The 60,948-nt window shown below is 27.5% G+C and overlaps 1 protein-coding gene across 25 annotated transcripts; it reads left to right on the top strand.

The window, feature by feature from the left end:
• Window positions 1-3,840: 3,840 nt before the first annotated feature.
• Window positions 3,841-60,509, top strand: LOC147816100 (E3 ubiquitin-protein ligase RNF10-like). Of its 25 annotated transcripts, none has more exons than XR_015431680.1 (20): window positions 3,852-4,272; window positions 5,262-5,379; window positions 9,527-9,665; window positions 11,591-11,666; window positions 13,644-13,750; window positions 14,410-14,490; window positions 16,682-16,750; window positions 22,414-22,475; window positions 25,230-25,282; window positions 26,549-26,934; window positions 28,409-28,616; window positions 36,224-36,296; window positions 36,878-37,054; window positions 39,517-39,634; window positions 40,252-40,323; window positions 41,627-41,696; window positions 43,221-43,354; window positions 49,200-49,313; window positions 52,528-52,610; window positions 53,372-60,509. XR_015431680.1 is itself a non-coding variant. In XM_087158156.1 (20 exons), exons 14-19 carry the CDS (start codon window positions 39,536-39,538, stop codon window positions 52,595-52,597), a joined length of 603 nt encoding a protein of 200 aa, XP_087014282.1. In that variant the 5' UTR covers window positions 4,068-4,225; window positions 5,262-5,379; window positions 9,527-9,665; window positions 11,591-11,666; window positions 13,644-13,750; window positions 14,410-14,490; window positions 16,682-16,750; window positions 22,414-22,475; window positions 25,230-25,282; window positions 26,549-26,934; window positions 28,409-28,616; window positions 36,224-36,296; window positions 36,878-37,054; window positions 39,517-39,535; the 3' UTR covers window positions 52,598-52,610; window positions 57,678-60,509. The 25 variants fall into 25 exon arrangements, 23 of the variants coding, with proteins under 23 accessions (XP_087014301.1, XP_087014303.1, XP_087014304.1 ...); XR_015431679.1 differs by having other exon boundaries at window positions 4,050-4,272; window positions 57,678-60,509; XM_087158156.1 differs by having other exon boundaries at window positions 4,068-4,225; window positions 52,484-52,610; window positions 57,678-60,509.
• The last annotated feature ends 439 nt before the right edge of the window (window positions 60,510-60,948 follow it).

A 60,948-nucleotide genomic window follows, 5' to 3' on the forward strand; every position in this document is an offset into this window, starting at 1 on the left:
TGATGAATACAAATCGGGGTTTTTAGCTAATCACGATGCGTGATTTTTAAATTGCGAGAAGAATCAAAACGTATGATTTTTAAAATGCGTAAATACGAATCGCGATATAGCATTTCTGAATCATGAGAATACAAATAACTTGATTTGCTACAAAATCGGCGCAAACAAACCACGTCATGGTTGGATATCTAAATGAGCGATTCGTTCTAATAATATCGAAATTTTATAAACATCGTGGAAATACGTCATTTTAATTTGCGATAAAGTTTGCGCAAATAAAGTACGTCGAAAACGAGTTTATTTAAATGCCCCATTTCAAACTTTCAAAACGTAAAATAAATTTTTAAAATAATTGCGATTTCAGAAACTGCGTGAAAATGGGTAGCAATAACTACGGAAAAGTCATTGAATTTACCATTAACCCACACACATGAAGAGCGTCAAAAGAGATAACTAGAATTCAAAATTCGTGTATCGTAATAATGTCGTTTTGAAAATATGGTATTTTCAAAACTATGCGTAAATCCGTAGGGTTGAAAATCGAAAAAAAGAGATCGAAAAACGACATTGATTGAGATTGGGTGTGTTAATAACCTTACTAAGCAATTACTGATTTTTTTTTTTTTTATTTAAAAAAAAAAAATTCTTATTTTTTTCCTTTTAGGTTGTTGCCGCAGGCCGCTCATGGACAGTTGGCGGGCATTTATGAAACTAAACATTTTTGAAACTTAATCCCTTAATTACGCGGCCTTGCCTGTTTTCGCAGCTGACTATTTTACCAACTATTTAGTTGTATTTTTACATTTTTCAAGATCTTATTATGTACGCAACCACGCAAATTATATTTTCAGTAACATACTAATCAATTGTGCTAGTCATTTAGTTTAGGTCTTTCTTTAAATTAAAGGTTCGTTTCTAAATTATTTTATTTAACAACCGTCGTTGAACAGCCGACCCAGATTTAGAGTTTAGGACTATTATTTTTCAACTCCGTAGTCTTCAAATTTTGAAGTCAATCCAGAAGAAAAGGGAAAACTAAGATCAAGTATATTATCAAGTATAATTTTGACTTCGTGGAGGACATTTGGTGGAACTAACCAGCATTTGCGTTACTTGGAGAGGAAAACCATGAAAACCTCTATCGATTAGCCCGACTGCAAAGGGACTCCAAATCATGATCTATCTACCACTGAAGATATTTCAAGTCAGCACTGTGGTCGATTCATGCAAATTTACAGATTTTACTCTCGCTTTTGGACTCTCCACCTACGCTATAGCACTGAACTTCTTATATGAAAAGTTAAAACAACTATTGCTTTTTTATTATTACTTTTATTACTGTTTCTAACTATAATAACTACATCTCTTTTTCAGATAAAATTTATTAACTTCAATATATTCCTAAGTTGAACCCGATCCAGAAGACAAGGGAACTCCTGGATCAAGTATCTTTTCCTCATCACTTTTTGTGAAACTAACCAGCATTGGCGTTATGTGGAGAGGAAAGTCACGATTTTTTTAAAAAAGAAAGTTGCGACAAGTTAAAAGTTATTATTTTTTCAAATTGAGAGCCAAAGCTTCTTTCCAATCTTACGTAAAAGTAAAACTTATTTTAATATCGCGTAAACTTATTTTAATTTAATATACTTTGTTACTACGTGAATAATGCTAAGTAATTGCTATGCTTTTAGTGTGAAAAATCTCAGTTTCATTACAACACGCGAGTTTTAAATCACACATTTAAACAATCACTTTTTAATGTACTGTGTTTTGTCCGTTTTTATTGAAAATCCATGTTATTCTTTAATTTTTGGCAGTTTTTATAATGCAATCCCAGATGATTTTAAAAATTCCGATATTTATTACATCATGGGAATTATAAATCATACATTCAAATAATTACTCATAGTTACTTACTCGTGCTATTTTTATCGTAAATTAATGCATTTTTTGTTCAATTATTGCGATAATAAATTTTGCTTTTAAGTTTTGCTTTTTGTTTAAACTCTATAAATTTTCTTTAATAAAGATATTTAATTTGATTTTATATTACTCATTAAAATACATTTGTATATATATATATTTTTTTTTACTCTTCTTTCAGTGAGCATTAAATTTTTTTTTCATAGAATTTCTATTCCTTTTCCCCAATATTCAACTATCGATATATTATACTTTTTTTAGTCGAATTAATTACTGATAAATATGGAAAAAAAATTGAAAAAACGCAAAAACGGGTACTTAGCTAGTAATAGATAATAAAAAAAATGAATTCATGCTCTATTATGCCTTTAATAAAATAATAAGCAAATTCCCCAAAGAAAAATTAATCAAGAAAAAGAAAATATTTAACAGATCATCATTCGAGGGCACTTTGATAACTGCAGCAACATTTAAGTCATATAAGATTGACTCAAACTTGTTGAAGAATTTGGTTATTATTTATTAGATCTGCAGGTTTGTGCGCTCAATTTAGGCTGGGAAGATTTCCGTACCGTGATTTGTGGCCGAATAATCGCTATATCTTGGCCACTTCAGGGCAGCGGACCGCGAGAAACTAAAAGAAACGTCGTAAAATGAGACTAACTCGAAGGGTGTAACTTATAGCCACTCCCAAGCAAACATTTACATGTTTTTCTTAATAATTTTTCCCATTAAAATCAATTTGGCTCCTTAGAGATCGTAGTTGGCGTTTTAGATCACGATACGGAAATATCCCCTTTATTCTTATTATACCTTTGTCAAATAGAGAGACAGATAGCTCAATACAGAGAAGTTGGAGCACGGTGGCTCAGGGGATAGAGTTTTTGACTTCCAAAAGGTGAACCGGGTTCGAATCCCGACAATGGCTTATTGATTCGAGATCTGCACCCGGCTCGCACCAACCATAGTGCTGATGTAACGTATCCTTAGTAGTAGACGGTCACGGGTTAGATTCAGTACGTCGTCAGGAAAACAAAACTGTGGGAGTTTTTCGTGAATTTCCTTTCCATGTAACTCAAATGTGGATTAGTTCCATCATAAAGTCCTCCACGTAGGCAAATTTCTTCCAATACTAGGCCTAGGTGTTCCCTTGTCTTCTGGATTTGGTTAAAAATTACAAGACTATTGAGTTGGACATGAGTAGTCGTGAATCGGATCGGTTGTTAAATAAAATAAAATAAAATAAAATATAGAGAGTGTCCTCAGTGGTAGACGGATCATGGGTTCCTTTGCAGTCAGGCTAACCGTGGGAGGTTTTTGCTGTATTATTCTCCATGCAACTATAATGCGGGTTAGTTTCATCGAAAAAGTCCGTCATGGAGGCAAAATTTCTCCGAATATTTGATCCAGGGGTTCCCTTGTCATCTGTATTGGGTTCAAAATTACAAGGCTACGGAGGTGAACATCCACATTCGTAAACACCACGAAAAAAATTGGGTCGGCTGTTCAACGATCGCTATAATACAGAGAAGGGTGGCCGAGAGAATAGAGCACTTGCCTCTAAATGAGGTGACCTGAGTTCGATCCCAATGATAGCTGCTCCATTCGAACTCGGCACCCAGCTCACACCGACCACAGTACAAATGAAAAATATCCTCAGTGGTAGACGGGTCATGGGTTAGACTAATCATATGCCGTCAGACTAACCGTGGAAGGTTTTCCTTTCCATGTAACACAAATGTAGGTTATTTACTGCAAAAAAATCCTCCACGAAGATATAATTGTCCCCAATACTTGATCAAGGAGTCCCCTTATCTTCTGGATAGGGTTCAAAATTACAAGACAACAGAGTTGAACATTAGTAGTTGTAAACCGTGAAATTGGATCGGCTGTTCAACGACAGTAATAAAATAAAATACTGAGAAGGACAGTCCGAGGATAAATCCAGGGTAAAAGCGGGATTCAAACACGGTAACTCTACTCTTAGAATTAGATTATTTATTCTAATTTCTGCTCTTTTTTTTAAGATGTTTACGAAATAGTCTGCCGCGCACTGCTATCTTACCTTTTATAAAATTTGAATTCCAAAAAAACTAATAACGGATAGAAAATTAGTAAGCTAAAAGCGTAAAAATATTTTCACACAGTCCTTCGAAACTGATTTAATGTCAACAATTTTTTTTTTATTAGCATTTGAATTGCTTTTAGCATTAATTAATTGAAATAATAACAAAAAGATAATTTTTAAATTAAAAAAAAATCGACTAAAATAAAAAAATTCTTTGCAACTACAAATTTCGGGGTGCACAACCTTTTTTAATACTTATTCTGCATGTTGACTAGTGATAGGTTGCTTGAGTATTTTATGTTATAGTAATTTTTATATAAATATTATATTCAGAAACGAAATTATCTGCAGGGATGGGGCATATATATATATATCATAAGATCAAAATAGTACTAGTATTTCAATTTTTGCTTTATTTAGGTCGATATTTTACTTGTTATTTTTGAGCTAGTTTTAGTTTCAAATTTATTATAAGTGCTCTCTTTTATTTTGAAGTTTTATTTGGAGAAAAATTATTGAATTGTGTAGGATATTATAAATGGTGTAAACTTATTTGGTGTGGTATATATATATATATTATATCGTTCTGTAACGAAGTGAACAAGAAATTTACTCATTAGTAAGAGATAACAAAACTGAAATAATTCATTTGCTAGTTTAAAACAGTGCTTAACATTCGAGGAACCAGTTTATTTGTTTATTTATTTTCTTGATAAATTTGTGTGTATTGAGTAATACTTAGCTTTGTTAATCTGAAATGTTCTAATGTTTTTAAACATTACTTCTCAGTATTCCAGTTGCTATTTTTAATTGAAATATTATCTTTATTTCATTGTTTTGTAACTGTTATATTAAGATACAAAGTCTATGGTGTTCATTCTAGACCTTAAAAAGGGCATTAGAAACTGGAAAGACCCCCTAAAAAAGGGCACCCATCATAAAAAAAAGCATTATGTACAAATATTTGCTTGACTTTTAAAACACTCAAAATATACAAAGTTTATCACTAAAAAACTTTTTTTTAGCGATAATTAGTTTAAATTAAAAAAAAAATAGTTCCTAAGTTAAATTGGTACTTTCTAGAAATTGGTTTTAAAGTGAGCTTATTATCAAATTTCGAAGCTCATAAAAAAATATCGATATGGTTTGAGAGTTGGTTGGTGTGAAATTTACAGTTTTGCAAAATCCTCAGATTGTTTTTTTTTTTTTCATGTTGATAGCTATGCTTGTTTATGTACTTAATTTAAAATATTTTTTCTTTCTTATCTAGATGATGAAATTGTTGGACATCCTTGAAATTCTTTTGGAAGCTGAAGATTGCAAACAAGAAAGAATTGATGGTGATATCATTTTTAGTCAAAAACTAGAGGCTATCAGCTGATCTAATGGTTAGTTAAAATTAACAATAAACTTAATTTTTACATACAATTTATGAACTTTGATTATATTAGAGAGATGATTGTGCTCTGGAAAAAGTACAGATTTTCCTCTTGTATTTTAAAGTTTCCTTCTTGAGGTAAATGCTTAGAAAAAAAGACTCACAAGAATTTACAGTAGGTAGTTAAAGGCATTTACATAATAAAATATTTACATAATTAAAAAATAACTTAAGCCAATAATTCTCTTTCTTGTGTGTTTTAAAATTTATAATAACTACTGAAACCAAACTTTAAATTTATTAATTGATAATGAATGAGTTCTTATATGACAAGCCTACAATGTGAATTTTTAACATGTGGGTCATTTATTAATTTATTTTTGTAACATAATAGACCTGCTAAATATAACTAAGGTGCTGGTTTTCAGTTTTGCTACCTAAATGTTTCATTTACTACCTACCTTTAACTACCTTGCATCACCTTTTATATTTTTAACATTCTATTATGTAAACACTTTTTAAATGGTATAGTTATATATTGATCAATTATCGTTTGTTGAAAGTTTAAAATCATCCTATCATTAATTTTACTTAGTGTTAAATTCTTCTAGTCTATTTCTTTATAACAGGAATAAGAAAAGTACTATGAGCATTGTTGTAAGTAGGGTGTCAGCACTGTAAAATGCATATTTATCTACTGCCTTAATTTAATAGAGTATTAAGTCATGTCTGTAAAATACGCTACAGCAGATAAGATACTGTAAAATTTGTATTTCACTATTTAGATATTATATTATATAATACCCTGGGTATTTACCCGGGTAAATACTTAAAATTCATAAATACCTGGGTATTTATGAGTTTTATTGAAACTTTTATGATCATGTTCTTTTGGGTGTTAAAAAATTATATGTATTTAAGGTACAATTAAGATTTACTTACATGGTCAGAAGTTAATTAGTTCTTAACTAAGAAGAAAAATTCCTTCATAAATGATTAAAATCATTGTATTTTAGTTTTTATTTGAGAATGGCTATGGTTTAATCATCCTGAAGTTCACAGTTTGATTCCTAATTCCTAATATTTATTGGCTTTTCATCTTAGAAATATATTTTTAAAATGTAAAATATTTTTCAGATTTTAGGTAATTTATTTTAGAAAATTCATCATACAAAAATTTCTCTTTATATGAATACTATGCAATCTAACTCTGATCTATATTTAGTTGTAAAAAAAAAAGTAAAACAAAAAAACTGTTTTTCAATAAACAGCTTGAAAGCTTTTTTGTATAACTCGAACAGAAAGTTATTAGAAAATAAGCATTTAATGGTGTATTTTTTAAAATAAAGTATTTATTTAAAAAATAACTTTAAAATTGGTTAAAAAAAAGTCATTAATATTCCCTTTTCGGAGAAAGAGATACTTATGCAAATTTTACCATATAAAAATAATTCTAACAAAGTAAATATTTGTAATAGTATTGAAAATTAAATCTATGAACACAGATAATTTTACCATTGTGTAATTATCATTTATTTTTCTTAAAAATGGAATATGAATAAATAGGCAGTGTTTCTAAGAGATGGTGGCTATTTTTACAGAAAGGGCAAAGAGGGTACATTTATAGGGATCAAAGGGTAGACAGGGCTTCTAAAATTGTTTAAGGAAAATACTGCATAAATCCTACGTAGTGATATGAATACATATTAACATAATACATAAATATATACACATCACATGACACCGTCTATATAGTGCCACCCTGGCTTCCATAATTCTATAAACAAACATTAAAGAAAAAGTTATCTTTAAAAACTCATTTAATTTTTGATATTCTCCCTTATGTATCCACAATGCGTATTTTTATTCACCAAAAAGTTTAATTTAAAGAAATATTTAATTATAACTTAATGTTATAAATTTAATTAAAAATTCTTAGCAATATTAATAATCAATATTTCACATAAAACTGAAAATTAAATGAAAATGAAACTTATGAAACATTACCTCACTAGCCCAGACAGCAGTGTCAGATGCTAAAATATTTGTTAGTCTAAATTTGTAATTTTTTTGTTTTGTTTGTTTCATTAAATCACATTAAGTTTTAAACTCTTAGTTCTATTTACATGTACAAATTCATCAGAAACAACACCTCCCTGTTTAGATATCAAAGTTTAAGTTTTGCACCACTCTGACCTCTTCTGTAAATTTAAGATAGCTGCAAAAACTCACTTTGAACTTAAAATATCGACATTTTGCTTTAAACTGTAACTTCTAACATTTTTAAACTATAACTTCTTTCTTCTTAAACTATAACTCAAACAATTAACAGCTTTCCTCTAAATATTTTACTGTTCACTTATTTTGATAGAATGTTTCTATAATTTTTTTTTAAAATTCTAAGTAGTAAAGGCTCATAGTTTTACTAGTTCCTTAGTTTTGTGATTAAAGGAGTAAATATGATGTAAGTACTAATTTTTCCAAACATAAAAGCTATTTTAAATTTGTTATTATGCATATATATATAAATGAATGTCTTTGGGCTAAGTCTGTGTGCCAAATGCAATGAAATTTGGCATATATATAATTCAAAGCACTAAGAAGATCATTGTCAGTGTTATAGCATTCTATGACGAATTGTTCAAGCGGGATAGGCAAACAAGGAAATTCTGACTAGTTAAGCAGTACCCATTGTTTTGAATTTAACTTCTGACAGTTCAGTTTTTCAACTATTTTAAATATGACATCAGTAGTGATATTTGTTAGCTTACAGATCTATTTGTAAAATAGAGTAAGGAGTTTATTGCTAGTACATTGAATTATTTTTTAATTGCTATAGAATAATCATTCAGAATAAATTTATTCTGGCTAAATTTAATCATGACTAAAATTTCTGTGAATGATGCCCATCACTCAAACCTTTATATGCTATTAGTTTAAGTAAAAGTGAATATTAAATTTAGTTTATGTTTTTTATTCTTCATAACATGAACTACTTATTCCATCAGGGTATGTAAATGTTAAAATACTTGTCAGGATTTTAGTGATTAGGTTGAAAACTATAAGTATAAAATCTGTCTTCATACTGAACAGTTTATAATAAATTCTGTTATGTACTTGCAACCAACATCAACCCTATTTAGGAAATACAAAGCTTATTAAACATGAACTATTACTAGTTATGTTAATGCAAAAATTGAACAATCAAAAGTTTTTTTCATATTTCTTAGTTTACATGAATTAAGTACATTCCATTTACCTCTATTTCATTTGGTGATTCTCCTATTGCAGGTTTTATTAAAAAAAAAACATGGGGTTTTCTTTTTATAAAAATGCTAAATTAGATGACTTCTGGTACTTGTATCAGAAACATTACCAACCATATCATCTATTTAGTTGCACTTGAAATTCATGTTTAAGACAGTATTTTTAAAAACACTTGGCGCATCTCTATTGGAATCACCCTACACTATTTGAAGTAAGTTTTGAAATAAATGTTTTTGTTTTATTCACAAAATTAACATTGTAGTTAATTTTTGAAATATTTATCCCTATTCTTCAGTTAACAGAATAAAAATTTTACTATTGTATGTTTCAGTTATTGTTTCCACGTGAAGAGGATGAAATAATAGCCCATGCAAAACTTTTAGACAACTTAAAAACTGCACTAAGGATGCAACCAAATAGGTAAAAGTTAAAATCCTTTTTGCACGAGTATTGTACTGATATTTAATGGTATAATATATAATATAATACCACTAATTAAAATATAATAAGTATTTTAGTGATTAACTAGGGCATCTACAATAAATCCCAAAAGGGTGTTTGACCTCTTTAGTAATTCTGTTCTAAATTTGAAATTTTATGGGTTGTAGCACATTCTTAATTTGCTCCCACATAGATTTAAATTAATTTCATTAAATTTTTTCTGCTTACAATTTATAATTTGTTCTCAAATTAAAATGTCTTTTGTGAATACAATAAATACATAGTAAAAGCTTGATTAGCCAGAATGTGTGTGAATTCTGAAAATTATGATTACTTGAGATAAATTAAGGTAAGTAAGGCAAAGATCATGTATATAATATTAAACATATACATGGACTTTGCCTTACTATTGGACCCCTTTATTTAATTCATAATTTTTTTTAATGTAGCTTGAGATGGAAAAACAACAAAGGACTCAAGTTGAAAATTTGGCAAAAACTGGATGTTTATCTGATGATGCTAAAGCTGGAATAACCCCAGCACCTGGAATAGTACCATGTCCTCCACCACCACCTCCATTTCGTATCGGTAAAACAGCTTTTATTTGACATAAATACAATATGTGTTAATGCATTCAATTTCAATATAATATTCTGTTATCACTGTTATCCAGTCAAGACACAAAATTCTGTCGCACTTTTTAGTAGTTATATGAAAATTTTAAAAGTATTTATTCTTTGAAATGGTTTTATATACAACCATCAGTACATTAGGGAAAATAGGATTGTTTGAAAATATTGAATTTTGTTAGAATGACATGTAAGAAAAAAGACAGTACAGTTTTGAGGTGAAACCTTTGCATATATTAACTAAAACTTTTTCAATTTTCAGGAACTTCCATTATAAAGCAGACAATTTTTAAAATTATGCTCTCTGTCAATCCTGCACTTAAATAATAATCCAAGCCAAAATTTCTCTTGGTGATGATGCACATCGGTAACAATCTCTTAACCCCAAGTTGTTGACTATGATATAAAACCACAAATATATCGAGGCATATAAAATTGTTGATAAATATTGAATTTTCTGAAAATGTTAGGTAATAAAAAAAAAGAAACAGTTTTAAGGGAAAAATTATTCATTTATTAACTTAGTTTGCCATTCATACAAATAAAGAAAAACCCATTATAAATTTAACAAATCAAATGACATAAATTTTAAAACTGTAGTCTCTGGCAATTCTGCACATAAATGACAGTCTTTAGACTTAAAAATTGTTTCTTGGTTGTAAAAACATTCATGTAAAAAGAGATGATTTCAATGAAATCTAAGTCTCCTTCTTAGCTTCATGCAGTTTTATGTGCTTTTATGATTTCTTAGCTGCAAACTTTACTGCATCAAAAAATCAATCCCTGCCCCTTGTTATTCAATGTTAGTGTATAGCTAGGAAATTTTTGCACAATATTACTCAGGAGCTCAATGCTTATAGGGTCAAGTGAATTCTGAACAAATATTTTAGTATGGTAATTTTTCAACTGTTTTTATTTGTAGACATTTTATTGAATATTATGTTTTTTTGTGTCTTCTTTGATTTATTATTGTGATTATTTTCTGTATGAATAATTTTTTAGGTTCATTAAATGACAAACCTTTAAATTTGTCAAGAGTGATGTCTAAAAATATTCCTCAGCCATCAAATCCTTTGAAATCCTTTAATTGGTGTAAACTACCAGAAGTAAGAAAAACAAACTTGCTTATTAATATACATTTCAAAAAAATAATTCATAAGTGTATAACCAATGTTATTTGAACCGTTTGGGAAAACTGTACAAAGATATTGATTTACAAAAATTTGATAAGACATTTTGTGCTTATCAAAAACAGCAGGTATCATTTTCATAAAAATTAGTAAAATAATTTTTTTCTCTGATTGAATTGGATTTAATGTATAAAATTAAACTTAGATTAAAATTAAAAATATATTCTGTGTTTTTTTCTCAATTTCTTTGTGTTTGTTCATAGGTAATATTCCTTTTAAGTTATGAAGTATTTCAGATTTTGATAAGTTTCTGCTGAAATTTATTCTCAGTGCATAACTTTTGAACGATCGTAAATATTGAGATTTTCTGTTTATTTCTAATTTGAAAACTGTGGTGAAATATACATACACATGTATATATAGTAAAGAAATAGGAATTACTCTACATTATTGTTAATTTTAAAAGATTATTACGTTTGGTTTGTGAAAATTAGTCATATCAGTTTTTCTTTGAAGCAGCTTTTCTATATTAGTTAGGTTTCAAAATGAAAAAAAAAAAAAAATTTAAACACACCCTAATTAACAAGTCTCAACCTTTTCTTAAAAAAATATCAGTCTCTTTGATCTATCCTTGCATTACAGAAAATTAAAAGCTATTATAAACGTATACATTTATATTATATAAGTGTACATTTTGCATATTTTAAATGAATGCCTATTATGCTTTTCTTATGTACTTGTTATTAATTTGTAGTGCATTGGTTCAGTTATAGAAGATATACCAGCAGTGGTGACTAAAGCCAAATCAAGAGAACTCTCTGTCATTGATGGTAGGCATGTTCAAAATTGTACAATATTGTTATCAAAATTAAGACTCTCAAATGAAGAAATTTGTATGCTATATACAAATGCGTATGGATAATAAGGAACAGTTACCAAAAGATATGGTTGAGCAGATAATTGATCTTTATATATAAGTATGTATATTAAGGGGGAAGAACAGTTTAAGTCAATTTTTCTCAAAAAAGGATACTTGGATCTCCATCTGTTGCATTTTGAGCATTGCTAAGTTTTGACAAAGTAATCATGTGAGAAATAGTCTCTTTCTGGGTGTTATTACACAGTGAAGAAGGACGGTACTATGTTAAAACCCTACCTTTCCACACGCAAAATCATCTTTCTTTGTATCAGCTTTCTCATTTCGCTTAAACTGTTCTTCCCTTGTAGGTTTCATATGTCATAGGTCAGTCGAAAAATTCAATTATTTGCTATGGATTCTCTGATATTTTCTAATCAGTCTGACTGTTTTTAGGTTTATAACAATAAGCTTCTTTTCTTAAATGTTCTTTTTTTAATGTTTCTGCAAATTAAGTTTACTTGGAATTTGAATATTGTAATAATTTTTTGCATTGTAACTAAATAAATAATCAATTTAAATTAATTTATAACGATTGAGGCCCCTGGTTACCCATCAGCTGCTGGTTCTTTTGACCATTGATGCTGTCCTCTCTTTTTTTAAACACAACATTACCAAAGCAGCAACTAATATTAGATAACATCAGAAAATTAATAAAATCTAACGTTATCTTGCATAACTTCTAATATTAAAAAGATACAAAAAGTCACTGTTTGCATTAGTTTTAATGCTATATGTTGTTAGATTTTGTATTTTGATATTATCTTGTTTTGCTTTTTATTTTTTGGAGTAAGCCAGAGGAAGATTTGGATGGTAGTAGAATTATTAGGTGATATAGTTTTAATTAATTTTCTGTATTGCTGTGAAGCAGTAAAACATAGAACAATAGTTTTTATAATGTCATTCCATGTATTATTTACTTAGCAATACAGAAATACTAAATAAAATTATATTAGCGAATCCCATTACCATCCATTTTCCTCCTTCCTACTCCAAAGTATATCTTATGTTATATTATGATTTTTTTGTTGAATATTTCAAATTTATTTGAGAAATAATACTATACCTCAACTTTTATTTTTCATACATTTCTTCATACAACTTTTATTCTTCATACATAATCTTATTCTTCTTGCAATGTTTGTAAAACAAGCTTTAAAAAAGTCGTAATTTAAGCCATTTGCAATTTGACAATTATCATTCATTATTTATATTCTGAAACTACATAATAAAAAACCACACTATATAATTACAAAGTTAAATTTACATTTGAATTAGTTGAAAATTTATCTTAAATTTTTTTTCTCTTGAAATGTAACTATTACAGTCATTTCCAAAAATATTAAAATAAAATTATATCTAGAGTTTATAAATTGTTATTTTTGTAATAATTGAGACAATAGATTTTTTTTTAAAAGATTCAAATTATTTTATTGCATTGTTTTCTTGCTATAAACTGTTTTTTTAGTGATTGTTTCTTACACTGTGGTAAAGGTTTTTTCATTCTAACTTAAAAATTTGCCGTGCTACTTGTCCAGCCATACACCCTTCAAGAAGTAAGTCTTCAGTACAAAGCTGTATGGTGGCCATTTTGTATAATAACGCACCAGAAGAAAAACATTGCTTGATGCAAAGGATCTTTTTCAGAATGTTGTTTAATTCAGCTATCTCCCTCAAAAAATTTCTCAAGCAATACTGATTTTTTTCACCACTTAAGTTACCTCACTGTTAAACTTAAATTTTAAGTTGCAACTCATATTGCATATATTTTTTTACTTCATTTTTGCAAGGATTTTAAAACTATTTATGAAGTGCAGAAATTACGTAGCAACCTGTATGTTACTCTTTTTCTTGTAATTTTTTATTTAATATCATTATTCTTGTTTTAAAGCTTTTGAAGTTTATGCCTAGTCATGAGGAAAAAGTCCTTTTGGAAGAACATAGCATAGAAATTGATAATATGACTAGAGCTGATAGATTTTTATTTGAAATAAGCAAGTATGCCTTATTTTTTTCTATTAAGTGATTTTGTTAAAAGCTAAATTTAAGGTATAACTTTTTCTACTGAAAATAAAAATGTTATTAAACTATTTCTGCAATATTTAAAATTGAATTGTAATACAATAAAGCTTGAACTATCATAAAAATCCAATTGTTCGCCAAAACGAATTTTTTTTACTGAAAATTACCAGTCTCATATTGAATGAATTTATCCCGCCATTCCCCAATTTAATATTAAGTCCTAAGTGACTTAATATTAGAAAATAATTTCTTTTGGTAGTCTCAGTTAATGATCAAAGTTCCTTGTTAAGAAAAACTTTTTGAGCTTTTTTGTTGCATTAGACCACCATTTTTTAAAAAGGGCGAAATGAAAAAAAATTATAGTACAATAAAGCATATTCTTTATGTCTGTCAGGGGACTGATATATTATCAGTGTATAAACACAACGGACGTATAACTTAAAAGGAAACAAAATGCAAATTCACCATTGAAATAAAAATTTTAATAATGACTTGATGGAAGCATTAGTTTTCAACCTAGTATTAATGATGTAGAAAACAATCAACATGGTTATTAATATAGTCAACAAAACAGCTGTTACAATTATCTGTCAGTGAAATTGTTTTGTGCTTTTAAAACATTTTTTGATTTGTAGGAATGTTTCTAAAAACTGTGCTCAGAGATATGAGATTTCAATAATGAAGTTCTTTTTAAAGAAAACTATACAAAGTTTTTTGTGAGTACTGATCTTTTATGCTTATCCCATTCTTTTTCAGCAAATAATTTAATCCCTACTCCCTATTCTTGACTACTACTTTTTTTATGGGACTTACTTGGTTGAAATTAGGGGGGAGGGATTCCTTTTCAGAGCCTTGCTTAGAACTTTATGAATCCAGGCGAAACAATTATATACTTCAAAAAAATGAGACATGTAACTAATTGTTTTTTTAACTTAAAAAAAAATTAAGATACATAGATTAAGAATAAACTGGAAATACTGTGAAATGACAAATAAATGAAAGAGATAAACAATAAATAAAAGTTATAATAAAATAAATGATGATAATGGTAATAATAAATGTTAATAAGGGAAAAGGATAAGTAAGGAACATAAAAATAATGCTTTACTGTATATAAAAATAAAATTTGTAAGAAATACATATTAATCGCTTAAGACAAATGAAAATAATAGCTAAATTTAACTTTTACATCTAAGCAGCTTTTAAAAATAGATCAGAGCAGTTTGGATTTTATCAAAATTTTTTAATAATGAATTTAAAAATTAATTTAAATGAAAAATTTATAGTATCTTGTTTGTATTTTTCAACATGCAGGAAATTTTTTTATTAAAAATATGTTATATAAATATTTTAAATGTACAGTTTATTTGAGGGTGATAAATTGTTGAGGTGAAGTATATAAATTGTTTTATTGTGGCTCCTTACCAAATAAAGTTTTCATTTTGCCATCACAATAAAATTGTATATATTTTTAAAAAAGTGTGACCTTAGATTTTTAAATAGAAAATGCTATTTTTTTAGTTTATTACAATTCACAGGTCCTGTATATATTTCAATCCGAAATCTTCTTTTTTAACTTTTTTTAATGTTATTATTGAAGCTATAGTTTATTTAAATTAAATGTACTTGAAATATTTGTAATTATTTAAATCAGTGTTTCCCAAACTTATGACTTTTGTGTACCTTTTTTAAATTTCTCGTAACGCTGTCTACCACTAATAAAAAAATGAATGTATTTTTTTACTATAAAAAAGTGGCACTAAAGTTAAAAATCACATCTGGCTGTTGATACCACTCATTATTAACTGTTATCTCTGCAAAAAATAGTCAATAGAAAAATACTTAATCATTAAGTTTCATGGCTAGTTTTATTTTTAAATAAAATTTTTTGAAATTTTCGTTTGTTGCAAGATATTTTGCATAAGAACGTGTACCCCAGGGGTGAAAGCGAGACGGAAAAGAGGAAAGGCTGGTAGAAAAACCATTTCAGTTATTGCTAGTTTTCGATAGGAGTTTACTTTAAAACTATTCAACAATTTCTTCTTTATCTTGGAAAAGAAGCAGTTTTACTTATATCTTAAAACTATAGAAGAAATATTGATAGTTACAGATATTTTATTTTTCTCAAAAAAATGCTAAAATAAAATGTCTTTCGTAGCAGTTTTTGCTCTTTTCCGTCTTACTATATAAGGGCTTTCAGCCTTTGTATACCCCCGCTGAACTGTTCCCGTACCACTGGGGGTACGCATACCACACTTTGGGAAACACTGATTTAAATTGTCAATTAGTTGTCTTTATTTTAAAATATTTCCGTAGCTTTATGAAACAAAATTGAAAAAGTAAAATCATGTTGAATTAATTAAAATAAAATAGTTTTGATTGTTAACTTTGTCATCTGGCTGCAAAAAATTCATATCCTTGCTGACATTAGGGCGGAATTCAGCTAAATTTTCGCCATTACAATGGCTCACTCAAGCCAATCAGAAACCTGTAATTTTGTAAACATATCGCATTTTGCTATACGCAAAAATACAGGCTTTTGATTGACCAAATTTTTCCATCGTATTTGTGAACATTTAACTGAATTCCGCACTAGATAGCCATGAATTTACAAAATATAGATTTTTTTTTGTGTTCATATGATAGATTTATGAAGGAGTTAACATGAAACTGACTGATTCTACACTGTACACAAACTTTGTTAAAAAAAGTTCATTAATGAAGGAAGCCTAAAATAAAGTTGTAATTCGGTTTAGGGAGCCCCTCTAATGTGGGGACCGGGGCAACTGCCCCTCATGCCCCTGCTTTTGTCAGTCTTTGAGTGTTTGACTGAGTAATGCTGTTATTTTTCTAATAAATAAATAGCAATAACTAATTTCATTCACTTTAAATATTTTTCTTTTTCAGAATTCAAACTTTATTCTACAAAAAAATAAATTGCAAGAAAGAGTGAGTGACTCAAAAGCAAAAATAGAGGTATTTTCTTATCATAATTTATTGTCAAAAACTGAAAAATTTGTATTTAAAATTATTCCCATCATTTTTACAATGGTTTTATTTTTTTTTAAGAACGTTTTTCTAATTTTAGTGTTCAAAGTTATTTTTTTAATGATAAGGATATTTTTTTTCCATTTGAAGTTATAAAAAAAATTCTTCAACATTAAATATTTTATATTAGGTCATTAACAATACATCTTTTTTATAAAAATATACATAACTTTAATTTTTATACTTGTTGGTGGAATAAGTGAGCATCAGATATAATTCTAATTTTATTCTCAATACTCATTTTTTATGATGTTTAAATTTTCTCATTCAAACCGTGCTTTGGAATAGATATTTTTTAGAATGGAACTAAAAGAAAAATTAGATTCAGATTTTCATAGACATAATATGTCTATATATAAAGTTCTAGCATAAGGTTCATAAGGGGGAAACTAAGTACTATGAAGTTTTTTCAACATTATATTTTATAAAGTTTCATCATAAGGTTCATAAGGTTTTGATCAATAACAAATAGTCTGTTCTAAATTTTCAATTTATGTTTACCAAACTCAAAAATTTGTTAAAAGTTAAGTGAAATATGGTATTATATCTCACTTTGAGCTACCTTCTTAACTTTTATATGTCACCTTGAACATTAGAAAGCCGGAAAATCTATCTTTTTCACGACTTTCAAAAAGGTCACTGCTTTCTCTAAATCATGTATTGTTAGGTTCTATACAAAATAATATTATTTAGAGTTCGCTGTAATATTTTGCATAAGTTTTGATGCTATCTAATTTTATATTTTCTGTTATTATCTTGCATTAATTAATATTTTTGGAATAAACAAGAGGATGATTTGGATGGTAGTATAATATTTAAGCAATATAAACTTACTTAATTTTCTGTATTGTTGTGAAACAGTAAAACATGGATCAGTAGCTTTGTCATTCACTAATTGTTTACTTAGCAGTACATGCTAAATAATAATTAATTCTGCTATCATTCAGTTCATGGTCTTTTGGGTGATAAAGTTGTAACCAAATTATTTAAAATGGCTGGGGACTTTCGCCCTTCAGTCCGTCATTGACAAAAATTCTCATCATTTTTAATAATGGATTTCTTCGTTCCTATAAAGCCTTTTATTTTGTCTTCCTTGCCATGGAAGTAAATTTTGAAATGCTCTCTAAACAAAACAATAATTGCTTTATATATGCAATAACTTAATTTATCGTTTTCTGTAATGATTTTGTCGAGAAGGAAAACTATTTAAAAAATTTTTAAGTTACTTTCTTCCAAAAATTTTCTTTCACTATTTTCAATGGTTATATTCTTTCAGTTTTTGAAATTCTTCCTAACAAAAAATCGGAATCAAAATCCAAAGGCAGCGAAAGAAATTTTTTAAGGATTAAAACCAGGAAAACATGAAATATTTTAAAAATTGTCAATATATTTTTTTTATTGTAAAAATAATTTTATGTGTGCACATCACAAATTTTTAGCAGTTCTATAATTATTTAGTACTACACCAACAATGTTTGCAAAAAAATTAACATAACATTTAAATTTTGAAACATATAAAAAGAGTAATAAATATTTTTTTATCTAGAAATAAATTTACACAAACATGTAATTGCACATGAAGCAGATGAAAAACATACTTTTTAACATCAATTTAAAAAGCTGTATTTAGTATTAATGATCAAAATTAGACTACTATCAGTTACTATTTTCAGATCGTAATCACAAAATTTATTTTTGTTTAAAGCAAACCTATACCATTGCCTGTATTTTGCTCATTCGAAATTGTGGATTACAAGAATTGTAAAAAGGTTTACAAAAAAGAGGCATAATATGTAAACCTTTTAATGGGGCATTTTAAAGGAAGAAAATACAAAAATTGAAGAGATACTAAAGTTAAATTTCGGATATTGATGAATAAGCGAGAGAAAAAGCTATATTAAGCATTTACAAATCTTGTTTTTACAAAGACTATACAGGACCTTTCAGATGAAAGTTTACACAAGATTCTTTTCTACTGTGATTTAAATTTTTTTTCTTCCTTTTACTGTAATGTAGATGTTTTTCAGCTAAATTTTAAACATTAAATCAATCAAAGAATTTTTTTGCTATTATCATTATTTTACCGTTATATTATTTTAAACATAATGAAATTGAAAAATTTATATACTTGTCTCAAATTTCAGTCAAATAATTAAAAATAAAAGTAATAAACACAATTCTGATAATATAAATGCTCGCAAACTTAAAATATTGTTTATTGTCAGTGCTAAAAGAAAATTGCTTATAATATCATATCTTTACATTTTAATGCAATTAAACGAATACAAAACATTTTGTAACAAATCTATTAATGCAATGAATGGTGACCTTTATATAAGAGAAGAAAACAAATGCGAAGAACAAATTAATAAATGAATCTTAGAGCACATTATTATTTACACAAAAGACTTATCATTTATTACAGATAAAAGAAAATTCATGAAAAATTAAAAGAAACCAAATTTTAAATACATTCAACAGTTTCATAAGGAAGAAACTAAGTACTATGAAGTTTTTTCAACATTATATCTTATAAAGTTTCATCAATGCTCATATATCTGCCAACCCACTTTTTCTATTATTCTAAAAAGTTATTGCAAAGTAGCAGAATAAATACTTGACCTTATTTTTTTCTGAATTTTTAAATTCTTATTTGAGTTAACAATGAATAAGAATAAAAAAATCGTGATAAACATTACAACTATTTCAACAAGTAACTATTTAATTTCAAAACTAAACATACTAAGAAATAAACTTCATCCAATTATATAAGCAATAAATTTTTACCATTATCCTTTTACATAAACATCTCTATAATCTTTTGGTGAAACACAATTTTAAAAGAATATTTGTTATTAAATACGTTTTTATTCTTTGTTCAAAACAGCAATAATGCTTATAATTTTTTTATTACTTTTATTTTTAAGAAATCTTTCTTTTAATTTAAAAAAAAAATCTTGTCTGTTTAATATATCTTTCCATGAATTTACCACCATTTAGAGTTTATTCTTTCATTTGGAAGTCTTTATTTTTGTTTTTAGTTTTCTATCTATTAAATTATAAAATCTTAAACAATTAGGTAGATTAAATTTAATGAAGCCTTAGATATTCTTATGTTTAAATCTAAAATTACTTGTGGGGTAAGTGTTTCTCTTTATTTGAAAAGTGCATGAATGTCTTTGAAACATTCATTTTAAATTCATGTAGTGCTCTCATTATAATTTGTTTTTGTAACTTTTTTTGTACCATTTCATTAGTTTTTAAAAGAGTTTTAATTGTTTTAAAACTAATGGTTTTCTTACTGCTTTAAATTATTTTTTTATGTAATATCGTCTTTTTAAAATCTTTTCCATTAAAGGGAAATCAAATTTTTTTCAACTATTTCTGAGGCATCCAAAGAGCTTCAGAGGAGACTTTTTGAACTAATTCTGGAAATTCCATGAATCATGGTGCTCAAGGAAATGCTTCTGGTTTCCACTTATCTAACTTAAACAGGATTGCTGATACGAAATCAAATATAAACCGGAATATGACTTTACTCCATTATATTATTGATACTTTAGAGAAAAAAGTAGGTATTTGTATTTACTTTAACATATAATCATGGTTGCTTTTGTTATAATTTTTTGCCTTTTGCAAAGCCACTTCCCCGCTAATTAAACTAAGAAAAATCCAAATCAAGCTCTATTTCACCTGAAAATTTATGTGCAACTTCTTACTGCATTGCAAGCAAAGGAAAGAACACTAAAGTTAAAAAAGGATCACAGTTTTGCTTGAAAATATCGATTTACTATGATTTGAGGCATTGAATAATTTTTTTAAAAATAATTATTCAATTTAAAAAAATATTAATGTATAGTATTTAGTATTTAAAAAATATAGTATATAATTTAGTACTGGTATTTAAAAAAATATTATAATTAAATTTTTTTCAAGTTAGATAAATGATATTTGTTTACATTTTAGTCAATTTTGAAATAATAATCATGTTAATCACTTCTGTAAATTTTAAGATAAATACACTAGTGCTCAAAAATGAGAGAGTTTTCATATTTGGTAGCCTATCTCCATTATGACAGACCAGATTTTAATAAACTATAAAGTTGTTATCTGCCTGGAAAATCGATTCAACAAATATCCTCTCTTTTTAAAGTTTAAACTAGGTGAGCTTTATGGCTGCCTAATTTTCATTAAAATAAAATCGCCACACGATTCCATTCTGTAAAGGTTAACATTGAATTTTAAGACTTCTTCCATATACCTCACACCAGTCAAAGAACCTCTTTCAAGGACATGGATGGGTCAATGACCATTCAACATTTTGCCTATCAAGACAATCAAACCTCTTTTGCCTTAATGTCCAATTTTTCAGATATCTGGAGACATCAAATTCCTGCTTCTTTCCATACGTAATTAAGAATTATTCAAACCAGGCACTCACTATCTACCTACGAACTAAATAAATCAACTGCTTTAGCAGAGGAAGTTTGATAATCTTGGCAGGCATCGTACTAAGTAATTAAAAATCTTTCTATGTTCTTTAGAGAGGTAAATTAGCTAGTGTGCAGCATATGGATAAATTCTAAAAGTTCTATGATTGCCTTGATCAACAACAGACACTCAATTAAAGCTGTTTGCTCTCGCAATTTTCTAGAAGATATTCGCCAGATCATTGGCCACTCAGATCTTCATCTTTATAGAACATAATGTAACTTTATAGTAGTACATGTTTGGAATGGAGAGCAATTAAAATAGAACTCACAATCTTTACTATTGTCCAGGGTTTGAAAACATCTTTAATGAGATAGTGGTACCAGTTTCGACAGAAACTCTTAAACTGCTTTATTTCCATTATGAAATCAGAATATCAGCCTGTGTCTCCGTCAAAGTGAACTTTATTAACCTATTTTTCATTTCATACCATAATCACTGCTTCATACATATAGTGCTACACATAGTTACGGTGTATATTATAACCATCAAATGTTTTTTTTAAAAATATTATATCAACATATCCAAAACGAATTTCATTAAAATTTACCAATAAGTTCCAGAGGATAATAACCAAATCTGTAAAATTCTCCAAATTTTTAACAGTGTAGATTCTGACTTTGTCATGATTGCAGCTGAATCTGGCATTTCTTTCAAGTAAGCAATTTTTTTTTGTATGTCAGGTTTCTAACGATTGCACACAGCTAAAAAAAAAAAAAAAAAAAAAAAAAGAAAGAGAATACATTAATAACTTTTGATCTAATGATCGAATTTTCAGGCAGTAGGCAGAGATAAAAGTAGCAAATTTTTTCAGTGTCTGCTTAATAAGAATGTAAGGTAAATTTTTTTGATAATAACAAATAGAACTCTATCGAAACTTTTGTTTCCAACTGATTGGTTTAAAATCATAGTCAAATTAAAGTAAACTTTTTATTTTTATTTAATTAATTTATTTATTAACCTTTTAAGTTTTAATCTGTAGTCTTCTTTGTGTTAGAAAGTTTTTTTCATGTAATTAGCAAAAGAAATAGTATTAAGGAAGAAATATTCCCCCAAAATTTGTGAAACCTTTTAACAATTAAAAAAATTTTTTTTTACAGTTTAAAGACGTTTTAAAACTTGAAGAAGATATTCATCATGTTCGACTGGCAGCAAAAGTCAAGTGCGTACTACTCATATATTTTGTTTTAGTCTGCGCGAAATTTCTTAATTTTATTAATTAAAGATGCTTTCTTTTAATTTTAAATTCTTTAAAACCTTTGTGTTTTCTTTAAGAGTTAAGTTAATACGAGTTTGCAAATTATATGCAACTTAATTTGTATGTTAAAATGTATTTTACTATTGCTTATTGCTTGGGGTACACGCATCCCACTTTGGGAAGCACTGCTCTAGTGATTTAAAACACAGAAGATGTACTAATTAAAATTAAATTAAGCTATAAATCTACCTCAGTAATAATTTTCACCATCTTGGTTGAAATGAGATTAGGATAAACATAATAAATTTATGAAATTGAAATTTGTTAGTTTCATAACTAATTAATTTAGTTATTAATTAATTTTATGAACCAAAACTAGTACGTTATTTTAAAATGAAAATAATACCTATTTTATCTAATTGTCACAAATTTTATTTTATATATTTTTTTAACTGCATGCTTTTTACTTTTTGTGAAATAAAAATAATAAATAAATAAATATCCTTTTTTCAAAAATTATTTTATTCTACATTTTCCATTATTATTGAAAAATAATTTCATTTTGATTTTATCATATAAAAAAACTGTATACCAGGCAATATTTGAATTTTTAAAATTTTCTTTAATAATAATACTTTTTCTTTGATAAAGTTGCTTTTAATTTATAAAAATTGTAGGAAACATTTAAAGAAATTTATTATTTCTTAGTTTCAGACACTTGAGGAAAATAATCTCTGTTGAATAGTAAATAAAATAGAATAAGAATGTAAATTATTCCTTAGTAATCCAGTTAAAAAAAAACTGATTTATCAGTCTTATCATATAAATTATCTCAATCTTTATCATACATATTAATTTCTTTAAAATTATATTCCTCTAAATTCTTTTTGTATTAAAAATAACTAACTTTTCTTCAATAAATATAAATAACTTTTACTTCATATTGTAAAAAGTTTTTGGCATGCAGTAATTTTTTAATAATCTCAAAAATATTAAATATTGTAAAGTGACAAGAAATAAGAAAATGACAAAGAGAGGAAAACCATTGGCAAATCCTAATCCCGGTAATGACTGGTTCAAAGCTGTTCACAGTACTGGTTTAAAATATTTTCAGTGATAGACAAATTATGATTTAGAGTTGCCCTCAAGCTAAGCTTTAGAATTTTTTGTGGATTCCTTTCCATATATTACACAAATTTACTTTAAAATGTCTTCTCTGAAGGCATATTTGTACCTATGTTTGATCCAGCAGTTAACTTATCACTTGTCTTCTGGCAATTGTTCAAATTTTCAATGTATAGTTAATTTATGATATATAAGGAAACCTTGGGACAAAATTGTCCCAAGGGAAAAAATTGTCTGCTTACAAGGGTTGTCCATTTATAGGAAGGGTACATTAATAACTCCATAAATTTTTTTTAGAATGACAATTGTTGAGAATGTTTTTAGAATAACTCCATAAATTGTTTTTAGAACAATCACATAGAAATAATAATGTAAACTTATTTACACATTTATTTGAACTTTAAAAATCAAAATATTTACAATGCAAAAAGAATAGATGAAGAAATTTTGTACTAATTTCTTTTTATACCTTCATCTGACATATATCCCAGGCTCCAAGCAATCATATTTATCTCAGGTTTTGGTTTGCTTGAGCTGTTTCCAATCTTCAAAAGTGAGCTTGAATAAGTCCTTCAAGAAAAACCTTGTTCCATGTCCTCTTCTTCCCATGCTTTTCTTTGTTTCTTTTGATCTTCTTTTATAACTTTTGTTTTAGTTGTCTTGGAGTTTCAGTTGATTCAGTTTTCCTCTTTGTGTTTTATTTTATAGATTAGTGGTGAAAAAGGTTTTAATTGCTAATTTCTTTATTTAGGCATCAAAGGCCGAATGGTAAGACCTGATATAATCTCTGGCTCTAAATAATCCTATGTATCTCAGGCTCTAGTGGTTTTGGAATATAATTCAGGTCAGGACCTCCACAAGTGAGCTCGAACTCATCTGTAATGGGAGACCTTGTTCCGTTTCCCCTCCTTCAAACACTGCTCTTTATAGCACTGTTTTTTTTCTGCTGTGATATTTAAAACTAAGAATTTTTCCACCATTCAGCATAATGTTGTGGATCACCTCTGTGGGGGATGATTTGAAAACTCTCTGGAAATAGTCATTTTTCTATAATTACGACAAAAATTATCTATTTAGTTATACGAAATATATTTATTGAAAAGTTGTAATCTTTAATGAGCTTGCATCTCATCTACGAAATGAGAGGGGGCTAAGGAACTCTCTACCCCACCCCTTCTGTGGTCCCTGTAGTTTTTAAAATACCTTATTCTTATAAGGAAATTCTTCTTAAAACTTTACACATACAGTTTTATTCAAATTCAAGTGATGCAGGGTTTTCATTGAATATTAGTCATAGAAAAAGTCATTTGAGAAATCATTATTAAAAAAACATTTATATATAGCACACCACAAAATATATTTTGTCCTCTCAAACTTCAAGTTTGGAATACTTATGTATTGAATATGTCTTTCTTAAAACATACCTAAAAGAATCTTTGATTCTCATGTTTTCTTAAAAATATTTTCAAAAAATGAACAATTTGGTTTTTACATTTATTTTCACAAATATTTATAATTAAGTCTTAAATAGTATTTGTTTCTGTAAATGTAAATAATTATTTGGTGTTCATAGTTCCTTTTTTATATATCTAGCCTCAATGAGTTCACAAAAGAAATACGGAGCCTGAAATTCGGAAGTACAAAAGGTACACATTTTCTTGAAATATATTTTGTTTCTGTTTTGTTATATAAATAGTTTATAATTTGTTGTTTCTTATTGTAACTGGTTAGTCATTGCACTAGGAAGAACATAAGCAGATAAAAGAATCTAACATTCTCACTGCATGCGATTCGCATACATGGTCTTAAATCAGTGCAATTTGCATCTTGGCAAACATTTGCATATAGCATCTTACACATAGTTCTTAAACTCTCACATGACATGTGTCGTGTGGGCAATCGCTTGCAGTGGGAATGCTTCCTAAGCAGGAAGGGAATTTAGATATAAATTCTCTATTACAAGTTCCACCCAAGGAATAAGATTTTGTAGAAGAATTGGAAGTTGTTTAATTTATAAAATAAAAATATTTTTAATAATATTTTATAAATTATGTGATAAGATTCCGAGAGTTAAAAAATTCTGGCTTTATTACCTAGAAATTAACTAAAGCAGAAAAAACAAACTCTTTTAATTTTTTTTGTTTTAATTTTGCTTTTTCAATTACAACAATAAAGGTTTATTTAAGTTACTTCATATCAATATTGAACTTGCCAGTGGTTATAAAAGCATATTAAAATTTATTGTCCATATTTATGGGAAGGTATAAAATATTTCTGTAAATAGCGAACGGAAGTAATATATTTTTTATTTGACAAAAAATTCATATATGTTAGTTTTTTTTTTAGAATTCATTGATTACACAAAGATTATGATAATGTTTAAAGTCCTATTAATATTATTTTAACTTCTTGAGCATGTTGTATTGTTCTTTTATTTAAAAAACTTTTATACAGCCTCTCAAACCAGTCTTTAGGAGATTTTGACTCTAGAAATAAAACAGTGGTTTACCAATCCAAGAACTTCTTGGGATAAGTGCTTAAAAAAGGTATAGTCTTAAAAGGTTTGCCGGGGATTCTAAATTTAGAGAGAGATACATATCTATAACAGTTATTGATTATCATAATAATAGTCTTTAAAAGATTTTAAATTTTCATGTCTCTCGAAAGGGGTTTCAGTGCAGCTGCCAACATTTTTCATAAAACAGCACATTAAATACTAGTTGTGAAAATTTATGGTAAAGCCTGATTCACTTTAAGTCGAATATTAAAGCTTTAATAAATATAAAGCATCAGATTCATCCATCATCTTTCACATTAAACAACGTGTTTTATACTAAACTTATGTAAGAATGCTACAAGATTTGCTTTCAATGCAGTTTCAATAAATAAAAATGCATTAATGAAAATTTCAGTCTAAAAATTCAGCAGGCTCCAAAGGAAGTGTGCTGCATCCCCAAGAGGCGAGAACTATCAAGCCCTCCAAAAGAACAGTGATTCTTTGAAAGAAAGTCTAACATGCTAATGAGAAGAGGTAGTCAGGGACTCTGGAACCCAACATCATACCAAATTTGGTAAAGGAGAAAAAATTTCAGGACTGAAGGCGGTGTCAGAATGTTATGGGGAATGACAACAAACTGGATTGAGCCAATTGAATGTGTCACCCCAAGACATGAAGATGATTCAAAGTCATGGTAAAAAAAGAAAAAAAGAAAAAATGAGACGGGGAGAAAACTAACCTTGAAAGAGTAAAAGTGACCTTGACTCACAAAAAGAGGAACGATGACAAAAATATTCCAATGTAAGAAAAATTTTATTAAATTTATGTTTAAAGGTGGATGGAGTATTTAAAAATTAAATACGCTAAAAATGAAAGAAAAAATAAATTGCGCAAGAAAAGAGAGATTGAATTAATAAAATAAAAAATCGTCACACATCACTGTGACATTATAGTTCATAAATAAACTTCCACAGTCTAGATTTAGAGAATTCTGATTCGTATATAAATAGACTGTACTTTTGTGTCAACTGTAAATTAACCTAAGCTCTTTGAAGTTATTTCTAACTAGAATAGTCTACTGGGGTTAAATTCTGTGGAACGTGTAAAAATCAGATTTGTACTTCCAAAATTTAAAAAAAAAAAATACATCTGCTCTAAAAAGAAAAAATTACCTCCCAAAAACTAATAATATGCCCCATAAATTGAAAAGCTTATTCTAATATTGCATAAGTATCCAAAAATGCAAATGCCATCAAAATCTTTATTTTAACTACAATATGTTGTGGACCAAAAGTAGACCATATACTATTGAAATTTACTATGCCTTTACAATTGTGGATAATCTTTTTAAGTTTATCAAATAAATTTTATGAAGTAGCTGTTCCTGCCTTTAATGACTGTGCCTAATGTTTGTCATTTAGTCTATTAAAGAATTAAAAAAGCTTCATTAATTATCAATTATAAATTGAAAATATTTAATTTCTGAAAGGGTTTAGTTTAAATAATATAATTAACTAAGTTTTTAAACATATTTTGGAAATATGAATTCATTTATGATTTGTTAATATTATTATCTCTACCAACTGTGTAACTGTTTTCTCTACCAAATTACTGTTTTGTTCATAATATTTTGATGAACTTAAAGCCTGCTACAATAGTTAAAGAATTTGATTTTTTAAAAATTTTTATAAAAAATTTTCTTTTTATCGTGAAGTTTCTCAAATTTTCTGTTAATAATTCCTTTTTTATTTGAAAATTTCTTTGTTAAAAAGCATACATTTTATTTGCTATTTATTATTATTTCTTTCTTTCTTATAGACTAACTTTAGATTACTGAAAAATGAATTTTATAAATTAATTAGTAGAATATTGAGTGCCATAAATATTGACCATGTTTTTAATTTATTTTATTTTACGTATTTAAAAAATAGATCATTAAAAAAAAATGAAAATAAAGACTTGTAACATTCATTTTAAAAAGAAGAAAAGTTTGGTTTTCTGTAATAACAATATAAATTCTGTAATAGCATAAAGTTATTAATTTAAATTAAATCTTTTAGGAACAGAAAAAAAAGTTAAGGAATATTTATAACACATTGTGCATGAAAAGAATGCTTATTATAGCTTTGTATGGATTTGATTTGGCATAAGTGCAGCAATACATTAATAATTTTTATGAATAATATTGAATTTTATCTGTTTATATAAATTTGTTACAAATAACATTTAAACTGATTGTTTTTACAATTACGAAACAAAGTCTTTCTTATTTTAGGGTGACAGAAACATACATTACTACAAAATAGTTTGTGAACCACCCTGGTGTTATTATTTGAATCAATTTTTGACTGGCTTTCCTCTGCAGGGCCTCGGAATCATGCCCAAAAGAGGTCTGGATGTTTTGCGATGTGAAGAATTTTGTTTCTACAAACTGCATGCTGTCTAACCACTCTGAAACTATTTCTATGATTGTGCCAAGAAAAGTAAGTTGTTAATAAGTCATATTAATTAAATTATTTATTTCCATTTATGATACAATATCCTTATAAAATTCATATAAAAGTGTATCAGTTTTAAAATTATAAGAAGCTTGAAAATTTAATAACTTTTGACCAAATATGGATAGTATGCTTTATAATGATTTAGTTATTATTGAGAACATAACTATTTGGAAATTAAACTTTCTTGAAAAAATTAAAAAGTATTATCTATTAGAATAACTGTATATTTTTTTTTTACCTCTTTAACTAGTACCTAATATGATTTGGACTAAAAATATGTAAATGAAGATAAATAGAAAAATGCATTAACAGATTTTAACGAAAGGGCATTTTATTACTCTTTTTGGAAAAGAAAATTCATTAATCTAAAAATAGATTTGCTTTAAAAAATATGCATATGATGTCTAATTTACTGCATATTATAAAATCATTGAAATTTCGCATGTTTCTTGGGCTTAATTTCATTATAAATTGTTTTTGGGGTTACTGAGGCGTTATCATACAGTCGCTTAGACAGAGTAACCCAGGTCAGAGGAAAGATACTGTACAAAGATAACTTTGATTGGGGGTTTAGCACAAGGTTGATCACTTTGCCAAAACAAATTTCCCTAACTACTTGGTTGAGAAAACAGTGAAGAGAAACAAAGGTTAGCCACATGATAGCCAGATCTAAAACAGATGGAGATTCATAGTGTTTGATTAATGTCACATGAAGAAAATGAAAGGCTTGATGTACAACAGGCTGTAGTGCTTAGAAGGTAGAAGTGTTGAAATACCTTATCCTTACGTAATGTATACCTTACTATCTATACCTTTAGTGAAATATCACATTAACTACTAAGGATGCTTTTGTTTTTTAAGAGAAACCATTTAATAATTTTAAAAACTGGTACCAAAAATTTTTTTTAATGCAGCCAAACCTCTTGAACTCGAAATTGACAACAAAAAATTTAATATCATAATTATTTGTGTTAGCCAGATTTCATCTTATCCGATACATTATGAAAACAATTTATTTCATACTATTAATACATATCGTCTACTACACTTATGTCCCAAACAAATTAAAATAAGCTTAATAATTTTATTTAACTATTTTATTTATTTGCCCATCTGCTACTCCTAACAAAGGTGGATAATAGAAATAGCATTCCTCAAAATGAATAATTGACACATTATGCACATGCTGCTGATCTGTGTTGTGACCTTTCAAGTCAGCTTGAAATTTTCATGTTAAATATGCTAAATGCAGTAATAATTGATTGCTGACTAATGGGACCAAATGTATATTTCATATAAAGCGATATTTCACCCAAGTGATTTCGCATTAGTGAGGTTTGACTGTATTTCTTTTTTTTTTTCATATGAAAAAACTTTGATATTTTTGCCTTTTTCGTTCATAGGGAAAATGATAAACACAAAGGAATAAAAGATATTGTAATTAACATATTTACAACTAATTTCGTAACTACCCTTGGAAATTCTCTTAAGTTCTACTTTAAAACAGAGATTTTCTTTTGATACTAGTTACTGTTTTACCCTCTGCCTGACAATGTATTCGTCATGCTGTCTTATTGTAATTGTCGCTTAACTTGATGGTATTTCTTGATTTTATACACTAAGTAACAAAAATATATCATAACTGGCTTTATATATTTACTTATGTATTATATTAAAAACTTATTTTTATTAGTCAGAACAATTTCAAGAAGATTTGTTCCTGACACTGCTGCACCTACCCCATCATTTAGTGCTAGAGAATGGCTGAATAGAAAAAAACAGAAATCTATTCTGATATCTATGAAATTAAAGTAATAGTCATTGTATGTTTCGTTGTAACTCTAGATAAAAAAAAATTACTTAAAATGCGTAGCTGTCAGCTTTCATGAAAAGATTGGAGAATTCAAATTTTTTTTGAAAATATTACTTCAAATACTATGTTACATTTTAATTCAGTTGAATTTTAGTAAATGTTTTAACTGTGATTTTTTTTATTTAATCCAGCATTCAGATAAATTTTTGAAGCAACAGATTTAAAATTCCACTTAGTGCTGTTGGAATTTTAATATTGTCAGAATTGTGGTTTACTTTGAAACATTTTTGAACTCATTTTTGGTTTACTTTGAAATAACAAGGAAAAGCCCCTATCTACTCCAAAATGTTTCTTTTTATGTCATATATATATATATATATATATATATATATATATATATATATATATATATATATATTGGTTTTGTGAAGAAAAAAAAGCATCATAAAATTTGTAAAAGTAAACTCCTTGAATTATACTTATATATAGGTATTTTGTGTGAAAAAATATACGAAGGTTGTAAATTAAATAGTGGCAACTTAACCTTGAAACTCACAGAAGGGCAAGCATGCACAAATAGGCTATGAGAGCGGTGAGGTGGCGCTGTTGTCGATGTGTAGAGTGCAAAATACAGTCAATCTGCTTAGAAGGGTAGTTGTTGTGTGTCGTTAAAGTGAGGAGTTTCGTTTCCATCGCTCTAAAGCATGTTTTCAAAAGGCTTAATGACGAAAAAGACGAGATGCTTGAACCCATCGTGCTACTGTCCAATACGGTAAAGAATTCGCGACACAAGCTTCCACTTATCCTCGATAGCATTCTGTTGCATTTTTGGCATGGGCAACCTCGATTTTCAGCGACGACAGCTGATCTCCTTTTTAAAACATGCTTTAGAGCGATGGAAATGAAACTCCTCACTTTAACGACACACAACAACTACCCTTCTAAGCAGATCGACTGTATTTTGCACTCTACACATCGACAACAGCACCACCTCACCACTCCCATATCCTATTTGCGCATGCCAGGTGAGTTTCAAGGCTAAGTTGCCACTATTTAATTTACAACCCTCGTAAATTTTTAAAAACACATGAAGCATTTTTAAACAAATCTATGTATCATAATCTTTATATATCTTCAATTTCATTGAAAATATTTAGAGATATCACTATTGGCTAAAATATATCTAGATTCATAATTGTAAATATTTTGTAATTTCAAAAATATATTTCAAACTGTTTCAAAGTACTCAGTCACTTTTTCAATGATAATATAATAATAATTAAAATAGAAAACTAATGAACTTTTCTGGAATACAATTATTAACTTTTAAAACAAAACGTCTATGTAAATAGCATGTTGATTTCTCTCTGTTTATTACTTATGGATTAAAACCATGTGTAATGAAATATTCTTGCTGCATTTTATATTTTTTTAAGTGTTAAAATTCATGTATTATTTAAAAAGTTGTACTATTTTTAAAATTTTTTTTATCAGAAATATTTATTTATGAAAAAAAAGGTTTAAACATGGTAAGATATGCACTAAAAAAATATGTATGCTGTTTTTAATTTTTATTCAATTTTCGGTTGCTTTAAAATCAGTTCATGTTTTTCGCTAAAATGTTTAGTAACAATGTAAAGTTAATTCCTAATAACAGGTTTGGCTGGAAGTAATTTTGTGTCATTCATCATAAAATTAAATATAACACATTTCTTGGTCTAGTAGCGAATTATAAAAACTTCTAATAATTTTTTGAATGTTTTTACCAAATTTCTTTATTTACTCTTTTTTTTTTATATATATACTTGAAAAAAATTGCAAATCTTAATTCTTTTATTTATTGATTTAAAGAAAGCCAACTAATTGACACTGTCACTGGCAGTATATGTACATTGATGATGCACAATCATACTATTTTGTTTAAAGAGTGAAAACCCTGAAAAATTTCAAATTTAAATTGAAGCTGAATTATTTGTAACATTTATAAAGAACCAAAATAAAGAAAAATAGATAAAAAACACTGATACAAACCATGTTCTGTGTTGCTTGAAAAGAAAGCCAGTCGACACTATTTTACGTTAGCATGAACAAGATATAAGCTGGCTATAATTTAGTTTTTGAAAAACTCTCACCATGTTGGTGTAAGTATTAGTTTCAAATTCGGTGGAAAATTTCCATGTAGGTATGTCAGTATCTACCACAAAATAATCAAGTTTTGGCTCTTTTCCAAACATGCAAGAAAGTAAAAACTTTTTTGAAGGGAACCAATTCTAAGGGTATAACTTTTAAATTTTCGAGTTTCAAATCCCCTTTTGAATTGAAGTTCATGTGTATGGATATCAATACAGAATTACCCTCCTAATTGATTTAATTTTGATAAAAATTAATTTTTTTCAACTCTGCTTCGAAAATCATGCATTATGTATACATTTCAAAAATTTTAAGTGTGTTTCTTATTATATGTTGTCGAATTATATTCTGTTATATTTTTTTAAAGATGATTTTTTATGATAAAAGCATGTGATTAAAGTATTCTTAAAAAACTTTTTGTTTTATAAATTAGTGTGTTATTCAAGCTGGTAAAAAATTAAAAATAATTGATTTTGTTTAGTGCACTATATATCCACATATTGTAGGGCTTATTGTTTTCCTGATATTCTTCATAGAAAATATTTTGCTTTCATTTCATACTTTTTGTCCTAATAATCCTGATTTTTGTGTGTGCTCGAAGCATCCCATTTTGTAAGAATACATATGCTGACTTGTAAAAAATAGATTTGAGGAATCCAAAAGTTTTTGATCTAATATCTTTTTGTTTTGATGCGATCATTAATTGTGCCCTATGCTGTTCAGTTCTTGCTGGAAATAGTAAAACTTTCTGTTCTAAGCAAAGTATCTTTAAAATTAAAAATAGTATATTTTGCTTTTCTTCGGCAATAAAATTTTCTTTTATTGCTCTTAAGTCGAACAAATCATACTTTGTTTTCATTTTTTTACCTTTTTAAAAGTAATCTGGTTTATGTATGATGCTCCAAAATATTTCTTAATTTTTTTAAAAATAATAAATGTTTTGATTTTCTCATTGGTGCAATACAAAGCCTGGGTATTACTTTGATTAAAGTTTCCTTAAAATCAAATGCGGCTCATTGTCTTCATAAAACAAAAGGTGAAGATTGTATTTCACAGAAGAAAAAAAAGAGTTGCACTTTCTGTATAATTTGATGTTTTAGAGAAAGGTACCATTTTGTGGCATCCACTTCAGAACTGATCAGAAATTCTTCAAGTTAGATACTTTTGAACTATCGACTATGAAAATATAAAGTGCTGTTAAAAGTATATTACAACTCCCCCCCCCACTAAGACCAGTGCGTTTGACTACACTAAATAGCTACAAAAGGTGGCGCATGTATCTTTTATGAAACAACTATAAATAAATAGTTGTCACTATAAAAGTTCCTATGCTTGTACTTGCATGTAGTAATTCTTATTCCTTATAGTGAAGGAGGATTTTATATTTACAATATTTTGTAATTTTAAAATTTTGTCTCTGCCATATCTTAATAGTAACCGAATTTGAGCATCTTTTGTAGCAGCACTGTTTAAAAAGCAATGGTAGAAACAGAAAGCACATTTCCATAACTAAGAAATTCAATAACACTTTGACTCTTTATCACAGAGGAATTCATTGTATCAGCAAAACAATGAGTCACATTGAAAGAAACATGGGGAAAGATAACCAACATTGTCAGAGCTATCACTGTTCACTTACGATCGACGAAAAATTCTTACACAAGCTTGCGGTCGTTGATGTTATGGTAAGGAGAAGTGCTTTTTTTCCGCATTTGAAAATCGGGAACAATGCTCCCCATTGCAAGTGCAGACATCAATCCATCAGGAAACATTGTGCATGTCTCAGTAAATTACAATTTTTAATGCATTGAAAAATGATCCAGACATCAGATTGGAGAAGATATCACAACATTGAAGTTTTTCAGTGCATCCTTGTATAGCCCTTTTCTAGTAAAAAGGTTTGTAACCACATGGGGTTAAGTTGGGATAGTTAGGAGATAGCCTTTAGTGCAAATTTTTTTTCCTAATCAAATTTAGTTTCATGCTTTCTTTTCTAAAAGTAAAAATATATATTGATGTATTTTATAAAAAAATTATATTTTACGGATAGATGTTCTTAGAGTTGTATTGAACATTCAGTTTCAGATTAAAATAAGTTGCTGAACCATCTTACTCACAGGGTTATAATAAAGGAAATTTAAACCATCTGTTGAATTTTACTTTTGATGTTTGAGAAGGTAAGCGATCTGGTTCTGGATATAATAAAAATAAGGGATTAAAACATCCAAAATGTAATAAGGAACTCTTGTTGTAAGTCTTCTAATATGATTTTTCAGTAAGAAATTTTCTTGTGTATATTTGAAACAATTTTGAAAGAAAAATTCAAAACCAGCAATTTCCATTTAACTACTTCCTGTTCATTTTTTGCTTAGTATTTTAAACTGGGATTTTGAATTTTACTTACACATCTAAAAATAATTAAAACTATTGGTTCAAACAATTTTATTTTAAATCAGATTTGAAAGAAAAATTCAAAATCTGTGATTTCCATTTACAAGTTATGTGATTCTGAGGTGCTTTGGTGGTATTGTTTTTTTACTTCCTCCTTTAAACTTCAGTTTAGTACTGTATAGCCAATTTTGATTCTATCATCAAATAACAATTATCAATGATTTTTTTATTTTTATTAATGTTAATACTTATTACTTTTTTTATTTTATAATATAAAATATGATATTACCATATTTTATACTTTGAATTGGATATAATATAAAAAAAACACAACTACTTCCACTTCGAAAATTTTAGTAGGAATAACATATACTACCGTGCAATGCTAAATGAATAGAATATAGTGGTTATTGTTTAATATTTTACATGCGCTAATTTATGTTGATTTGAAAACATGGATTTTTTTTAAAATATGGATTCTATAGAATGATGTCCGTTAAGTTTAATTGGTTTGATGTCTCACGTTGTCAGAAGAGAAAAAAAACTTTTAATTTAATTAATAAACTGAGTTTTAAATTATGTTTACTAAAAACATTGAGTTACTTAGATGAAACAACAAAATCAATTATTACAAAGCGAACTTTTCTATTTAATATAATATAATCTGGCGAGCAGCTATTTAAAAGATTGAACATTCCGTTTGTTTATTTGTGGCTTGATGTCAGGCTCGCAGAAAATACCGTTCACTGGTTAAATTTAGTAGGAATAACACAACCTGTGACGTAGGCGATAGTATACCCAATTGACCAAGGTGAATGGAATGGGTCCATTTGAAAACATTCACTTATTTCCAAAGTTTTTTTTTACACAATTTTTTTGTTGAATCTTTACAATTTAAAATTTACTGTCTTGTCTTTTATCAAAATAAAATCAGGTTTAGTAATAATTGAAATTTTATTTCAAATTGACTTAATTTTTATTTATTACAAATAAATTTTTTATTTAAATCTGTTAGTAGTACGATTCACATTGCTGTACCACAATAATAGCGTTTCTAGATAGCATGTCTGGCCTAACGAGAATTTTTTTTTAAAAATACAAGTTACTCTCAACGTGTTAATAACAGTTGTCAGCTTTTAAGCTTCATCTAACAAATTTTATTTGTTTCAATGAATTTCATTCTGGTCCGGACTTGTACCCTGATTAATATTGATAATAATTTCTGATTTTTATAATAGTATTTTCTTTTTTCCAGATTTAAATTTTTATTGGCAACACTTTGGGTGAAGATTTTGACTAGGATCATTAAAGTGTGTATTAATCAGAAGGTAAGCTGTAGAACACCATGTGTGCTTTTTTAAATTTTTTATTATGTATGAAAGTAATGAAACTTTATTTAAAATTTCTGTTGCCAATTCGTTGCAAGGGATAATGGAGATTATTCTATGTACCAAAACAATCCAGATAAGCTTGTAGATTGGTCATTAATTGAAGAAATGGTATGTGCAGATTTTCTGTGAGATAGTCTGTGACATTGGGAAAAGTAATTTTTTTATTTTATTACAGCACATTTGTTTTCTGTTTTAATCATGCTGTTAGTAAATGTATAGTTTTATGTAATTTATATTACATCGAGTAGCCTACACAAGAAATATTTTCTTAGTTAATTATAGTTAATTTTTTTTACTAATAACTTCATAAGAAATTGAAAATTTTGTTTTAGGATATAATTTAATTGTTGTTATGCATCAACAAAGTGCTCAAAAATTTTATCTCTTAATTTAAAATAATATTGTTTAGGTTTTAATTAAAAAGTAACATAATAGATAAAAAAATTTTTTTAAACAATTGAAACTTTCTGCAATAATTTTTGTCCTTGTACATATCTCAGAATTTTGTATTTCTTCAGCGTTTAACATGTCATGATGCCATCTTGCCCAATTTGTCTTCACATTTCAACTGCTGCAAAGATGTGTGGACATGTTTTTTGCTCTCCCAGCATTCTACTTTATTTGGCTTTAACTGATAAATCTTGGCAAAAATGTTCTATTTGTTTTGAAGCAGTGCATAAAATGGATTTAAAAAGGTAATTTTATTTATTTATTTATTATATTGTGAACTTGACAGTTTCTTGATGGTGATTTGAAATTTCAACTAAATATAAATAAAGAATAATTCAATTTGTTACTTTAAATGGTTATTATCTGTTTTTATCATTTATTATCTGTTTTTAGGCATATTATTTAATTACTGAAGTATTGTTTCTCATCTTATTTAAATATATATATATATATATATATATATATAAAATTCAATGAGTGAAAGTAAAGTTAGTTATATGTTTCCAGTCTTTCGGTGGATTTTATTTATTTTTTCTCTTATAAAAAAAAAGTGAGTTAAGACAAGCAAAAAATTTAAGATAACAATAATTTGTCATCATTTTTCTTTATATTTCACAACATGTGTTACTGTCCGTATGTATATCTATCCATCTCTCTATCTGTATATATATATATATATATATATATATATATATATAATATAATATAAAAACTGTTTGTTGGTATTCTTGTTTAAGAAAATGTTTATAAGACTCTTTGCTTTTTATTTCCTACACGGTGAGGGCTTTATTATGTAATAATAAAATATTAATGATTAAATTAAATAAAGTGAGATTATTTCCTATAATTATATATTTTTTAGCAATCATAAGTCTTCAGTATATTTATATTTTTAAAGTATAAAGATTTGTATCTAATTTTTTCTACCCTTTTAAAATTTGGATACCTCCATTCTGTTTTAAAATTTTCAATTTTTACCACATTTACCCCTGTTGAAAGTAAAGACAATTTTAGAAGTCAGAAATTAAAAGTGCTAAGCACATTTTTGTTGCTTTAAATAAACTTTTACTTCTGAAATCTTAAATTCTTAGTTCTTGTCTTATGATAGCTAATTATTATTAACATATAATATAGCTGTTGGAATGCCTTTGCTTTTTCCTTTATCTTTCAAGGACACAAGTTTAAAGGTATTTAAAAAAATTGAAAATAATTTTTTAAATGTATTCTTTGTGTTTTTTTTTAAACAGTGTTTCCATAAAACTATGCAAGTTCTGTAACTGTTGGAGATGAAATTAAATTATGCTTAATGAAAAGATAGAAAGGATCACTGATTTCTTTACCAGTTCCTATTGAAAATGCTCATACAGCTATATTTACTGTCAATGACGATATGTATTTTTTTTTATAAATAATTTTTTACAATAATTTGTTACAATTTAATGTATTTGTTACAATATAATATATTTGTTACAATAATGTTTTACATTTGGTGTTGGGTAATTTCAAATTCTTGCCCTTTTTGATTAGTTATCAACAATCAATTGTATATTTTAAAAAAAAAAACTGAACAACTTGCGCAGGGGGGAAGGAGACATGCGGCAGAAATAAGCCTGCTGCGACTTCTGTGATTACACAAGTAATTATAAATATAAAATCAGTATGAAAACGCTCATTGAACTAGTATTTATAAATATCTTCATGCGCAGAAAAATAAAAACTTCGTTAATGGATTGAAAAAGACTGAGAAACTTCTGAGTCACCCCCGCCCCCATCATAAATTCAGTTCGTTATTTGAAAAAGAGAAGTGCATTAAAAAGTAAAAATAATCATTGAATAAAAATAAAATATTAATAAGTAGTAAATTGCATATTTTTTTTTAAAAAAATAAACATTGTATTTTAATATTTTTTAACAATGACTATTATTTCTTAACAATTAATATTATTTCTTAATATTATATCTTTGCAAAATAATGGTTAAAAATGATGAACTGCTGCATTGAATGTAAAAAGAAAACCAGGATTTGCGCAATTAAACGAAGGCATGTTTACATAAGTGATAGAGATTCTCCATCACTTCAGGATTCATCATGTCAGCGACAGGATGAGTCATGAAACACAGGGGAAAATAATAATCATTGCCACAACTGTCACTATTCACTTGCAATCGAAAATTGCTCTTTATGCAAACGTGCAGTCGTAGATGCCATGATTGGGAAAAGTGATCTTCGCCAAACTTGTAACCATCGATATACTATTGTAAGCAGTCAATAAAAGTTTTTCCTCTACTGTTTTTAAAGTTTTCACTGTTTTTTAAGCCTCTACTGGTTTCTTGCGTACAACAATGACCCCCCCCCCTTTCAAGAGCGTTGTACTCATTGATTAGAGGAAATCATGCTGTCTACACAAATGTGTTGCTACCACCTTTAGTGGAAATGACTAAATAGCTCTCCTAAGCTTTGTTTTGTAATTTAAGCTGCAGATTTTCTGTCCAGTCCAGGGGCTCAACGCTTGATGGGTGTTAAATTTTATTAATTTCCCCTAGTCTCCAAATTTTATTATATTTTAAAAATCTCCCTAAAGTTAGAAAAATGTCTGAAAAAACCCTTAGCATAAAAGACTTTTTTTTTCTTATCTCATTATTTGCTTAAGAATATATGTGTGTAATGTGAACTATTAAATAATATTTAATTAAGAGAATGTTCTAGGTGATTCCAGAAATTACTTATGGCTGGTCAGAAGGAAGTCTTTTCTGTCATTGAAAGAGAAAGAGCTGCTTATGAAATGGACACTCCAGAGGCTTGCTTTATGGAATCTGCCTTTACGGTAAGGTCAAAGTTATGCCAATAATTCAATTATTTTCAACTTATCTGATTTGTTGTTTTTACTTTAAGTTTAATTTTTAAAATTTATACCTGTGATATTAATATTTCTTGTATTTTTTATGAACTGTAACAGTTAAAAATAATTAATGTTTGAAAAGTTAATGTATTAATGAAAATATTTGAACTGAATATTGTCTCTTGATAAAATCTCATTGAATAATATAATATTTTACTGAGTGTTCACTATCCTTATATTACTTATACATAAAATAAATTTGAAAGAGCATGGAAGCATGGATCATATTTCACTTAATGCTTAATATCTTTTTTAAGCGAATTTTGCTCTGATGTTAGTTACATACAATGTGTTCAGAGTTTAATACTAACACTGCCCAGAAAAAGTGAAATTTCATTAAACTTTTGTTTGTGTATAGGGAAGACCATTGTAAATTTTTTGATTAATTGATTTATTGAAAAATTTTACTGTTATTTATTTCACAAGTGTTCATTAAAAGAAGATAACTGTATCCCCACAACCTGTTGATAACATTTGTCAACTTTTATCACATAAAAATTTAATTTGGTATTTAACATTCTGAAGTTTTTTTTTCTTGGCAGCTACTTCATGAAAGGGATATTGCTTTAAACCAGAATGTAGATCAACTTAAGGAGCTCATTTATAGAAGCAATGTATGTGATTTTTTTAAAAAAATATATTGGAACAAAGTGTTTGTCTTTTAAAAAAAAAATTAGCAAACAAAATTTTTAATTTTGTTTCTTCTTTGAATTATTTGAATATTATATTCTTGCAAACTTTATGACTTCTATAGCTATATATTACCTCGGAAACAAATTTCTTCTCTAAACCTTTCTTTTTATTATTTTTCCTTTTTTTGGTGGGCATAATTTCATAAATGCCAACAAATGTTTTTAACTGCCTTCCAATTTTTATTATCCCGAAAATTTTCCCCTCTTTTATTATTTATTTATATTTTTGTGAAAAAGTTTAAAAAAATCCTCTTAATTTCATCATTAATCTGTTTGCGCTCAAAAGAGAGCGCCAGTAAAACTGTCACAAGTTTCATATCAGATAACGTCTGACAGTATCTTTGCAGTTGCTCTCATGGGACAAATTCATACATTCATGCTTAGTTACATTTCTGCTGACACTGACTTAGTGAGAATATGCTCTTTGAAATAATTTCAAATTGAATGAAAGGAAGCAAAAGTTTGAACTTTTGTCTATATCTGTTTATATGTTTTTTATTATTATTAAGTAATAAAGATTGATTCATATAGAATAATTATTTTATTAATTTTGCAGGCTTTTAAAAAATACAAAAAAAAACTTTTAAAATAAAAGTTCTAGATTCTTTTCAAAATTTTTACTATCTTATTTGTCTATAAATTAATAATTAAATTATAGCTTCATTTTATTGATTTGAGTTTACAATGCTCGACATTCATTTCTATGATGTAAATTTTTCGGACAATTAAGCTTACATTTTTGAGTCACTTTTTTTCCCTTATTGCTGCTTGCTTTAAATAAAGCTATTTCAAGTTTTTATCTTTTTTATAGTTTTCAAATAATATAAGAATGTAATTTATGTGGAAAAATTGTTTATTGAAATTTAATACATTATATACTAAATCTTTTACTTCATATTGCTATCTTAAAATGCGATTAATATGTCTAAGGTTTTAAGAATATAAGGTTGGTGGCATGTACACATTTTAATTTTAGTGTCTCTAATTTTAAGCTTAAGATAATTTGTCTAAGGTTCAGATAATTTGTCTAAGGTTAAGATAATTTGTTTACATTTTGTTTAAAAATATTTTTTGCAGTTAATGATACAAAGTTCATTTAGTTCCTCAAAAACATATACTACTTAGGAAAATTAGAATTAGTTTAGTTAACTTGTTAAAATTATCTCTTTAAAAATAAAAATATTTACATTAAATTTTCTATAAGTTTCATATAATTGCATTTTAGGGTAATGTACCAGAGAGAAAACATCTTATTTCAACATGTTCAACTGAGTCTTATGAAGAATTACACGAAAGTATGCTGTTTTTACCTATCATATAGTGTTAAATATTTGTTACTGTTAATAAAAATATGTTAATGCATATAAAAGAATTAAAATTTTAATATTTCTTTCCATTTTTTCTTAGTTTCTTATAGGATGCAAGTTAATTAATTGCACGTATGAATATTAATTTCCTACTGAAAAATAAGAAAAAGTACAAGTTCTAATATGTTTCATTGTAGACATAATTAATTGATGATTGACATTCAAAGATGGCTATTTGTAGAATTTTTGGAGAAATTGTTTCAGTTGCAGCTGCGATTCAATTTTTTAGAATCCTTTAATTTAATATCGTTTTTACATGTACACATTTTTTGGATGTATCACCAGAAAGTCTAGCGGTGACAGGTTTTTGTGCAGTCCTAAAATCCAGTCATTTCATCTATTTCATGAATTGAGTAACCTCTCATTTAAGGTTTCATTTCAGATAGGAAAAATTATGAGAATATTTTGGCCTGTATTAAAATCATGCTATTCCCAGTTACAGCTTTAAAATTGTGATCTTGTGTACTTAAATTTTCGGTAGATTAAAGAAAAGTTTTCCAAACTTGCTAAATGTTTTCAGTTGACCAGGTACTATATGTCAATAATTAAAACATGTATATGTTAATTATGAAAATTTCTATGTGTTAAAAATTAGTATAAGACAGGTTTTTTAAAAAAATTCCGGGAAGTATTTGCTGTAAAAAAAGGTGTTAGCATTGAATATGTCGTGTTTTTATTTGTTAGTAGTCTAAATGAATTAGCAAATAAAAAGCATCACCAGACGTAAACCTATTGTAATCCCATTGGGAAAAATCAAAACAATCTCGTCATTCTCTGTGTTTGAAATAAATGTTATTGTGCCTAAGTTTAAAAAATGAATAAATAAAAAACTGTGGTTTTTAAATATTTGTCCTAAAATAAAAAATTGTTATGGTGAAATTTATTGTTCAGAGCAAGCTTAAATAATGAAATGACCCTATGTCTGTTATTGTACTTTATTGTCCAATTAAATAAATACAGTACTTAGCTGTGAAATGAAATTCAATGATCCACAATGAATCTCTAATTCATAGGTGAGGTTTTAACTTGTAAGTTACTGAATTGCAGTCACTCTAATTCTATTTTAGGAAGAAAAAAATATTTAAATTACTGAAAATTCCTTTAGTGTTTCAAAATGTCTGAATAGCATGGAATATGTGATGCAAGTATGAATTCTATTTCAGACTGTGAAAGAAAAGGGGTGACATTTTTCTAACGGTATTTATTTATCTATGTTTTACTGCATTATTATACTATAAAGTTGAAATAATTTCTCTTTTATCTTCAAAGTGTGAAGAATCTGAATAAGTTTTTAAAATATATTTTCCCTTTTTTTTTTCTTGTCATTCTTATTTATTTTGTTAAGCAAACCAAAGTCATTTATTGTTATGTTTATTCTACATATAGATAGTTTGAATTTAAAGTAATCTAAAGTATTGTAACTGTTTCATTCTTTGTTTCATTTAACTTTAGCTGAAGATGGGCAACACATTTGCATTCACAACATGAATGTAAAGATGTTGTTAAAAGAATATGGCTCCTTGGAATTTGCTCCTGAGACAAATACAACTAAACTTGTTGAAGTTGAAAGAGTCACCATGACTGAAGTAAGTTATCCGCTTGTTTTAAACTTCCTTCTTCTAAGGCTTTTTCGCTGAATAAAATTTTACACCATATTTCATGCCTTCATACGGGATCTTCGGAAAAGGTTGAGATATCTTTAACATTTGCTGTTAACCTGCAAATTCGATATTGCAGAATTTGATTTTTCTTCTGTCGTCTCAAAAGAGACTATGTCTCAGTTTAAAGGTAAGCTCTATGTTGTTTTCATATTTGAGAATAACAGTCATGAAATACTTTTTGTCAATTTTATTTGCTGCAAAAGGGATACTTTAAGAATTATTTTTAATTATATTATATAATATTAAATTATTATTAGTTAGATAGCTGAAAAAATGTGCGTCATATTTTGTTTTGTTTGCCATGATTTTAAACTTTTATGAAAGAAATATGTGTGGCACTTGAATAAATATTGTGGAGTACTTAAGGAAGTACTGTTAATTCTTTCATAAATATTGTGTAGCAATTTGAAATTTCAATTATTATTTTTATTGCAAAGAATTGTTTGAAAAACAATTTTATTGCTCCAAATCCGATATTGATTTGCTAGAAAGCAAACAGGATAATTTAATTTCTTTCATAATAGAATTTATTTAACTGATGAAAAAACTTATGCTAAGCTTTACTTCCTCTCCTAGACAACAATTAAGTAGTTTGCTTTGCATAAAAGCTACCTTCTTGTTGGTACAAGTTTTTCAGTTTAATTTGTATCTTTTGTTATGTTTTTTATTATTATTAATTAAGTATAAAATCTATGGCTTTAAAAATATTTTTTATTTTTCGCTTTCTTTTTAAAGTAATAAAAAATTAATAGAATAAAACTAAAATTTAACTTTTATCAATCAAAAAAGGAAGAAGAAAAATATTTATTAATGTATTTTGTTTTTGTAGGTGTAGTGCAGGGATGGGCAAACTACGGCCCGCGGGCCAACTGTGGCCCGCCGGAAGATTTTATCCGGCCCGCGGACAGAATTTTAACTTTTTACTTTCTCTATTTTTGTTCTACAAAACATAAATTAATTAAAATAGTTAGTATTAACAGTTTCAATTGATAAAATGTTGAAAGCAGAAGTCCCTTATAGAATAGCCGTAGATTAGCTCCAATTAGTATTTGTCTTTCTCGAGGAGCAGACATATGGAATCTAATATAGGTGAATTGTACTTCACATGAGGCTTACTACGCATTTTAAGTTCCAACGAGCGGATTTTTCTTCCGGCGTGAGTTCTAACATAATTTACAGCGTATGGAAAGGCTGCACACATACAACGTCATTGTAAATAATGGTGAAATTATTAAATGTATGAAATGGCTACTGCCTTTTTGAGTTATTTGTAAACATTTTTAATCCCAAAATGGCAACCAAAAAATGCAAAGTTGATGTAGAGTGCCATGCGTTCAATGATGAATTGACTTTATTTTTTTTCAGAAGTTAGAATTTTTATTTTTGAAGTTTTTACTCGGCCCACCAAATTTTTTTTCTCCAGATTTTTGGCCCACGACCAAAAAAGTTTGCCCATCCCTGGTGTAGTGCCTTTGCTTGCTAACTTATCTCTTTTGTTTGTATTACTACAGGGTTCCCACGGTCCTTAAAATCTTTAAAAATTGCTCAATTTTTATTTTGGAAAATAAGGGCCCTTAAACGAACTTAATTTTGATACATTGTTTTTTAAAGTCCTTAAATTTTCAGCATCAGTATAGTTCATAGGAACAATTTTTTAAAACAAAAAGTCGCTTTTTTATCACTTAGAATTAAACCAACAATCAAGGGTAAAGCATTTTAGAGAGACAAAAAGTAATATGTGTGGGGGAGCTACAGGCAAGGGGAAGAAAGCATGTCCTTTCTTTAATATATTGGTTTATTCATTAATATATTCTGCCATTTGCCTAGAATGATACTCTGTAAGGAGAGTGAAGAATTCTGAATGAAAAGAATAGTGTGGACAAGGGGGATACTGCTCGTGGAAGAGATAGTGCTTTTTTGGGATGGGGAGGGCAATTTTAAGATATCTAAGTTGAAGACCCACACTAACCTTCAAAATTAGCTTTATTTTTTCGTTACATGTTATTAATTATGAAAATAATTGTTATTTCCTTTTTTTTGTTATGAGAATGCACCAAATTATTTATCTTTACCCCTTTACTATATGTGTGTTCAAATACTTCTCTAAACAAGACTGTTTGTTTTTTGTAATAATTTTTTTTTAACTATCTACTCTTATTTGCATTATTTTCATCAAATTGGCATGTCAATTCCATTCCGCTTTAAAATATTTATGTTTACTTGGTTTGACCCTAAATATCATGTTTTTAAATGTATTGTATATAAAAAGTAACTATGTTTTTTGTTTAATTAAATGCTTATCTTTTTTTTAATTTGCATTTAAAAATTATTTAATTTTTTTTAATCATTTCATTATTAAAATACTGTGCTTGGTAACCAGTTTTAATAAAAATTTATTAGGAGCCATTCAGTACCCATACTGCAAATTTCGTCTTAAAGACATCCCAAAACATTCCCATTGCTCCTGGAATTTACATTTGTAATATAAATTTATTAAAGTTTCTTAATTTGCTTAATTCTTTACATATTTCTATAAATTCAGTATGATCAAAATTAATCCTGTTTATGTTTTGTTGAATATATTATTACAAATAACATTTATTTAAATTTTAAGAAAAATACACTCGATAATCTTAAATAATAGTTAAATTAATAAGAGTTTTGAATTACCTTTTACAGAATTAAATAAAGTAATTGTTAATTTAAAAAATAGTATGAGCCACTCAATATTAAATTTATTTAAATTGCTTTTGCTTGCGATGACGTCCTTATCTGCTTCAGATAGAAAGTCTATGTATTTAAGTTCCAAGTATGCGCAAAACAGTCAATGAAAGCATTGCCACTTGAAAATAGGTTACTGTACCATCTGAAAGTGTTGCATTCTGTAATGAGAATGGAAGACACTTCTAATAAGCCAATAAGATATCTGGCAACAGTAACCCCCTCCATTATAAAACCTGAAGAGGCATCTTTGTTACGTGGGAAACCAGAAGGTTATTCTTCTGACTCAAATGAATATGCACCAATTGATGTGTTTTGGAAAAACTATTTTGTGAAGAAAGATAATATAGATTGGGAAATATCAAATATCCTCTTTTAACAAAGCTTTTTAATGCTCTTTTGTGCATACCACATGTTGATGTTGAAAGAGGTTTTAGTGTGAACAAAAAGCTACTTGACAATGGGGCAAGTTTAAATTCGCATAGTGTTAATGGTTTGAGACAAGTTGTGTCACATATTAGCAAAATAGGGGGTTTAAATAACTTTAAAGTTGATAACGATATGATTAAAGTGGCGCTTGCAGCATTTAAAAATTATTCTGCTCGATTAGAGGTTGAGAAAAAAGAATGTGAAAACACTGAAACTGAGGAAAGCAGATTGAAAGCTGCTGAAATTGATTTGCAAAAAAAATTGAAGGCTTCTCATGATCTCTTAGCCACAGCTGAAAAAAGTATGAAAGATGGGTTAAATAATAAAGACATGCCGATTGTAGAAAACGAACCGATCCTATTATCTAAGGCTAAGTCGAGAATAGTAGAATATTTAACAGCATTGGAAGATAGCAAAAAGAAACTTAATTTGTTAATGCAGGGACCTTCAAAAAAGTGTAAAAAATAAGATATGTCATTAATGAGCAAAATTAAAAATTCTTGTTATTAAATTCTTATTTTAATTCTTTAAATTAAATATGCCCCAAATCTTTGTTTCACTGCTCCAAAATTGCTTTTTTGTTGCTCCAAAGGTGCTCCAAAACCATGTTTTGCCACTTGCACTACTGATTTCGACTTACCGTTGTTCCATAGCGTATGGAAGCGCCAATTATTTTACCTATTTGATTAAATATTTGCAGGCACGCATGTGTTTATACTGAATTGGGTCCTGTGGGAATTATTCTTGCACTCTCATTTTCAACTCTGTTGCATTTTGCAAGAGATTCTCAATGTCAGGCTTCATTTTCCACCCTCTGAAATCGAACCGAAAAATCTCCATCTCTTTATGGTGGCTAATGTAATAAAAAAAAAGAGTTTTTTTTTGTCAGGAACTGGTTATTTAATCATAATCATGCAAAGTCTTTGAAAATTATTTAGCATTATGTTAATGCTAAAAATAAAAATATTTTTAATGTAAATGTAAAAATATTTTAAATATTTGAAATGCTTAAAAATATTTTTTGAGAGCTTAAAAGGTGCTTATTTTTTGTTGTTTGCACTCACACATAAGACATCTTGTATGAATTAGCAGTTCCATTTTGTTGATGTTTATTAATTTTCTTTTCCTATTTTAAAATTATCAATATTTTTTTTTGGACTTTAAAAGCCCTTAGCTGTGCAAGAGAGTGTTTCTTCCTCTGAAGATGGGAGTAAAAGGGATTTCCTCTCTGTTTCATGCATTGGGAAAAATTCTTTCCTCCAAGCATAAGTTTAGTTCATTTCATGTGGGATTCACTATTTATTGTGCTAAATAACTTAGAGTTTATTTTGCTTAGGCGACCCCTCAAAGAAGTCAAATCACAATGTACTTCCTACTCATCTAAAAATGTTTGAAAAGGATCCTCTAATCCTGATGTAAACAATTTAGAAATAAATACTGTCTTTATTCAAATCTAAACTGCTGTCAAGCCACACTCCAAGTTCTCAACACGTTTTGTTCCACATAAAAAATTGTGTGATCCAGCAAACCGAAGACTCTCCATGTAGTAAATGGTGACTGGTGCACGTTTAATCTGCTGGGTCACAACATCCTCCATGTCCCCATAACATTTTATGCCTCTGGGAGTACTGGATAGGAGATTGATCGTTCTCTGGTTTGGATCAAAATTATAATCTGTGAATGAATGAAAGATTATAGGAATGAATCTGCTTTAAATAGATGTGACGTATGGGTGTGGCAGAAGTCGAATTCTTGGGCATAGATGGCGCCAATGGAAACATAAACAAGAAAAATCTCACCTTGGTGCCTTAATAGACAACTGCAATAACAAAATATAATTTTTTTTTTTAATTTTTTAAATGAGGACTATTAAGAAGTGAATAATTCATTTGTTTTGCCAGCATTAAAAACTTTCAATACGTATATGAATCTTTAATTGCTCAAACTGTCAGAATTGTATTCCGAAAATGATTTGTCATCTCCCACTGTTACATCTGATTTCAAACTTGTGCTAGTATTTTCTTACACGATGTCATCTTTTGTGATATACAATGCATTTCTTATGTGAGGGTTTTGTAAAAACAATGTATTATAGTCTAATTGGATACTTTTTCCACCCAACAGCTATCCATTCTGAATTTTTGACTTGTAAATTCTAAGCTTCTGTCGAATATATAGGTACTTAACTATGAAGTAGAAAGTTGATATGGTGACCGTGTGGTCTAAATGAAATTGCACTTCTGAACATGAAGTCGCTGCATCGTAAATACACAGAATTACAGCAACTCTTAAATGCAGAACTTATTTTGACAAAAATATCATTCTTCTATCTACTTTATTCTGCATTTTTAATTTCTCTTCTAAGCATGCTGTTTATTAAAATACAATTCCACAAAATATCATATGCTCAGAAAACTCTTAAATCTAAACAATCATAAAATCAAAAAGAATACAAATACCACATCTTTAATCGCCAAAATAAACTATTTATTACTTAACAAAAAGATTGAGCTCAAATTATTTCTCCAATGTTGGCAGGTATGCAATGCAGACTCTGTTTAATAATTATCGCTTTAATTCATTTACTGATGTTTTCTAATCTTGTATTGTATTCTTTTAGGAATTGTTTGATAAGACATCTGAAGATTTTACTTTGTTTTTGCAAGATATTCCCTTTGTTGATGAAATTGAAGTTAGCTTTGAATGTGCACTTTGGTTAAGCAAAGCTGATTACGTGAGTGCTCTATCACTTTTTTTTTAAAACTGCTAATAATTTAATTAAAACTTTGAGAAATAGTTTTCTCTGATTTATGTATCTTTTAGTCCACAAATTTGAAGAACCCCCAAAATTATTGTCTTCTTGAAACCGAACACTCTGTTTTTATATTTACATTTGCTCAAACCCATTAGCTTTTCCAAACTTTCCTCTATCAAGCGTTACTCAATTACCCTGTGGCAGAATCGTGGTGACATTGTCGCAGAAGGTTACAGAGCTCTTGCAGAATGAGTTTTCTTTTGAAAAAAAAAATTCCTTATCTTTTCTACAACAATTTACATGTAATATTTGAATCCTGCATTTATATAATCACTTTTTGACTTGCTTAATTTATGCTGGTAGTATCGTAATTCGATGTGTCGGTGTGTAAATAATGTTTTGTTTGTATTTTCAGCAGATGTTGATATTGATTTTCACTTGGATTTTAAATATTCCTATATATTTCAATATGGAAAATTTGAATTGTGCATTAGAGTATTTACTTTTTAAGGCAATAACTCTATCAAATGTTTGGCAGTTATTACTATTAATTTCACCATGACTTTTAAATCTGATATTTTTCATACAATATTTATTACAACAGCCTGATCTTGAAACGAAGCATGCATTTGAGGAGTCCGATTTACGTGATTTCGTGACTGATATTTTTTTTGCAATTATACTTCTACGGATTTTATGATTTCTAATTGTTTTTTTTGTTGTTTTTATTATGATGATTATTTACAAAATGCGAAGAAGGAAATAATTCAACCCTCCCAACAAAATGCGAGAATATAACCCATAATATTAGAATGAATAATTATTCCATGTTCAATTAAAAATTTATATAGTTTTTTTTAAATATAGTTATCTAGTTCTTTTTTAAGCACAACTCTTTCATTTTAAATTATTAACGTATATGTTTGTTATTATTAAAAGTATCTTGCAGAAAGATATTAGTGCTTGAGAGTTCAGTCACAGATTGCTCGAAAAAGTTCTGCCACGCGGGCTCAATTAGAAAGTAATGCAAAGTTTTCAATACCCGGAGACTCTATGATTGCAGAGTTTTTTTAATGTTGTATGTTTATTGAAAAAGCAGAAATTTTCTTTTTAAATTCTTGTTTCTTAATAAATTTGCTTCATGCAAAAGGCTTTATTGGGACATTAAAAAAATTTCTGCGACTGAAAGTCATGAGACACTTGATTTATTTGCAATACTCCACTCTCTCGTTTTGGAATCACTTGTTTCCGTAGAATTTTTTTTTCTGTTCCGTGCAATTTAGTTAAGCAAAATCTCATGGCAGTATAATTAGGAGTTTTTGAAGTCACATATTCATAAGTCTGAAGATATGCATTATATTTTTCTTTCTTTCTAAAAATTTTCAAATTAGTTTTAGAGCTATTAAATTAAATTTAATCTTTTATTTCTAAAGAAAACTGATCATGTAAAAATTATTATTTCTTGCAGCCTTGTACTCTTTTGTCTGAAGATAAAATGATCTTTGCCTTTTTTTTAAAAATTCAGAATATTTTAAGAACAACTTATCTTAATATTTTATTTTTTGGGGGGTCTCGATTAAATTTTTTTTATCATAATTGTGTAGTGAGCCACGTTTAGCAACTAAGTACTGATTCAAATATCTTAAAAAGTCTCAAGCAATTTTCTAAGTAATTTTTGTATTTTTTTTCGCAAATTTCATTTCGTAGTCTCGGCTATTATTGCCAGTGTCATTTTTTATAAATCTTGTTGTATCTTACAAAATGAAACTTGTGGAAAAATCCTTATCATTTTTAGCTTTCTTTTAAAAAGTACAAAAATTGCTTGATAATTTTTAAGATATTGAAATCAGATGTTTTTCATTAGTTGCCAAATACAATTCATTAGAAAAATATGAAAAAGGTTTTTTTTTTAAATTTTCTGTACGTGCGCAATATAAACAAACTACTTTAAATACTCATATCTTGAGCTTATTGAATTATTTTGAATCAATATTTTTGTAAATAGTTTTAAATTTCTCTAAAAATTTGTTTAATTGTACTGAATATTTTTAAAGTTATAGCAAAAAAACATAAGACAAAGAAATTTGTTTTGTATAATCTCCATAAATATTTAAGCTAGGCTTATAAAATTTTATGCTGTTATTACAAACCACTACCAAAATAAGCAATAAAAGCTTCTTAATTGATTTTCTTGCATAGGTGTATAAAAATACTTTTTTTAAAAAATTTATTATCAGTTTCTTAAAATTCTGAAAGCTTTAAACTTTGTTGCGAAGTACAAAAAATCTGATGAACTAAAAACTGCTTAAATTACTAAATAATACTCTAAGTATTTCTTGAGAAATTTTAAAAAATATTGTAAGGTAGTGTATATACAGTGGAGCATCGTTTATACGACGATCACTTATACGACGTTTACATTTATACGACGTTTTAGTGTGGTCCCAAATCATTCCTATTCATTTTAATGTAAAAATATATCGTTTATACGACGCACAAAATCGGTTATACGTCGGTTTTTAGATTTTGTTCTTCATTTAATTTTTTATTTTTTCCTGTGTATTTTAAAAAAGGGTGGAATTTGTCAACATGAATGATATAGAAAAGGGTGCCAACAAGAATGCTTGGATGACGACCGTAATTTTTACTAGATGACTGAAAAAACTAGACAATGTTATGAAGAGGCAATAACGAAACATTTTGCTATTCATCGACCAATGTCTAGCGCACCCATCAATACTAATTATTTTGGAAAATGTAAAAGCTCTCTTTTTTCCTGCAAATTGCACAAGTGAACTTCAGCCATTAGATTTTGCCGTGATTAGAAATCTAAAATTGCATCATAGAAAACAGTAAGTTCACCTCGCTATTCAATGCATTGTAGAGACTAATAGCAAGAAAATATAATTAAAGGTAACATACATTCAAATTGCTCACTGCAATTTTTCTTCTTTGGTTATTTGTTTGTTTTGCTTTGTCTAATTTAGAAATTTATGTAAATCAACACGTTAAACATTAAAATTAACTGAAAACGGAATTAGTTTAAGTTTTAGAAGTAAAAATCGATTATACGACGTTATCGTTTATACGACGTTTTTCGGTGGTCCCTTCGGCGTCGTATAAACGATGCTCCACTGTATATATTTCAGAGTCATGACACAATGAATGATTGTATGGTGTCTTTGGCATCTAGATGTCTGATGTTCAAGTTGTCCTCTGTGAATAATAGGAGATGGAGACCTGCACAAACCTCAGTTTTATGAAAATTTATCAAAGGTATAAATGAAGATTCTTTGCAAAATTAATATCATGCAACTTTATATTTGCTTTCATTTTTTAAATTTTCTTTCTTTTTTTTCTTTTTATCTTACATCAGTGGCGTTAGCAAAAATCTCTGAAATATGCTTTTAGTGGTGAGACTTTATTTTAATAGTTACTTTGTACTTTTTTTTTAAAAAAGGCAAAATTTTAAAACGTAAATTGCTTTCAAAGGTATTACCACTTAATAAAAAATATCTTAACTTCTCTGTACTTATGTGAGTGGTTGAAGGTTAATTGTAGTTTTGTAAAATGAATTTTGTTATGTTTCTTTTGGTAATAATACAGTCAATGCTTTCTTGCTGTCTAAATTATTATGTTGTGAGTTTTGAAAAATAATACAACTGAAAACATTCATTTCTCTTGAAATAGTTTTTTTCTTGGAAGAAAAATTATAGTTTTATTTTTTCTATTAATGAAACAGACAATATGTTACAGTGCCTCAATTCGAAAACGAACCAAAGCAAATTCCAAAAGCTACTAATTCTTCCATGCTTTATAATTGGTATAAAATTTGTATGGGCATAAATAACATTATTTTTTATAAAGTTTCATTCTGCTCTTTTAAAATAACCTAACAGTTACTATATATCATAATTCTGCGAGGAAATATTTCTAGGTTTTCATTATTAAGAATTATGATCTATATACCTTGTGAAGGATTTTTTTTTTGAGGAATTTTGTGTTTTGATTATATTTTATTTATTAATTATTCCCAGTTTGAAGGACTAGATACATCTGTCTTTACACTTTCAAGAAAATGTTTTATAAGCATTGAAAATGATATCTTCTCAAGCAGCATGCCTCTATTTTGTGTTAAGAAGGAAAAGGTTGGTTAGTCCAGGAGTTTTCTTGTCTTCTGGATTTGGTTCAAAATGTACAAGGAAACGTAGTAAAGCATTGGCGGTTGTAAACCTGAAATTGGCTTGACTGTTCAATACTGGTTATAAAATAAAATATAAAGTTGTGCTAAAGATAAATATGTTAAGATAATGCTATCTTTAATGAGAGAAGAGGATTGTACCATTCTTTTACTCAGTACTGTACAGGTCTCAGAATCGTAAATCTTAACACTAAATTTTTCAGCAACTGATTATTTGGAGATATAAAAGTGATAAAAATTATGGTTTTGAAACAAATCTAAAATAACTTTTTTTTTACTCCTTGGAACCATTTTGAAAGCAATACAGAAGGGTATTGTTTATTGATACCTCGTCCCGCCCTATTCAGGGCACACGAGAGAATAGGAGAGTATAGAATACAGAAGAGTATAGACCGTGTAGGAGAACAAAGGAACTTAAACTGAAATGCTGTGAGAAAATATTTTTAGTGATTTAAATGCAGTTATCAAAAAAGGCAATATGTTTTAGTTCTAATTTAGCCAAGAATTAGAACGTTAATTTCAAATATTCGATAAAATTTTATATTTTTTGCAATGAAATGTAAAATTTAAGTGTCATATATTTTTTAATTTTGTATATTTGCCAAGGTATTGATTTTTTTTTTCTAAATATATACCTAAATAAATTTTTCTATACATATATAGAATTAAGTAATATGTGCATTGCAGAATTCCACTATTTGTGAACGCTAACTTGTATTGAAATCCTTGTTGTTGTACAGTTATACTGTATTGTTTTTATGCAAATTAAATAAATACAAAGCATTTTGCTCTTTCATAAATTACACATCTTTCTTTCTCAGAAAACAAATATTATTATCTATTTCAACGCGCATCCTCACTCAAGAAAAGACTTTCTGATCTTTTTCTCTAAAGTTACATTATTCATACCTGACAAGTCTCCTGTTTTTTTAACCAAAACTCCTGTATTTTACGACTATCTCCTGTTTACCTGCATATTCTCAAATTTTTCCGTATTTGTTGAAGAAATTTTTTAAAAAATTTGGCAAGAAAATATTTTTTGATGGCAAAAATACTTCTTATTCCTCAACAGATAGTACTAATGCCGGTACTACAGTATAATGATTGTGAATAGTTTAAGTAAAAATATCTTCAGTGGTTGACAGATCAAAGGGTAGAGTCCCCTTGCCGTCTAACCGTGGCAGTGTTTTGTGGTTTTCCTCTCCATGTAACGCAAATGCGGGTTAGTTCCATCAAAAAGTCCTCCACAAAGACAAATTTCTCTCAATACTTGATCCAGGAGTTCCTTTGTCTTCTGGATATGGTTCAAAATTATAATTCTACGGAGTTGAACGTTAGTAGTCGTAAACCCAAAAAATTGAGTCTACTGTTAGAGGACAATTATAAATTAAAATAGTTTGAAGTAATTATTAATAATGCTTTAAAAAAGTCTTTTTTAGATTAAGATTTATACACATATTTTTTACCTTGCTAAATGTAACTGCTTTCATTATATCCAATTTGAAATTTCTCTTTTTGACTTTGGTTATGCATGATGTAAAACTTTACTAGTAGCCTAAAAAATTTCGCTAGTAAAATCTCAATGATCTTATTTTTCCAATGCTGGCAGGTATAATTATTTCTAATGTAACTTGGTGATTGTTTCATTCACCAAATGTTAACTAGTTTAGAAAACTGCATTTTGTTCTTGATACTTAAGAACTATTTTAAACCAATGCTAAATGCTTTATTGCAAACTCTTTTATGCAATCTGTTTTATGCAATGTATTCCTTCATTTAAAAACTCTGATTGGTTATTACTTTTGTTTTTTTGATGCTGGCTCTGTACAACTTATATACCAAGCAGCAGAATTTACAGAGTTAATCTGAAGCGCAATCTTCATATTCTTTTATTCAAGAATTCCATTTCTTCATATTCCAAAAATTAGGCATAGTCTAACATATATCAAGCGCACATCAATTAAAAAATGTAGCACTAAGTCATATATTCAGGGTTCGTGATTTTTTTGATTTTTTTAAAAAAAATCAAAAGAATCAGATTTTTTTGATTTAAATCAGATTTTTCTTATTTTTATTCAAATACACTGTAAAAACTTTAATTTATGATTAAAAAAAACTTTAACTGTTTAATCAAATTAAATAAATATTAAAACTATATTATAACAATATTTTAGAAGCTCTAACTTACTAAAATAATTTTCATTATAATACATAGCTTTGAATGCATAGCAACCATTTTGAAACAAATGCATAAGGGAAATTTAAAGACTAGATGAAATAGAGAATTTAAAGGATACTTCAGACTTTCTGTCTAGGTTTTTCTGAGAGGTACCTATTTTGTGAAAATTTAGACATAATTTGTGAAAATTAAAAATTATATTAAAAAATCAACACAAAAATATGGTATGAATATGGATTTATAGTTTCTTATGAGACACAAAAATAAAATTTGTAGAAAAAGTATTTTATTAAATTATTCTACTGTTTTTCCTAGAGTTGAATTTGTGAAGGTATTGCTAAACGGTAGTAAATTGGGCTTGGACAGATCCCTGTATTTTAACTATTAAAACAAAGTTTCAATTAGCAAACCATAATTTTAATTTAAAATTATGATTTTTTTCCCTCTTGATTTTTAAAATAACAAAATAAATGTAACAGATTGTGTTTATAAATGCAGTCATTCATCAAAAAATAAATAAATATTTAATCAATATTTTTATTTTAAAATATTCATTTTTAATCCTACATCAAAATAGATAACCTAAAAAAATATTTAAAACAAATCTGTGTACTCATTGGAAATTGTTTTTCTTACACAATTTCTTTATAGAAAATCTGATAATGTCAAAGATACTGTAAACATGAGGAAAAAAAATACCAGTTAATAACCCTACTGCTTCAAATAGACTTTGAAAGAATTCGAAAGGGAAGAATAACACTATATCAGGAAAAAAATATCTGAATTCATCAGCCTTTTTTTTCTTCTCTTTTTGGTATATTAGGGTAATTGCTTTTTAGCATAACCGCAAGCTTTCGAAATATAACATTTCCCACCAATAAAATATAATGTAGATTTTAATTCCATGCTTTTTCAATGAAAAGGTAGAATTTTAATTAACATTATTTGAATTTTTTTTTTTTTAAATTCATGTTTAATATTTACTTTCTACAGCTTTGCAAGTCTATATTAAGACAGCATTAAATGTTTACTTTAATTTGTACTTTCAATCTCAAGAATAAAAAGATTTTTAAAAATGTAATTTTAAGTGTGTTGGAATTTAACACACACCCAAGAAAGAAAGTAATTTCATTAACTAAAATTAATTAATGCAGCTATTTAAAAAAAATTTTAAGACTAAGAAAAGAAAATAATAAGAGAATCAATAATTTAAAACACTGTTTTTTAACTTTTAAAATCAATATATATGTATGTTTTAAAAAATCAGTTGATTTAAATCAATGATTTTTTTAAAAAAATCATTTGATTTAAATCAAGATTTAAATCGTGATTTAAATCAAGCTGATTTAAATCAACAAACCCTGCATATTTTATGTAAATTTCTGAAATTCTGTAAATAAATAAATAAAAAATTCTTAATTTTTTAAAATTTTATTTAATTTGATATCTTTAAAAGAATTAACAAAAAGTAATTAAAATTTTCAACATAGTTTTCTGTCTGCTGATTTTAATATTAAAAAAAAAATCTGTGTTTGCTTTAAGAAAATCTTCAGATATGCTTAGAAAATAACTCTTACCGCAAATAATTTCATCTCTCCCTCCAAAAATATTACTCTTTTTACTCTTTTTTAATTTTGTAACATAAATTTGAAGCAGCATTAAAGTGCAAGGTATATTGAATTATCAGAAAATTTTTTTTGACTTTGGTTTATACTAATGACTTTTTTATACTTTGTAGTATTCTGTCAATTCAGTTTTTTAAATTTAATGAGATACAAACATATGTTTAAGGATGTTTTTTTTTTAATTGAAAATTATTCTATATCTTGTTAAAAGGTAGGGAAAACTCATTTCCGTATCTTTCGATCTTTATTTTCACCATTATTGATACCCATTTTCATCATTATTGATTTCTTACTTTTATTCTTGTAAAATTTTAAATTTTTAACTATTTGTTTTGAAGTGGAAGAGAGTGAGTATCACAATTGATGAAGAAAACAATGCAAACAAGTCGGATGTCAAGATATTGCCTGATGAAGAGATTGTTATAGAAGAATACGACTTTTGAACACAGATTGTTTATTGTGAAATATTTCTATATTGAAGATATTTATTAAATTTTTGATTTCTTTTTAACTTGAATTAAAGTCACCTTATATTATCACATCACTTTATATACTAAGTGTCAATTTAATTGCAAACAAAAGATAATTTGTTTTTTACATTTAATCTAATTGCAGTTTGTTTATATGAGTGTTATGCAGTGCTCATTTTAATTAATCCTTTTAAGTAAAGAAATACAGTCTTTTTATTGTAAAAAAAGGGATACAAAAGTGATGATTTGTGTCTGGATTTTGAAAAAAGAGGATTTTATACCGTGGAGGTTGAAATTTTTGGATGTCATAAACTGGTTTTTGACAGTAACACTTGAGATTTTCTTCCAAAGCTGTCTTAAGGCCCATAATACTGATATTTTCTGAATAGATTTCCTGTTAATAAAAAAATAAATATTGTTTCATCTTAGTTTTAAATATTCGTTTAAAAACAATGTTGGATTTTTTAAGAATACATTTATAAATGTACGTTGATACAGATAAATATTTCTATAAACACTGATAATCTAAACTTGACTATTACTAAACTTGAGAACTTATAATAGTTTTGAATAATTTAAAAATAGCAGTTACTTTTTACTGTGCCTCAAGGGAAAAAAAATCTCTACTGCGCACCTGGAAAGTCATGAGAAATCATGGAAAGTCATAGATTTCGGTAATGAACAAAATTTGTCATAAAATCTTATGATTTTAACTATTAAAAAAAAAAAAAAAAAACATGATACGTCATGGATTTAGGTCGCCGAAAAATCTAATTTTTAAAATAGAATTTTCCCAATTTCACAGTGTTCCAATAAAACGAATATCTACATTTGTAACAAAATCCCCACTCACAGTCATATTTTATTAAAATATAAAATGTTGTTAACCTGTTCTTTCAAAAAATGAAGGAAAGAACGTCATTTCTAGAGTGAATTAATTAACTTTTAAACTTATGTGATTTCAGAAATTTTTATTTATTTATTTTTTTTATTTTATCAATTTAAAATTCTAGTTTAAGCTTTTTAGATAACACTTTTAAGAAGAAATAAAACAACTTTAAATAACAACATATATCTGACTGTATTTAGTTATTTGCTTTTGTATTTTTTTTCCAGCTATTTTATTGCTGCAACTCTTTCTTTACTCTGTTTTTTAAGTTTAAAATCTATTAATATGAAAATGTAGAGTATAACAGTTTTAGTTATACCTATCATTTCAATTAATGTTATTACAATGCTTTTTCAAATTTATAGTTGTGTTTTTGTTGGCGAAAATTGTAACTTCAATTGTAAGTAAGGAAAAATTCTGGGAAAGTCATAGATTTGAAAATCTAAAATGTAGCAGATACCCTGTATTTAAAATTTTTTTTTTGTCTGTTATACCTTTTGCCTTTGTTTTAACTGTAGAGAGTCCCGGTGGCTCAGTGGTAAAGTTGCACTCTCATTCTTAGGTCCAGAGTTCTTGCTTCGGACCAGGCAAGGTTGACACAGCCTTTCATCCATTCAGTGGGTCAATAAATGGCAGAGAGAACACGAAAAACCTAAAATTTTCATGGAATTTTATTTTGACTCTAATTGTCAGGGACAGTTGTAATTTTTTACAAAATACCTGGAAAAATTCTTCAACATACCTGGTAATAGATCAGTCTTAGAATTGTCAGTAACAGTAATCAGTTATCGAGATTCGAGTTAATTTTAGCATCTAGTAGAAGCATCTAGTAGTAGTTAATTTTAGCATCTATTTTATAAAGTATGTCTATATTAAAAGGACTATATTAAAGTATGTCTAAACTGGAATTCCTTTTTTAGAGAAACTTTTCTATATTTCCATTCTCATTCTATTATATGTTTTTGCTCACATAATCTAATATTTAACATTACAAATAAATAAAAAATTTAAAATTTTCGGATGGAAAATTGCATAGTATGATAAAATATGGTTTGGTTTTCCATTGAAATTTACTTAGTATACTTGGAAAAGTCAGGGAATTTTTTTTCTTCAGAAATTGCGTGGGAGGCCTGCTGCAAAATAGGTTTAATTATGTTCAAAAAATAGAAAAAAATCACAAGATAGTATCATTTATGTTAAAAAATAATAACTTTTTACTCGCAATAATTAGTCTTTTTTCCCCCCTCTCTTAAAAAGTGTTTTACTGGTGGACCACAGTTTTTATGTAAACTTTTGAGTTAAATAGTTCTGATATCTATTACAGTTATTTGTTTCAAAAATGTAACATTTTAGCCAAACTTGCATGCTTTATTCCTCTTCCAATGATATTGTTTTGTTCACAAAATCTAGTATTTGTCACTGCAAATAAAAAGTAAAATCATTTCTGATGAAAAATTTTCACTGATTTTTTATTTTTCACTTAATTTTTCCTGAAATACCTGAAAAAGTCAGGGAATTTTTTTTCCTTCTGAAATTGAGTGAGAACCTTGAATGAGTACCAAACATTGGGGATTTCCTCACTTGGTTGACCACCCAATATTTGCACTCCAGAGCCTAGAGTCACAAAAACTTGTATGGGCTCAGTAGGCTTTAACCCTTCATAGGCTGCTGCATGTGTAGAATTTAAAATAAGAAACTTTTTATCACAAGTGTTCAAATGAACTCAAATGTTTTGTACTAAATATGATTTGAAGGCATGTATCAACATTTGCTAATAGTTTAAATAAAGAATTTTTAGTTTGGCTTTACAAGTTATCTTGTTTCATTTTTTTAATATTACTTTAAAATTGTGAAAATAACTTTTTCTTTGCTACATTCATCAAGAAAATAAGTAAAATAAATAATGAAAGAATAAAAATAAATGAATCATGTCAAGAGATTTATTTGAAAAGTAGCACCAAGCATTGTTCTTCACTGCATTATTGTTCAAGTATAAAAGCAAAGCATTCTTACAACAGCCCATTGTATGCCAAGAGGGTATTGAAGGTTAGGGCTGCACAATCTCATGACTGTCAACTTCTCTGGCTTTTACTCAGAGATTTTTCTTAAATATTTATAGGGGTAACAGAATTTCTGTTTCAACATTTGGATTAAAAAGATTTTGACCAACACTTTATGTGAATAGTTACAAGGTATATATATATATATATATATATATATATATATATATATATATATAGCATAATAAAT

Source organism: Parasteatoda tepidariorum, chromosome 2 (genome assembly GCF_982258835.1).
Source record: "Parasteatoda tepidariorum strain Cologne lab strain chromosome 2, Ptep-v5.0, whole genome shotgun sequence".
Taxonomy (NCBI): domain Eukaryota; kingdom Metazoa; phylum Arthropoda; class Arachnida; order Araneae; family Theridiidae; genus Parasteatoda; species Parasteatoda tepidariorum.

Excerpts from the sequence above, each read along its gene's own strand:
- LOC147816100 (XM_087158156.1), top strand. The coding sequence starts at position 39,536 with ATGGCTGGTCAGAAGGAAGTCTTTTCTGTCATTGAAAGAGAAAGAGCT. Across the intron at positions 41,697-43,220 it reads TTATGAAGAATTACACGAAA|CTGAAGATGGGCAACACATT; the intron begins GTATGCTGTTTT and ends ATTTAACTTTAG. Across the intron at positions 49,314-52,483 it reads GGTTAAGCAAAGCTGATTAC|AGTCATGACACAATGAATGA; the intron begins GTGAGTGCTCTA and ends TATATATTTCAG.